This window comes from Cygnus atratus, chromosome 5, assembly GCF_013377495.2.
Source record: "Cygnus atratus isolate AKBS03 ecotype Queensland, Australia chromosome 5, CAtr_DNAZoo_HiC_assembly, whole genome shotgun sequence".
Taxonomy (NCBI): Eukaryota; Metazoa; Chordata; class Aves; order Anseriformes; family Anatidae; genus Cygnus; species Cygnus atratus.
In genome coordinates, this window is record NC_066366.1 from 34,350,558 (window position 1) to 34,420,517 (window position 69,960).

General features: G+C 43.7%; 5 protein-coding genes across 5 annotated transcripts in view; 3 read left to right on the forward strand and 2 right to left on the reverse strand.

The window, feature by feature from the left end:
- Positions 1–225: 225 nt before the first annotated feature.
- LOC118244280 (olfactory receptor 1052-like) lies at positions 226–1,155 on the forward strand. The gene has a single exon (XM_035539165.1). The coding sequence runs from the start codon at positions 226–228 to the stop codon at positions 1,153–1,155; it is 930 nt and encodes a 309-aa protein (XP_035395058.1).
- A 2,727-nt stretch (positions 1,156–3,882) lies between these two features.
- DNAJC17 (DnaJ heat shock protein family (Hsp40) member C17) lies at positions 3,883–20,983 on the forward strand. Its single transcript, XM_035539281.2, has 11 exons — positions 3,883–4,030; positions 6,025–6,094; positions 7,134–7,192; positions 8,754–8,841; positions 9,224–9,306; positions 9,759–9,855; positions 11,346–11,395; positions 11,909–11,986; positions 12,676–12,756; positions 13,532–13,660; positions 20,770–20,983. The coding sequence occupies exons 1-11, from the start codon at positions 3,953–3,955 to the stop codon at positions 20,890–20,892; spliced, it is 936 nt and encodes a 311-aa protein (XP_035395174.1). The 5' UTR covers positions 3,883–3,952; the 3' UTR covers positions 20,893–20,983.
- Positions 17,251–19,123, reverse strand: C5H15orf62 (chromosome 5 C15orf62 homolog). Its single transcript, XM_035539282.2, has 2 exons — positions 18,971–19,123; positions 17,251–18,541 (listed from the first exon to the last, which is right to left on the reverse strand). The coding sequence occupies exon 2, from the start codon at positions 18,415–18,417 to the stop codon at positions 17,887–17,889; it is 531 nt and encodes a 176-aa protein (XP_035395175.1). The 5' UTR covers positions 18,418–18,541; positions 18,971–19,123; the 3' UTR covers positions 17,251–17,886.
- Positions 20,984–21,250: 267 nt separating the features above from the next.
- On the reverse strand, positions 21,251–29,820 carry GCHFR (GTP cyclohydrolase I feedback regulator). Its single transcript, XM_035539284.2, has 3 exons — positions 29,737–29,820; positions 26,792–26,886; positions 21,251–22,159 (listed from the first exon to the last, which is right to left on the reverse strand). The coding sequence occupies exons 1-3, from the start codon at positions 29,770–29,772 to the stop codon at positions 22,036–22,038; spliced, it is 255 nt and encodes an 84-aa protein (XP_035395177.1). The 5' UTR covers positions 29,773–29,820; the 3' UTR covers positions 21,251–22,035.
- A 5,398-nt stretch (positions 29,821–35,218) lies between these two features.
- Positions 35,219–69,960, forward strand: part of RMDN3 (regulator of microtubule dynamics 3) — a 40,108-nt gene continuing 5,366 nt past the window's right edge. The window contains exons 1-10 of the mRNA XM_035539285.2: positions 35,219–35,492; positions 37,340–37,535; positions 38,171–38,317; positions 42,903–43,170; positions 44,565–44,667; positions 45,988–46,048; positions 64,529–64,604; positions 65,433–65,510; positions 67,796–67,894; positions 69,815–69,868. Of these exons, the coding sequence (XP_035395178.1) occupies positions 35,237–35,492; positions 37,340–37,535; positions 38,171–38,317; positions 42,903–43,170; positions 44,565–44,667; positions 45,988–46,048; positions 64,529–64,604; positions 65,433–65,510; positions 67,796–67,894; positions 69,815–69,868 (1,338 nt within the window). The 5' untranslated portion in view covers positions 35,219–35,236. The remainder of the gene's footprint in view (positions 35,493–37,339; positions 37,536–38,170; positions 38,318–42,902; positions 43,171–44,564; positions 44,668–45,987; positions 46,049–64,528; positions 64,605–65,432; positions 65,511–67,795; positions 67,895–69,814; positions 69,869–69,960) is intronic.

Consider the following 69,960-nt stretch of genomic DNA (forward strand, 5'->3'; position numbering starts at 1 on the left):
TTTTGTTAGATACACACACACCACCTGGCCTGGAATTAAACAAAATTTTAAGGACAAATGTTTCTGTACCTCATCTTGATTCAGCATTGAAGGCATAACCAGACTACAATTTCAGAATAAACCTCAAATTGCCAGTTTGTGTTACTCCGTGTAATGAATACCGCTTCCTTCATCCTGACCATTCTTTGTAATTCAGCAGATCTCCTGTTGTATCCCTTAAGTCAAATGGACGGGAGGAATGACAGCACGATAACCCATTTCATCCTCCTAGGATTGACAGATCATCTGGAGTTGCAGGTCCCTCTCTTCTTCATATTCTTAGGGATCTACATCATCACTCTGTTGGGGAACCTTGGGATGATCGTTTTGATTTGGACTCGTCTCCAACTTCACACTCCTATGTATTTCTTCCTCAGTAACTTGTCTCTAATCGACCTCTGCTATTCTACTGTCTTTGCTCCAAGGTTGCTGGTGAGCTTCTTAGTGCAGAGCACAACCATTTCCTATTCCGCATGCCTTTCCCAGATTTTCTTTTTTGCTGTTTTCCTCACTACAGAGGGGTTCTTGCTGGCTGCCATGGCATATGACCGTTATGTAGCCATCTGTAGACCACTGCTCTATACGACTGTGATGACCAAGAGAGTCTGTAGGCAATTAGTGGTGGGATCATACATGGGGGGACTCCTGAATTCATTGACACACACTTGTGGCTTGCTGGGGCTGCCATTCTGCGGACCCAACCTCATCAATCATTACTGTTGTGACATACCTGCCTTGCTGCAACTTGCATGTGCGGATACCCGTCGTAACGAGACTTTGCTAATAGCTTTTTCTGTAGTTATTGCCCTGTTCACCCTCTTTGTCATCACAGTTTCCTATGTGCTCATTCTCTCTGCCATCCTGAGGATCCAGTCAGATGATGGCAGGAAGAAAACCTTCCACACCTGTGCCTCTCACCTGACAGCTGTCACCATTTTCTATGGATCTGTTACTTTTAGCTATATCCAACCCAGCTCCAGCTACTCCATGGAGCAGGAGAAAGTCTCGGCAGTCTTCTATACCCTGGTGGTCCCCATGCTGAACCCCCTGATCTACAGCCTGAGAAACAAGGAGGTGAGGAACAGCTTCAGAAAGTGCATCATGACTTTCCCATAAGCTATCAAGTTTGGAAACCATCTCTAATGCACACAGCTCACCATATGATGCATTCTGACATCTCAGCCACAGAAGAGAATGGGTTTGGGGAAGGAAGGGGTATCAGCATCGAGGATGAACCTTGCTAGATAAGCAAACACTTGAGACACAGAAAAAAACAAATTTCTGAGTCGCTTGTATTTTGTTTTGGATAAAGAAAAGAAATGTGTCACTGCCAGTCATTTGTTTCCTTTCCATTTTAATATCATATAATCATAGAATCATTCAGGTTGGAAAAGACCTCTAAGATCATCTAGTCCAACCTTTAACCTAGTACTGCCAACTCCACCACTAAACCATGCTAATAAGTTGTAAATCTACACGTTTCTTGAAGACCTAAGAAATATTTTCTCACCCACTCTATTCCCACCTCTCCAAAGGCAGAAGTTAGAGCATACACTGATGAGCATCTCTCACAACCACAGCTCTCCCAAACAGACTCTGTCTAAATGTCACCCGACACTAATGTGACATCTCAGACAACTCCAGTGTGTTTGTATTAGGCATGACAAAGAGAAGCCACATAAGAATCTCTGGCAAATCAATTTTGTATCCATGGGAATTAACTTCACAAACCAGAGGTACACTTTTTTTTTTTTTTAATTTTAATTTTTTTATTCCAGAAATCAAGTTTCAGGTGTTTAAGAAGTATGACTGTAGCCACTGCAAGCCTTGACTGATGGGACAAGGCTCTTCTGTATGCATTTCAACAACCACATATCTTTATATGGTTTAAGACTGCGGGATCTTGTCCTCAGAAAAGCTCAAGGAATTTATACAAGTTGGTCTTCCCTCATGTGAGAATCCAGCCTGCAATGTCCAAACCTGAGAATCCAAACCTAGCAATGTCACTAGGAAACCACAGGATTTGCTGAGCAATGGTTTCATTCCTCCCATCCCACATAACACAATGGCACATTGTCTGGAACAGAGAAGGTTTGGTGTGCCCAAATATGCACTGGGGCAGCTCAGAAACATTTACTTCAGACATTTCTGCCTAGTTCTAGCTCAGTCCCTGAAACCTGGGAAATCTACTGTCTGCTTATTCTTGGTTCCTCGGTCTTCCCTCCTGCTGTTTGTTCTGCACAAAGTGAGGAACACAAGGATCCCCTGTGGTGATCATGTGCTTTCATGATTCATGTCTCTCGTTTCTGGATTCACACATCAGATTAAGAGGGGTTGTAAGAGGTGCCCAAAGCAACACAATAAAGGCCCCTGTCAGGGCCCTCAAAGCACTAAGTCTTAATTGCCCTGATCAATTTCACCTGGACCCTCCATCCCTACACACATTGGCCCAGGAGCTCTATTTAAGCTCAGGCCTAGGCTGCTCTTTTTCTTTTGATGTGTCAGATGAGTATTGGTCCCTACCTGGTAATGGAGCTTCTTGATCCAGACCTCAGCCTGTGCGCTAACTTCATCGCTTGGCCTCAGCCCTGCCTTGTCATTTTGAATGTGTCTGGCACTCACCTGACCTGTGAATTGGCTTCTTGGTTTGGACTTGGACCTGACTTATCACCATGACACTGCCTGTGTCTGAGGGTAGGTTGCATGGTTGTGTGTCTATATTGTTGAAGAGAATGCCTTTAACATGTTCACGGAGCTATGTTGTCTGGAAGGTAAGCAGCTATCCATGCTTGTTCAATGTCTTCAGTGGTATTCACCAAGCTGCCTGACCTACGATAAAGGCTACAGACACAATCTCCTTGTGGCAGACAGTACAGCAATGTCTAGTGATACACAATCCCCGCTGTAAAGGGAAGCGGTCCAGATAGTTTTACTGCATGGGTTTCTGCCTGAAAGGAAAGCAGTGGCTAAAGAGGAGAATATCACTTTCTTTCTCCCCTTCTCTCTCCCCCCCGCCCCAAATATGAAAAGGGAAGCTGAGGAATAAAGGAGCTAGTTTGCCAAAGGCATGAAGATTGGCTTAGACCTGAGGTTAGACTGTAGAAGACCTTCCAAAAATCATGGTCTCTATCTACCTATAAGGCCATCCACAGTTTCTTCCTGCTGTATAGTCCCTTTAGAGAAAGAGAACAGCAGTATGTACTGGATAACTATGCAAGAAGAGCCTCAAAAAAAGGCAGTCTCCTAACACAACCGCTATTAGATGTGCTAGCACTCACATCAAGGATGAAAATGCAAGGGGCATACCTACAAAGTGGCTCCGATAATGCTTCCAATTAAGTATTTTAATCTACTGGAGACATGCCCGTTTGCTAGCTATCACAGGTCCACTTATTTCACATCATATGCACTACAGAAAGTGTGAACTCTTCCCTAATAAGGCCATATTTAGCATGTTTTGGGGGACGGCCTGTAGCGTGGTTCACGCTTTCTAAACTGCTTTCCCAAATACAGGCCCCCGCGGCTTGGCTCCGAGGCCGGTACATAATTATATTTTGTTTTGGTGCTTTTTTCGCGTAGCGCTGACACAATTCTCCACAAGGAGGAGTTTAGGGTTGCGGGGAACGAAAACCGTCCCTCCCCTGCAAGGCCCGACGGGAGTTGTAGTCCCTCGGCCGCTCCGCTATGCCGGCCACAGCCACAAGCAAACTACATCACCCAGCAATCCTCGCGCCTCGCTGTGCCCTCTGGGAGCGGCAGCGCGGTCTGTAGGCGCGGGACATCCTGGTACATGTAGGCAGGCTCTTGGGCTCCTCCCAGCACTGAGAGCGGGGAGGCGGCGAGGGGAAGACTACATTTCCCGGCAGGCTGCGCGGGCCCGGCGGCGGCGCGGAGAGAAGCCGGTCGCTAGAAGATGGCGGTCGATAAGGACCTGCTGCAGCTGGACCTGTACGGCCTGCTGGGGGTCGGCGAGAAGGCGTCGGAGAAGGAGGTCAGGGCCGTGGGAGGCTCGGGGCGAGGCCGCCCCCTTCCCTCAGCCGTCCTGGGCGCCCCCGGCCCTGCTCTGCCGCTCCCCGGCTGGCCCTCGGCGGCCAGGAGGGGGCTCGGGGCTGGGTCAGGGGCTGCTCTCCTCCTCTCCTCCCCTCACGGTTGCCTTAGCGGTTGCTCCAAGTGCCGGCTTGGCACCAGCCTGCTCCTGCCCCGCTGCTGCCTTGTCCGGCAGCTGCTGTCGGCCTTGGCCGTAAATAATTCGGAAAGCCCACTTCTCCTCCTGTTGCCCCCCGCCCAACTTACCCTTCCCTTCTCACATCTTAGATCGTATTTCTGAGGGTGAGATCTTCCCGAAGCGAGCTGCAGAGCGCGCCCCCGACAGTTAGTTCCTTTTGCCTTGTTTGTGCACCCTCACGAGCAAAGTTCCTCCGGTGTTTGCCAGAAATCCGGTTGCTAGAGGGCGTTCTAGGTATTGTAGGTTCCTAAAAGTAATCTTTAATTTTGCGGGTTTGGAATTACATGGTTATATTGTTTTGTTAATTTAATAGTTAAGTCAGTGCTAAACATCCAAAAGACTTACACGACTAAACTGGGAAGGTGACCTATTCCAGGGAAGTAACTCTCTGGGTAAAGCTATTAACTGCACAAAGTTAAAAGGAAAACTCTTTTCTTACCTTAAGTTTTCTTTTTTTTTTTTATGGTGATAAAGAGCAGTAAAAGTACAATAAGGTAAAACTCAGAAGCTAAAGGCTGCCTAACCAGAAAATGTGCCAGAGGTTAGCTGGAAATTCCATTGTAAACACAAAACAGGTGAACAAGCCAAATACAACTAATTCATAGGGTTGAATGAGGTTAAGGGCTTCAGGTGGCATCAACTTCACTGCTGAGCTAGTTACTGGGGCTGAAAAAGGAGGAGGAGATTACAAATGGGAAGTTATGATGTGACTTAAATTGACAAATGTAATTTAGAGTGCTGATCCTTGATATAAAATACTTGAAGCAACCAACACAAAGACCATTTGTATTCAGAGAAACTTTGCTGAAAGACGTGAACAAAGGGGAGCAAAACTGTTAAATAACTTCATTGCTTAGAGAAGCCTTATCTGAACTTGCTATGTAAATAGTTTCTGGTGTAGTTGTGACTGCATGGTGAGGAGACTTGCTGTTTACTAGGGTCTTGCTTATGGAAGAGACAGGATTAGGCCCGTAAGGCTTGAGCTCCACGTTTTCCTTCCATCAGCTTTGTCCACCAGGTGGTGCCGGGCCACCACTTATTCCACACAATCTAACAAAAAAACTGGCAGTTGAGCAGAGCAGCATTTGTTCCTTTCCTTTCTTGCATGCAGATGTTTCCTTGAGAAAGGGAACTCAGATTATTAAAAACTTTAATAGTGACTTAGCTCATAAAGTTGTCAATTTTTCTGTGAAGTGTAGAAGAGATTAAGCAGTCTTCAGTCAAAATTTCTTCACCTTGCCAAGCTCAATTGTTGCTCAGTAAATGTCCCAAAGAGCTATAGCTGCAAGGGACACTGTATTCCTCCGGCTGGAAAACTGCCTCTGTGAACCAGACTTGGCCTTGATGATCAGGAGGATCGACTGCTGTAATACAGCGTACCTAGAGGTAAAACTTCCAGCTTTGAAAAGCTCAAACTCATTCAAAATGTGGCTGCCAGCCTACCAAGTACCCTGGGCTCAAATGCTTATCTTTGCAGAACAGTGTGATCTAAACGGGCAGGTCGCTGCACTGAAGTAGAAAACTGAGCTTTTCAGGAGTCTCGCCTTATTACAGTAGACTGGTGAAAAGAGGGAAAGGTATTTCAATATGATGGACTAATGGTGTGCTCAACATCAGAACTGGACTTTATTTTTCTGTCAGGCCTGAGGGGCCCACCCTGAGTTGTTTTTTTGATTCTGTAGTGTGTTTTTTTTTTTTAAGTTCGCATCTCAACATGGACTAAATGATATAACTGGCAGATCTCTGTTCCTTTCTTGCAGGTTAAGAAAGCGTACCGTCAGAAGGCCCTGACATGTCACCCAGATAAGAACCCAGACAATCCCAGAGCAGGTAAGATGAAACTATATGGCTGCAAACCACTCGTGTTTATTTTCACGTGTGGAGAGACTCCTGGAAGTGTTTAACGGCTTAGCTTCAGGTCTGTCTTTGTATGTAATTAAGGGAATGCCTGACTTTGTGTCATGTAATGTGTACGTATGCAGGATTAAGAGTTATTTTCAGCACTATCAGGTAGCTCAGGATTTTAAAGTTGAATGCATACATGCTGGTTTTAAAAATACAAGTGTTAAGTCAATGCTGAATTTTTATTTGTACCACTCAAAATCTTCCCATACGATACTTGAATCATGGATCTGTGACTGTCTTAAATGTTTACTGGCTGGTCACTATTTTAATTTATGCCTCTCGCAGTCAGAACTTCAATAACAAGCTTTTAAATCAGTATTTTACATTTATATCAGTAACTGGAAGGACACTGTTCATCAAGACACCTCAAAAGAAACATTGTTCTCTATCTTGTGTTTTCCAAATTGATAGACTACAGTCTTACATACTGAAGATTTAAAGCTGTAGTGTGGGGATTGCCACCAGGAAAAAATATTTTTAGTGGTGATAAGAGTAGAGCAGGAGGTTTTGATACATGCAGAAGTTTGGGAGGTTGTTTAAGTGTATGGGGAGACCCCCAGCTTATGTGTATATTCCTCCAGGAAGAGGGTCAGCAACGTCGCTGTGAGATGGAGAGTTTGGATCTCAGGCTGAAAAGCTACTTTTGAGACAGAATTTGTTTGTAATGTTCAGTCTGGCTGCAAATTGAAGAATTGTGTCTATAGATGGGTTCTATTGAATTCATGTTTGCAAGGTTTCTTTTAAAAAGAAGTGGTTGCAGTTTTTGTTTCTTAATTTGCACAGGTTTAATAACCAGATAGCCAACCTATAACTAGAATCCGGTTTACAAAATGCTTTGGAAAGATTTTTTTTTTTCTTTCTGATGTTCTGCAGGTCTCTTCCATAAGGGATTGTATTTTTTGGTTCATCTCCAAGCCACTGCCGTGGTTTTCTGCATCTTACCCTTTTTTCTTCTAATTCCCAGCGGAAGTCTTCCACCAACTGTCTCAGGCCTTAGCTGTGCTAACAGATGCAGCAGCAAGGGTAAGGATGCCTATCCCTCTGTAATGTTGGGATTGTGTGGCGTTACTCTGTGCGTGCATGCTGGAGAAGTAGTGAAAAATCTCATCCTGTCTGCCTTGCTCTGTGCTCTCTTCTCCAACTGAGCTTTCATGAATGCAAGTCTTGTCTGTTCCCTGTTGTTGTCCAGGATATCTAATAGTAGGCACCAGATAAGGACTTCAACAAATGTTTTTTTCCTGATCTGATGTGCAGGGAGTAGCTTTGTTTTGCGGCATATGTGAGATACCGTTTTAATAATGTACTCAACTGGGATATATCTATCTTAAAAAAAATAACCACCACTTTCAGGGGTGCTTTAAATTTGTGTGACAACAGCGTATTTGCAGTTTGCTTAAAATCAAGGTCTGACATAAATAGTATCTAGACATGTGATCACTAGGACTCAAAGCACTTCTTTCAGTGGGGCATGAGAGACTTGTAAACTGAAAAGCTCATAGTCGTGATCTCTCTCCTTTTGCTACATGAGCTTTGCAGGCTGCCAGATGTAGCTTGGACTCTGTTCTTGCTGCGAGGAAGTGTTTGAGTGCCTACTGCTCAAGGCCTGAAAGTAATCCGAACATGTGAAAGGAAAGAATAAAAACAAAATGAAAGCAGGCCAGCGTGAGCAAGTAACCCTATCCAGATCAACTTGAGAGAATTCATAAAATTTTTAGCTCATAAGACCTAAAAGCATGAAATAGCTCTTCTCTTTTCAAATACTGGCAAAGATTGTAATGTTTGATCCAGGGGGCAATGATGCTTTTGGTATCCAAGAAGTTTTTGGCTTGTATACCTAAAAAGGAAAAAAGTGTTTAGGAAATGGTTCCCTTGCATAAAGGGAAAATACCAATTTTTTCTTATTTATAAAGCAAGACCAGAGCTCTCATGAACAATTATTCAAACAAGGAAGATGCTCAAGTGATGTTTGAGCTTCTGTGTGGGGCCATGCTTTACCTACTACAGAAAGATTCTGAAGGTTGATTAACAAATTATTCACTGGATTGCGCAGATGTCAGTAAAGCTGCCAGTTTACCCTGTTTCTTAAGTCTCTCTACGTGAATGTTGATGTGCTATTGCACTGAAGAATTCTGATGTTCTTTGCTCTTGATACATTCGTGTCAGTCAAGCATCTGTCCTGCGAGTAAATTCTTCATATAAAATAAAACCTTTTTAATCATAAAACTATGCCCTAAGCCAAATCTGAATTGTTTCCAGTGTCCCTAAAGCTACTTTTGGCCTGTTCCTGAAAAATACATATTTTTCCCACCTCTGAAGATGGGTGAGATTTTTTTCTACAGTCCACTTTGCATTTACTCCTAGACTTCCTCATCCTTTCAGGCTGTGTTTGGAAATCCTGGGGCCTCTTATCTTTCAGGATATGTGTTAACGTCCAACATTTTTAGAAGTGCTAGCAGGAAGCAGAAAATGCTTCACCTCTTGTTAAGCAGTGTTTTGGTATCTGACCTCTCCTTTATTCACAGCTTTCATTTTTTTTCCCTATTGCTTTATATGTACTTACACCGTTCTGTTGGCTCTTTGACAGGCGGCATACGACAAAGTGAGAAAAGCCAAAAAGCAAGCAGCAGAAAGGACACAGAAACTTGATGAGAAGAGAAAGAAAGTAAAGCTTGGTAATAAAACTTAATTTTCTCTGGGCTTGGAGTCTTCATTAGCTGGGTGCTTGCATTTCTTCTGCTGCTGGAATTCACCACTAATTGTTAAACTGCTCTTCATCTGTGATGGCTGTTTTTTAAGCCCAGTATAGTATAGTAGCCATCTGAAATATCTAATAGTCATACCTAGGGATGGCAAGTGTGGCTTTTGATGACCATTAGGACTGCTGATATATGGCTGCGCCTGGGCTGAGGAGAGATAGCAGAGCATCAGGTCTCTACTTTGAATCTGTTGTAGACAAAGCAAAGTTTGGGATCGTTCCATCCACCTCTGGACAGCAGTGTCATCAGTGAAAATTCTCTTTGCATTGTTTTAATTTTGTTTTTTTTTTCTCTGCAGATCTTGAAGCCAGGGAACGAGAAGCTCAGGCCCGTGACAGTGAAGAGGAGGAGATCCGGATAACGAGGACATTAGAACAAGAGGTAATGATCATTTTAAAATTCTTAAACTGTGTTTGAGAAGAATAACTGAAAGACTTTACATTCATAATGCAAACCACATGAAGAGGTATAACAACTCTGTGTAGCAGTCATTCAGCCTTTTGGATTAATGGGCTCTATGAGAGGCATGTGGAGCAGTCTGGCTCCACATGTCTCCATGTCTCTGTCCCAGGGTTTGGGGTTTTGTCTACTCTTTTGTGTAGCAGAAAGTAACAGCTAACTGGGTATGTGCTGGCTGATAGGGACTGTGTCAGTAGGATCACAAGGGATGCAATTATTATATGAGCACTGGAGATGGCATGGGGGAACAAGGGGGAGGTTTGCCCCCAGGAGATGGGGGAAAGGCAAAAGTGATCCTTGGCAGTCTTCAGCTGGCATGAGCCAAGTGTGGAACTGTGCACTGAGATATCCATGCTGTCTTAACTCTGCTCCAGATAATACGACTGCGTGAAGAAGGCTCTCGTCAGCTTGAAGAGCAGCAGAGACTCATTCGAGAACAGATCCGGCTTGAAAGAGAGCAGCGCATCCAAGGTGAGAATAGGTGAGACTGGAGTCCTTAGCCGAACTAAGTTGCCCCTAGGACTCTTACTTCTCTGCAGATGGAGCAGGGCTTGCATGCAAATGCAGCTTTCTGACTTGGTCACATTGCCATGTATAGGATCGGATCCTACTTAGCACCTTTTTCAGGGGTAAGTCAAAAGAGGAGCGTTTCTGTGAGGCTTTTTTCTTATGTGGCATATTTCTGCTCCTCTACAATAAATATTCTAAAGAATTGGGTGGCCTGATGTGGATCCCCACAGGTGTGCTGGAAGAAAACGTAAAGTCCAACTCATCTGTCACAATTAAAGCAGTCAGTGTTGCGCACACAGAATAAGGACTGATTCAAGGTTGCCAAAAAATAAACCCACCACATGTCGTTGGGGCTACTACCTCTGTATCCCTGTGAAAATTCTTAGTACCCAAAAGAGACGCAGTGAGGAGAATGAAGTTTTGCATAGTCTGTGGTTGCTGAGGTTTTACTTCCTGGAATTTAATTTTCTCCCTCTAATTCTTATGGGCTGCTTAGTAGCTGTGGTTAGCTTCCCTTGTAAAAGGAGGGGATGAGGTGTTTCTAGAATCCCAGTTTGGCTCTGGGATTCTTGAAACTCATTCCCATCCCCACATCTCCCTAGTGATTTGCCTTTTTTTAAATATTCTGTATTTCTGTGGGCTTAAAATGCAGTTTTATATTTCAGGAAGTTCTGTTCTGCTTTTCAAAACATGTTAGTGCTGCTCAGGGCTTCAGCTCAATAGAAAAACTTACTGTCCCTTGCTTCCTACCCCTTTCGTGTTCTGGCTGTTGCCATAGTATAAGATATTTTGCTTTCTCGCAGGAAAAACGTTGATCTAAGGAATAAAAAAAAACACCAGAGGTCCAGATGCAGAAACTCTGTTTTGGGGTTCCCATGGGTTTCCTGTATGACAGTCTATAAGCTGTTCAGCCCACCCTAACCTCTCTTACTTAATTTCACATATTGGAAATTGGGAAGGATGATGAGCATTTACTTACCATAAATCACTTTTTGATCCTCGGAGCAGGAGCAGATCACTATGACGTATTTTGCTATTAAATATTTAGTTGCAGGGCCAGATTAAATTCTTAAGCTATGTCTTAGCATTTTTTTTTGTCCTCCCTTATTTTTCCTCATTTGTTCCTACCAGCACAGTCCCTTTGCAGGGAGAAATGTCGCAGAATATAGCATGTCTCACACTTGTGTTTTTAACTTAGCTGTTTTCTGACCTTGATCATGGGCAGCCTGGGCATCACGGAAGGAAAAAATGCAGACATCCAGTATTGAGTTTACACTACAGCTCGTACTGATACTGTTGTGTAAGACTTTCGGGGTGCTGAACTGATCTAGTGCAAAAGAAATCCAGAAGTGTGCTTGCTGTATTCTCAGAGCAAATTTTGTGCTAAAGCTGTTTAGCTGATGAATTTTTAACCGTGTCCTTTTCATCTTTATTTTCTTTCTCCCCTTTAGGCAGGCAAGAAGGAACTGGAGCAGAAGGCAGAATAACTCCCAAACTCAAAGTAAGACATCCCTAGAAAGATGGGTTTTGGTAAAAACTGGTAGAACTTCTGCAGTTTTGGAAAACAGAAGGGACTCCTCTGCTGAACTGGCGTGCCCCTTTGTACAGAGGTGGTGAATCTCCTCTACTTAATGCACATCATGCATGCCGACAGCTCCCCCATGCATGTGTTGCTGTGTTTAAAGCACCCTTCCTTCCCTATCCTTTTCTCCTCTACTTTCTGACCTGAACATTTCAGCCATCTCTGCTTTAGGCACTGAGAAACGTCTGTTTTTTACCCTGATATAGCCATTAATATGCCTTCAAGTTTAATTTTAATTCTAGTTAGGCTTTTCTCACTGTTCCACAAATAATTTGTTCCTTTTTTGTGCTGATGTCGAAGTCATTGTCTTGGTATTCTGGGACTGTAGCTGTAAATAGCAAACTTGATTATTGTGCAGGTGGTATGGGCTGTATTCAGCATGGCAACGTGTGTTCAGCTGGACAAAATTAACTTGTTGCATTTGTTTCCTAGCTAAAATGGAAATGCAGGAAAGAAGATGAGTCAGGAGGGGGATACTCGAAAGATGTTCTGTTGCGGATTCTCCAAAAGGTCCTATGTGATGTTTCTCTATTCTGTGATCTTTCCCTGCTTTCAATGCTCTAAGAATGGATAGTGAATTTTGGGAAGCTCCATATAAACCAGAGTAGCTCATTTTCTTCTTTGCTGAGCCCTCTTGATCATGCCATTTCCAGAGATCACTGGCACAATCCATTAGCTGTAACTGCTCCTGAGGTGCACCTCTGTCTTGTTCCCAGCAGGGACTCCTAGTGAAACAGCAAACGCAAACTCTTCCCCTTCAGTGGTTCGGTTCATGTCCTTTATAAGGTTTAGACAGGCTGTGTGGTTATGGTGCACTTTTACCTTCACTTTAAGCACTATGCATTAACTTCTCTGGGGAGTTGGGAGGCAGGAATAGACAAACCTTTGATCTGATTAACCCCAGCATGTGGTCTGTATTTTTCCTTCATATGAGTATCTCCCGTAGCTCTGACTAAGCTGAACAATCCTTTTGCATTAGGGCTCACTGGAAGCAAAGTGTGTAGCTACATGTCTACCCAGCACTGTTCCCTGGAGGGACAGGAATTACGACAGGTTGGGATGAATGGGAGACTGTGCGAGACAGAAAGGGTGACAGCTCAAGCCACCTGTCTGTGAAGATACCTCTTCTCTTTGCAGGTACTCCATATGTAAACTTCTTTGTTATTGACTTTTCTTTTTCTCTCTCTCTCTCCTAACAGTATGGTGATGTTCTAAATTTGTTGATCTCCAGCAGGAAGACTGGGAGTGCAGTTGTGGAATTTGCTACGGTTAAGGCTGCTGTAAGTCTGGTGGAGACCACAGATGTGTGCAGTGGAAAGTGGGCAAGAAGGTGCTTCAGAAGGGAAGGGTTTGCTGTCTGACAGCCTGGAAACGCTGCCTTGTCATTAAGGCAGTGGAGAAGGGTAATGAGAGTCTAAAGGTATAGATGCATGAAGGGAGTGGCAAACCTTGAGGCGTAAACCCAGAGCAGATCATGCACACAAACAAGCAGGCTGTGCATGTAAGCAGCTGAGGGAAGAGACACTGCTTTAAACAGCAGACATTAAGCTATTTAACCAGCCCTCACTGAGGGTGAATTACCAATTGTGGAGATGGGCTTAATGAGTCTTAGAGGTTATATCAGGCATTTGCAGTTTAAAAGAAATCTAAATGTCTTGACTCACAATGAGTTATAATAATTCATGTTACTGTGGAAGCAGAATGCATCAGTTACCCATGTTTTAGTAGTTCCATCAACTTAAATTTACACTACAAGAGTCTCTTTATTCCTTGTCACTGTTCTTTCACTCGATATATTCAAACAGTCAAAAAAAAAAAAAAAAACGACAAGAAAAACTGTCTGTGCCCTGTTTATCAGAAGTACTGTCAGTGATATGTTCTATCTGTGCTGGATGTGGGTATGGGACTTGAAGGGTGCTTCTCATGTAGGGCAGCTGTGAAATCTTCGTTGGCATTGGTAACAGGCTGAGATAGAAAAATCTTGTAAAACTGTTAGTGAAATGTGAGGGAGTGGGACCCAAAATTCAGATGGTGATAGAATATTTTCATTGATAGGAGATGGCTGTGAAGAACGAAGTTGGCCTGACAAATAATCCTCTAAAGATTTCGTGGCTGGAAGGCCAGCCCCAGAACAATCCCAGCACTGTCCTTTCTGACAGCAGTAGTCAGCCTAGGACTTCACAGGTAAGGAGAACATAGGCTGCTGTTACCTAAGTCTGTTTCTATAGCAACCCAAATTTAAAAGGATGCTTTGCATTTATGGTAAGATGCATTGATTCCTAGCAGAGCTGGAAAAGAAGCTCTTAGTGAAAGGTTTGGCTTTCTGATGATCCTTTTTATGCTGAAGCGGTGGCTTTTTTAAAGGCCCTTTTGCCTGAGTAGCAGCACACTGAGGCACAGGCTACTTGAGTGACTGGATCTTTGCACAATGTGTCTGTCTCTCTCTGAAAAGTGAAAAACAAGGATGCTTCTTGTTCAACACAAAGCTTCTAATGCCATTCTTCTGTGAATTTAGTAGACTTTGTGGGAAACCTCTGGCTGATAGCTCACTAAAAAAGAAAACAGCTCTCCTAGAAGGCAGCTTTAGGGAGCTCTGGTTACTGCATTCAGAAGAGGATGGAATTTCAGTGCTGAAACCAAACCTATGTTCTTAGGGTTTGCAGGAGGGAAAGAAAGTAATATCAAATTGAATATCCTTGTAAAGAGGCCTTATTGTCTGGTTTGGGTTGCCTTCACCAGTGCTGTTAAAGCTTGGTAGATGCTTCAAGTACAAGGTATTTGCTAACTCTTAGCTGCTTCCTGTTTGTTCCACCAGATGTTGAATCTGAAGTTGTTGCTTCAGTCACAAAATGCGTAAAAGGCAACAACAACTAGTGGTTTAAACATAGAAACCAAATCACTCCTTGAGCAGGCAATGCTGCAGCAAATTGTTGGCTGTCAGTTACCCCCTGCTCCTGTTGCTTCTTGCAAGTAGGAACTATATCCACTTCTTTTACAGCATGTTAAATTCTGTGCTGTAGAGCTAAGTGTAGTCTAAGTGTAGTATATCATGTTCTGCCTGTTTTCTGGTCTAGTTGGTAATTCCTTCCCTGAGACAAAGTGCAAAGGGGCCTAAGATTCTCTGGTTATTTGAGTTCAGGTTCAAACTTCATGTGACACTTCCTTCCCTCTCCTTTTCCCCTGCCTTATGTGCTACAGGTGTCCTTAGTCCACATGTCTGTGTCTCAGTCAGCCTTGTATGTGTTCATGGCCTAAATATTGTAGTGGCTTGTGAGACTGTTCAATGCATTCTCTCCTGACTTTTCAGGTATTTTATTTACAGAATTTACATATCAAAATGCCTTGCTGCTATCCTAGTTTTGTTTAGGGTTTTATGTTCTGTCTGAACAGCCTGGGCTGAGCCAGCATCATTTCCCAGAGATCTCAGGCAAAGGCAGTTAGAGCATCTTAATTCAGTAGCCAAGCAGATCTTCGTGCGTGATGTAGAACCAGTGAGCCCTGCAGACACAGCAGATTCACAGAGTTGGGTCAGAGTGTTAGAAGACAATTTGGGAAAAAGCAGAATCAAGTCTGACTATCCCTCACTGGTGGAGAACAAGAACTGTCTCAGAGTTCATTCATACCTGAGGGGGTCACTAGTGCAAAAATTGTTAATGGATTCTTGCCTCTGTGGGTTCAACTGTGAAAGACTTAGCATTTGACTAACTTTGTCTTGGCTTCTTTCCATGACCAAAGCTTTGTTAGTTTGAAACTGCAGCGTCTGCCTGCTGCAAAGGATTAGCCTGGTGGAGCCAGCAGCAAGGCAGGGCAGGCTGAAGCAGCTGGTGGTGTTCGTGCTGTGTGGAGGTGGTGACTCACTTCTGTCCAGCACACCTTCATCAGTCCCGTGCTAGCTCTCAAAATGGTGAGGAGTTATGGCCAGTGGCTTGTATCCTTTCCCAGGAGTTGCACTTGTGGTGCTTTTCCTTTCTACTGCTTTTGTGTAAGCAGCTGCAACTCTGCTTGCAGTGTAGTCTTGCTGTCTAGGCGAAGATCTCTGAGCTGCTCTGGTTCCTTTTCCTACTCCCTACACCATGCCTTCCCCAAGGCCTGCTGCTGCTTCCACTAAGATGTTTCCAAAACATGTAACTTGGTCATCACTTCTCTTGGCTGTATTGCTTCTAGGTGTCTTATCCTCTTTGTTCTCAGCTCTTAAATTCTAGACTATCCAAAATGAGGTCTTTTGGGTATCAGTTGCCACTGCCCTGATCTACTCCCTACCTTATCCCTTCATACCCAGTCTGGCTTTCCATCCATCACAGACTACATTCTCATTTTCAAGCTGCACTAGTTTCATTCTGATTGAAGCTGCCCTCATTTCCTCTTTGCTCTCTCTGGGTAGCTCCTATTTTTGTCTGATTCCACCCCCTGTTTGCTCCCACTCTGTGCAAATGAAGCTCCTTCCCTGCTCTGCTTCAGAAAACAGCTGAAGAGCTGCACTGTTCTCATGGCAACACACTCACTACTCATCCACTTGTGCTCTATGCGTGGGGTACTCAGCCAGGAGCTGTGCACCAAAGTCATCAAATAACAGAGCTGCAGACAGGCTTGACCAGGGCAGCTTTGGAAGCAGTTCCTAGGTGAAAGCAAGACTGCCTGCTGAAAGGTCGTGTTGTGAGGAGGCAGCAAGTTGCAAGTTATTTGCCTCCACGGCTTTTACTGTGTTTGTTTTTTGTTTTTTTTTTTTACTGGCTTGTTTCATCCCACAGCAGGGGATGAGTGTTGTCCAGCAGTTTCTGGAGAACTGCTGGAGCTGAATAGGAGTGTTAAGCTTGAATTATAAAAGCTGTGGTTTAACTGCTATTACTCTAGGCAATTTGAGAGCAATGATTGTTTGATTGCTGCAGCTCTGAGTGGCTCAAAGCATACAAGGACTATATAGTGCTGTGAGGAGCACCTTTTGCCTCTACAACAGCATGAAGTACTTGCTCATGGGAAGGTCAGCCTTGCATCTGTACTAGTGGTATCTCCCTACCAGTGCACCACATTTGTTTTGGGCCATCCATTCAGCCACAGTAATGTGCTGACAAAAGCCTCTGTCTGGCATTCTCTTGCATCTTTTCTAAGCTCCTTTGAGGCTTCAGCAAATTCACGTTATCTGACTTCACTAGATTCCTATCAGGCTGTAGGTTGAGCTGTCTGTGCCTTCTCTGGAATCTGAGCACTTTGCTGTAGCCTGCTTCCAAAGCTTATGGTTGTTAAGGTCTGTTGTGGTGTTTGTCTTTTTTAAAAGGGACCTGCTATCTAACCTAGCTATGAAAAAAGTTAAGACATTGGTGACCCAGCAGCTTCTGCAGTGTCTTTTTAATAGTTCACCCCTGATCCTGCCTAAAAAGTATTCAGCCAGGCAGAGCACTTCCAGCCTACAGGGTGAAGAACTGTGTTCATTTCAACGCTAAATCTTGGTCCTGATCTGTGTGCACTTTCCCTCCCCCCTCCCAGGGGAAGACAGAATACCAGCAGCTCTAGCCGTTTCCCAGCCCAGAAAAGAAGAGCGATGCTGCTTTCCCCACCCTTATAAAAACCTGAAGTGCCAGAGGATAAATCTTGGTCACTGCAGATAAGGGACCTGTGCTCTTGATGCCTGGCCTTTGTTGGTTTGGCTTGCTACCAATGAAATGAGGCAACAAGACATTTCCAGTCACAGATGCATTTATTCTTCCATGTCTGTACAGCTGATAGATCAATGCATGCTTCAAGCAGCAGTATCTAGAGAAATTTCTTCTGTTAGTAGACTAAATGAACTGCTCTTGCCGCGTTATGAGCCTATATAGATGCTTACCTGTTTCCAGGCTGGGAGTGCCAACTGCACTTGAGTTAGGGGAAAAGAAACTGACATTTAAAAAAAAAAAAAAAGAGGAACAGCTTTGATTTTTCACACTCAAACGTGGTGGGAGAAGAAACATCAGTTTCTGTCTCTTGACCATTGCCGTAGCTATGGCTTTGAGATAACAAATGCTCCTGTCTCCTTACAAGCTGCCTGCTTATCCACAAATGATGTATGCCATACCCCTTTCTGTCCATGCTCCGCAGTGTCACATCCACATCCCCCAAATACCAAGTCTTTTGCCAAACAATGCCATTCTTCTGTGAGTTGGAGATACACAGTCAAGAGTGGGAAATTCCCAGCGTGGAGAACGGAAACATGCCCACAAGGTTCCAGCAGACAGTGCTCTCATCTAGGCATGGAACCTGTCAGCTCCCTTCTGAAGGACTTCTTGGCAAGGACAAGAGCAGTCTGTCATGGATAAGGCAAGAACAACAGAACAGACCACACACAACAGGGGTGATGCAGTATCCTTCCTCCTGTTAGGACTAGAGAAACTGGCACCAGCAGTAGGTAAATGTGATACATTAAATCATAAATACCTTCAAATGGCGTAATCTCTTGGATTCTGTTTCCTGAGGGTCTGCAGAACATCCTCAAGAAGCGATAGCCCCAAATCCACTTTGAAGGACAGGAAAGGATCAGACAGATCAGAAAGAGTGGTGCCATTCTGGGAACTAGTCTCTGAGGTCCCACAGTCTGTAGCCTGCTCCTTGTGGAACTGAGTTTGAGTGGCTTTGTGGTATTGATGAGCAGCACCAGAAAAGGAGACGTCAGAGTGAGAATCTGTATGATCAATGATGTTCGGGCAGCTAGAACTGTCCAGGTACAGCCGGGGAGGCTTAGGAGGTGCTTGTGCCTTGGCTAGGTTTTGCTCACTCTGACATGACAGGTAATCAGACTTGTCCTTCAGTTCCCTCAAGCATTCCCTCTTCTGGCACTGTCCATCACTGTCCAGTGTGTGGCTGTTTTGATTCAAGATAATGACTTGGTTGCCCAGCTTTTTGTGTCTCCTGAGTGAGAAACGTCTGAAGAACGTTGTGGACTTAATGGATCCTCTCCGCCAAGTATCCATGCTGATGAAAGGCAAAGAGAAGAAAGAAACTGCTGACTCTTCACAGTCAGGTGTTGAACTTCAGTCACAGGCTCAGCAGCAAGCCACACAACAGGAACAACTTCTTCCTTCCCTGTTCCTGTAGCTGGAAGGAAAACAGAGAAGCTCGTATTGCAGGAAATGCAAACTTCACACTACATCCCTGCGTTCAGGAGCAGTTGCCCCATCTTACATATTAGGGAGCCTCCTTCGGTGGAGAAGGAATGGTGATGTCTGAGCTTATTAAATCTGTGCTGCAGAAACAAGCTGATGAAGAATAGCAAAGGCACACAGTCACCATGAGAACAGATTTAATCTAGCATCTAGAACAGAAGGGCACTCTGGTACCATGGTAACCAGCCACCTTCATGGTGAAGGACACGGTATAAAAATCTCAGTGGGTGGTTAGGAAGGGATCTGGTGACTCAGTCACACTGAAGGAAACCAAAGAAATAGTGGAATGGAAATTTAAAAAGCAGCAAAATGAAGATGTAAAAGATAAGCGTTAGGAAAATTGAATGCAAAATAGACTTACGTTGTGTCGGAGAAGCACCTGAGTCCAACAGGCAGATGAGAGAGACAGCTGAAGTTCTCGGAGAACGGTGACCACCACGCTCACCAGTATGCTGGGATGCTGGAAGAAGAAGCAAATCCAGGGATGATTCAGCCAGGTTGGACCCAGAGCGGTAGAAATCCACGCCGCCTTCTCTTCATGTGCCTCTTGTCACTGCTTCCCTGGCTGCAGTTCCCTGTGCGTATGTATTTGTTTTGAGCCAAGCCCTTGCTGAGTCAGCCACGTCAGAAACTGGGTTTTACACTATTGGTAATTGTCAGGATTGCAGGAAGTAGGTGTGTAAAGTGGCAAAGCATCAGCCCACACTCTGCCTGGGGAGAAAGCAAGCTCCCTCAGAGGCACCCAGATTGCTTGAGAACCGTCAGTGTGAACGTCAACTTGTAGCCCATCTTGAATCAGACTGCTTCTTCCCTTTGTGCTCTCCGTACTGTCACTTCTGATGGCTTGTTGTATCAGCAGGGCTCCCAAATGAGGCCGGAAATAATCTCTTCTCTGTTTTACATTTAAATCCAGAGTGTGAGGTAGTGATTCAGGTTTGTATGGGTGACTCATTTACATGAGTCTCATGTAGGCTATTTCATTCAGCCAAGCAGATGTCAGTGAATATCTGTGGTTAGTGGACAGAAGCTTTGAAGAAACCTCGTTCTGCCACTGAGGTCTGATACAATCTGTTGCTTTCTCAAACGCTATGAAAGTCTGCGCTGCGCAGTACCGAAAGGTTATTTCATTCATGCAGTTCCAAAGACACCAATTACAGCATCCCAGTCTCTTAATTCCCCCATTTTTTCATCTATTGTGGGCTTCTATTTTGTCCTCACAGCTAGGCACTCTGCAGCTGGAGTAACCACTTTGCTGGCACATAGTAGCAAATTTACCCTTGCACTGTTTTCCCGCAGAAGCTTTTGCTATTCGATTGTCTTTTCAGCCCTTCTATTTTCTGTTCAAGATGTCCTTAAATCACCACTAAATCTAGTTCCTAGAAAAATTAGCGTGAGATTTTTTATGTTCACCTTTTGTCAAGATGCTTTTATTTCTGCCTGAACTGTCAAGCAAATGAGATGAATGTTTCCAAGCATTGCGGCACGTTGAATACATCTGAAATCAGTAAGGCCACCTACTAATGCTAAAAGGCTTTTGAAAGCAGAGTGCCAAAACCGCCACTTTGCTCTGAGATAGCAGCCGTCATTTGCTGCCTACATTTATTAGGTAGTCTGCAGTCACCACTTAACTGACGTGACAGTTGCTACCACACACAGCAGAAAGGCTCCAAGAGCTTTTGAGAACAAACTCCTGTGCCAAGTTTGGGAACATACCTGGTTTTCTTCTGTGCAGCTACTTTCATGCCTAAACCACAAGAGTTTGGTTTTATGGCATTAGCCTTTGTAACGGATGAAGTGTGTGCTGGACTTGCAGAGCAAGCTTGTCATCCAAAATAACCAGCTGTGTTTCCCAATCCAACCTCTGTGAGCTGGTGAGAGTAGTTCCAGGATCAAGAGGGTATTTCAGCCACCCTGCCTGTCCTATTCTTTCTTTCCACTGACACTGTCAAGGGTCAGTAGCACTGTTTGCTACAAAGCCAACCACTTTCTGTAGGCCAGGCAGCTTTCACACCTTACGTGATTTCTCTAGTGTCATACTGCTACAAATGGTCTGCCTGACTCAAATGTGGGTGTTCTGAGTGTGGCTTTTGGAGGGGGGACCTGTGGGAGCTTTGCAGTGTGTGCTGTCCTTTACAGGTTGCATTTGTTTTCTGCTTCCAGGCGTCTGTAGTCTCAGAGCGGGATTACGAGAGCCTGGTGATGATGCGGATGCGCCAAGCTGCAGAGAGGCAGCAGCTGATTGAACAGCTCAAGCGCGAAGATGAGGAAGAGTCTCACACCTAGCAGGAGAGAGTATGGATTCTCCCCACCCCATCATTCCATTTCCAAAGCTGTTTCTTAAATTAAGCCAATAAACATCCTTTTTTAAAACTGTTGTAGGAATACAGACTGCATGTGACTGCAGTGCTTTCCAGAGAACAGGGAAAGATGGCTGCATAAGCTTCAGAGTAAGTGTTACCCTGTCAGTCTGCGTACTCAGAGTAGCTGCTCAGTCAGAGGACAGGATTTTGAGAGGTGCTATCTGAACAAACACCAAACCGTTCAAAGCCTGGAGCTCTGTTAATTCCTGAAAGCGCTTGCTTGGGAGCTGTGAATCCAGCAGGCTTTGGGCACTTCAGAACAACCCACACAAAGACGTAGGTCTCTTCAGATAAATATTTTATTGGGGTTACCTTTACAGCAGAATTGATGTACAGTCCCAGACAATCCAGCATTGCAACTGTTGCTGCTACGTTTACAGAGCCGATACCTGAAATGTTCACAAAACCTTTCTGTACTGATCTAAGGTATTTCAGGAACCACCGTGTTATGCTTGAATGGCACTCTTGGGACCAAAAGTCTGATGCTGCTAACCATGATTCAGTATGGGAGGGAAATTGGCCTTGCTGCTGAGTGGAGGGATTCTCAAAGAGCACTGTGTGAGATTAGCAGTTCCTGCTTTCACTTTCATTTTGGGGATGAGACAGTATGCCATCTGTGCTTGACCTCTCATCCCTGCCCCCCTAGGTCTGGGAGGAGGCATGTTCTGAACTCCCATTTAACATGTACCCCCAGGACAGCCCTGAGGAACAGACAGGCAAGTCTGTTATTTGAGCTCCTTCCAATGCATGCTAAATAGATTATTAAAATGTAAAAAGATGGTATTTGCCAGACTGCCATTTGGATGAATGTGGAGTTAAAGCCATCTGTTGTGTGTGCCTGATACAGTCTGGGCTGGGATAGCTTCCTCCACCCAGGCCTTATGAAATGGCAGGGATGGTGAGTTTCCATTAGGTGAAGTCTTGCTCCCACAACACTCCTCCCCCCACACCTGAGCATCTGGAATCTGGAACAGAAACAAATTACTCAAGGAAAAAAGCTTGCATTAAGTCCTGTGTGAGGTGATTGCCAGCAGGGTCCTTCCCCAGATGGAGTGCAGAAGTCTCGCTATTCCTTGTGGAGGCACCACACCAATGTCTGGCCCACGCCCGTCATGCTGACCACACGGTAACCGCAGCTCTCCAGCTTGTTCAGGACTATCCGTGGTGCATCGTCCACGTAGTATTCCCAGCTGCAAGCAGGAAAAAGAAGAAAGATGAGGTGGAGAAGGAAGAGACGAGAATTTCCTTGTCGAAGTGAGTCTGCATTGCTAATAAACTGGTATAAAACACTGCAGTGACCACAACTGGCATACTGCCTGTGTGTTGCAACATCTTGGTTAACCAGATGGGGAAGGACAAAACCCACAGCTTCTAAACCAAAGAAAAAGCCTACCCAGAATGGAATTCAGCTTTAAATTGAAGTGTGGTTTGGGGATCAGTTGTCCAAAGCCACGTGTTTCACGGTTAACTGGGCTGAAACTGCAGCGGCGGGAGTTTGCAAGTATGCATAGCTCAGAATTCATGGAAAAATAGGGTAGTCTCTGCAAAGCAGGTGAAAATGTAGGACAGCAGCTTCAAACAGTGTCTTAACAGCACACAACAGCTAGTGCTTTTTCTTTGCTATGAGAACATAGCTGTTCCCATGTTCCTGCAAGTAGCAGACCTAACTAACAACTTGCTGGGCCTAATACCTTCCTGTTACTGGGCCCTGTTTGCTGTTGCTGGCACCCAGGCTTCTGTTTACGTGGCTGGGCTGTTCTGGAAGCTTTTTACAGACTGATTCAGGTGTTTCAAAGGAATGGGAAGCCAATATTTTATGTATGTCAAAGCATGTCTGTGAGTCAGGGGCTTTTGTGAGCCCGTGCTTGAAATTTGGGGGTTGGGAGACAAAAATGCTGCCTTCAGCAAGCATTAGGCATTTGGAGAAATAGAAGTCCTCTGTCCTCAACACAGCTGCCAAATAAGGTGGAGCACAGGATCCTCTACCCTGGCAATTCCCAGCGGTTGTATGCCTGTGGATGTCTGAGAACCGATACTTGGGATCTTTGTCTAGCTTTTGCTCCTTTACAGTTTCTGCCAGCTCTGTGCACTTGGAGCAGGAACTACCCTTGCCTCCACCTGGTCCTTCAGGCTCAGCAGAAGACCTGAGGGCAGACATGAGGGCTGTGAGAATGCTCCCACCAGAAAGGAAATAGGTGGTGGCCGTGGAGTGGAAGAACAGCACAATACGGACACAAAACGTGCTGAATGAGCTTGGGAAGCAGCAGAGCCAAAATGGCAAGTGTCACCTTCAGTGCTGGCTTTGGCAGCCTTTCTGTTCCTCTAACACAGCCATTTTGGCTGCAATATTTATTCAAGCAGATGGGATGAGCTTCGTAATTGTTCATTTCTTAGATGACTCACTGTGCCAGATAAGCTGATAATGATGGGCTACGGGGATCTTCGGTGATCTTGTTTGGGCATCTTAACAAAGCCTGTCCTGACTTTCATACCAGTAACAATAAAAAAGACCGAAAAGCATTTGCAAAGTTTCTAAGGTTGCAAAACATTAATAGTGGTGAATACTTTTTAAAGCCTGAAATAACACCAAGATGTGAAAGTTTTTTTCAGTTTCTCAAGACAGACTATACTTTGCTATAATTATAGATGGGGTGTAAAGATAATATGTATTATTATAAGTGTCTTTGAACTTGATGCTTTCTCTAAGAGGCTTGCTACATACCCTTTGGATTCACATGTTCAAGTTGGTAAATATTATTGCCATTATGCAGAAGGAGCTGAGGCAGGGATTGTTTGCTATTTGTAGGAGCCTAAAAAACTGACTGGCTGAGCTAAAAGCAGAAGACAAGCTGAGTTGCCTAGGGCCTTAAACACAACTCTGCGTTGAATGAAACAAAAGATCACACACAACGTGTATCGAGCACACCGCCCTCTCCGTCTCAATCAGGATGGAGTGGCTGGGAACATTTGTAAAGCCTTTCTTCCCAGCCAAGAGCCACCAGGGAACAGGGAAGTTGCCCCAGATGGGAGAGGACTTCTGCACATGCACATTGTAAGTACACGACCCTAGCTGCCTTGCCTCCCAGATGTGCCAGAACTAGACGAGTGAGTGGTGCGTGGGGATGGGATTGAGATGGAGCAGGAGTATCCTCAAAACGTGGGGATTTCTAGCCTGTTTTGGAATGACTTTCTATTTAAAAGTAGTGATGGAGCAATCTCCTGGTGATATGCACAGCAGTCCTTTTGGCTTCCTTGGGGATGGGTTTTGACTGTGCCCCTGGGAAACAGGTACGTTAGGGTGCTAGTGGCTGCCTTGGACCTCAGCTCCCACAATCTGACAAGCAGGCGTCAGCTTTCATTTCAGACCCAGCAGTACTGATTAAGAACCCTTATAATTACAGGAGGTGCTTATAATTACAGGAGGACATCGCCGACTGATCATCCACACATGCACGTCCACCTGGGCATGCAGGTTGCCCAAGAAGCCCCTGTTCTGCAGCAGCCAAAGGTCAGCTTTCGGATTCTTGACCCCACATGGGCTGGGTCAGAACCTGGCTCTTCCCTGACCCAGATTCCTGTGGGGTTTTGCCCCTGCACGTTAGATAAGGGACTGACAATGCATGCTGGCAGCTGATGCAGCTTAATGATGTGCCATTTGCAGGAGCTAGTGCACAACTGCATAACAGGATCTGTGCTCCCCTTTATTAGAGGCAATTAAGCACTACCTCTGTGTATTATAGTGCTCCAGCTGGTCCGTGCTGCTTAGACCTTTTCTTTCAGGCTCCCTCTGAGCTCCTTAGGTCATGCTTAAGGTTTTGGGGCCCACAGTGCTGCAGAAAGGGCAGGATTTGTGGCATCCTACTGCCAGGCTTACTGCTAGTGCAGCCCTGCAGCCAGGCAGAGGGAGAATCCTGCTTGGCTGCGGTGCTTTCCTTCCTTCCTGGACATTTGTTGTTTTTTTTTTTTGGCAGAAGGGCGGATGGGGCTCACCCTGCTGGCATGTCGCTGCGCCTCTCGGGGTGTCAGCAGCCACATTCCTGCAGGGTTGTTTTCTCCACCCCCTGTTGCTCAAGCGCACCCCGGGGAAGATGTGCTGCAGGGAAGCAGTGGGGTGACCCTGGGTATGACACAAGCTGTGACAAGAAGCAGGTGGGGCAAGACAGAGCCCAAAATGCCTACCAGGCCACGGACACAGGCTGCAGCAGGAGATGCAATAAAAAATTCCCCAAAAGAAGCAAAGTCTGGCACTCCTGTTCCTTCCAACTCTGCATCTCCTCCCTGGCTGCTGGGGCAGGCAGCGTGGGGGCATTTTGCCTTTCTTTGCTGTTCCTTTACTCAAATCCTAGAGTCGCCTCCATCTCAGGAGCCAGGAGCGCTTTGTCCTCCTTGAAGCCTCTTCTGTTTTTCCCCTCGGGTCTCCTTTCTCCTATTGCATAACTCCCTGCCTGCTTCTGGGCTCGGCTTCACAGGCAACAGCATGAAGCTGACACTGCTGCCAATCTCCTCGCCACCCACGGGGTTGGGAATAGCAGCACGGAGACGGCTCAGCCCTGCAAACCCACCCCAGAGCTGCAAGCGATGGAAAGGAGAGATTGAAGAGGTTAGGATGAGCCCTCCTGCAGAGGCAGATGGCCCGAGCTTGTATTTGGGAGGGTTTCTCTTCATCAGACAACCTTTGATTTTTATTTTTTTTTCCCCTCTCTTTCTTTAATTTTTTAGGTTTTTGGTGCTGTGACAGTGGAGGAGCTGGACCTCGATGCTTGCCAGCCTGGTGCTGAGGAGGTGGGTCTTCCCAGCCCCGCCGGCGGCAGTCTGAGAACATTCTGGGACCAAGAAGCCCCTTCTGCTTCACGCCTGGTTTTCCTCCTACTCCTCCTCTGTGCTGCGGCGCGAGTGGGCAAGCTTGAGCAGAAATCTGACTGTTCCCCTCTGTTTTAATTTGCATTTGGGGGGGGTTGTTTTGCTTTGTCTTGGAGAAAAACAAGAAGTTGAGATACCAAATAGGGGGAAAAAAAAAAGTGGGCCAAGATGTAACGAACAGGATGGCAGCATTTCCAAGTTGCACCCTGCTGAAAGCTGTTGTCAAACTTGGTGTGGGCAGAGAGAGACACAGGGACACAGGGAAGTGTCAGATATGTATGGCTTAGGAACGCGCAGGCTGGGGACATGGAGCAGCTCTAACCCTGGGGCTCAGCTGCCCAAGGAAAGGCTTCAGGAGCTGTCAAGAGGGGCTAGCTCAGGTGCGCATTAACAGGGAGAAAACTCAAGCTAGGGTGGGGAGTGGGCAGGACAGGCTGTGGATGAGCATCTGGGGTCATTTGGCACCAAAACAGGCCAGAGCAAGGCTGTACAGGAGGAGGGATGGACTCAATTTGCTTTTGAGCATCTCGGGGCTGGAAATGGTAACAAGACAGAGGAGGTTTGTCTTTGAGAGCTAGGGATGGGATAAAGGCAGATAGTTATGCAGAAAGATTAAAGTGCTCACTGTGCCTGTTTTATTTCAGCCAGGGCATGCGTCAGGTAGCAACCAGAAGCATCCCAAGCAAGTAAGGATGGGGAGAAGGTGGGTCAGGAGCTAAAATGGGGTCACAGTGAGGAAAAAAAAAAAAGAAAGCATCACCTCCTGATGTATCAGGAAGCATTTCCTTGGGTGAGCACTAACAGGCAGGGACAAGGACACGTGTGCGCCCCTCCAGCATTGAATTAGTGCTGGGATTAAAAGTGGGTGTGCAGCCGGAAGGTGCTGCGGTGAATACGAGGAGTGATGCTCTTGGGTAAATCTGGAGAGGAGAGAGCCTGAAACATCACGGAAATGCACTTACAAGTGGTTCCCCAGCATGTTCCTCTTGGTGGCCCCCAGGTAGCGCATCAGGCTGGGATCCGAATGCTCGTCTCCCACCATGGTGGGGCCAACCTCCTGCAGGGAAAGGCAGCAGGTGAGCGATGTGCAGCCGCGTGGTCAACCCTCCCCGCTCCTTGGGACGGTGAGTTGTAACAGGAAGGGAATTGTGCCCTCGAGAAAACAGGGTTTCCAGTGCCACCCTTAAGAGCACTGACGTGGGTTCCTCCGCCTGTAGGAGCAGAGGCGACGTGTCCCAGCTCAGGACAGAGCCACCCGTGCATCCCAGGAGGGGACCTTGGTGGCTTTGCTCCTGGAGAGCCACCTGCTGGCTGAGCTCACAGTGTCTCTGGTCCCTGGGATCCAGCTCTGGGAAGTCTGTAGGGCAGCAGCAGGGTGGTACTCGTGGCCTCATCACACAAAACCAGCAAATCTGTTTTGAAATGAGTCCCCAGGCCAGTTAGAGGCTATCTGCCTGTCCTGGCAGAGGATGGCTTTGGAACAGCTCCGCTAGCAAGGAAGGGTGAGAAGATGGGGCCAAGGAGGTGCTGTGGGGTGGTTTGGGCAGAGGAGCACCCATGGGATGAGGAAGAGCAGCCACGCTCTGTTGGAGCAGCGGGCTGCAGCCGTGAGTCATGGCGCCACCAAAGCCACCAGGTGGCCTTCCCACACGTCATATGAAGGGGACAGGGATGTTTTCACTCAGCACTCCAGAAGTGTTATTTTATGAGGTATTTCTGGTCTGGACAATTTCCAGAACCAAGTAACAGGCCGTAGCAGAGAAGTATAGCTCCAGAGTGACATCCATAATAACTGCCTGCCTCTGGACCGTCCCTGCACCGATGGGGAGCACCCAGCCCCCCCACAACACCAAAGCCAGAAAAAACAAAGACCACAGCCTTAAACAACAACAAAAAAATTAAAAAAAAAAAACCTTAGGGTTTTTAATTAATTCTAATAGGAGGAGCTATCACTCCTTTTTAACTCTCTCTTTTAACACTACACGTGTAAGTTTGCAAGTGAAAACTTTCTGAAGAATGTCCCCACCTGCTGGCACTGCCATCATCAACCTACATTAATTATCGATAATTTATAATGTGCAGAGGGCTGCTCAACCCTGAGTAGCACCCAAAATAAGTTAAGCATCACCCAGATCCTTTCTGACCCCTCTCCATCACCCCTTGGAGGAAGCTCAGCCCTGGGACAGGACAGGGTCTGTGAGACCCCAATAGATGGTGCCTGCAGGGGCTCCTGGGCCGCATGCTCCGCTGTTACACCATGGTGTAAATGGGAAGCCGTGCACCTTGGCCCTGAGTTTAGCAATGAAACAGCCAGGCACTCGGACAGCAAAGGCAGCAGGGAATTGGTATTTGGTGTGGAAAGCTCAGGTGGATGTGGTCTGGGAAGGCTGAAGAGCAGAGAGGGTGAAACCCTGACAGCACCTGTCTACAAACCAGCAAACTGTGCATTAACCGCAAGCCTCTGTCGGACCCCAATTAGAAAGCGCTCGCACAGCGCTGCTAACCAAACATCCCCTTGTGCTGTGCAAACACGCAGGCACGCTCGGCTGCACGGAGAGATGGAGGAGACACAAACCAAGGAGGAGGAAGAGCCGCTGGTCCCTGTGCATCTGATCCTGGCTGCCTGCATCCCATGGGGGATGTGCCACGGGGGAGCGAGCGACCTGTCCCTGTCCCCACCCCAGCTGCTGCCAGCAAAAGGCAGCAACGTCTGTGTCCCCCCCTGCTCTGCCAGCACAGACCCTTTCCAGTTGTGGCTGGATGCCAGGTTTCAGGCTGTGAATGTTTGCTTTGCGCTGCTAAAGAGCAGAGTTTCCAAAGTCTGCAGGGCAAAGTGCGTTAACCTGTAGGTATTTCAGTCCACCCTGCTGCATGCGTTTCCCTGAAGTGCTACAAAACGCATCTGTGCCATGGTTTGTGCCCATCAGTCCATAATCATTCAATCAACTGGTGTGACACCAAATATCGCTGCAAACAGAGATGTTTTGGTGCGATGGCATCCTCCTCGGACAGACTGCATCTCTCACCAGACACCTGCCAGCTCGTTGGTTTGTTCATTTCCCCATCGCACCCTTCCCGTTGCAAAACCGCGACATCGCACTTTGGCCTTCAGACAGTATTTGATATAGTTCCCCTTGGGAAAACAAAAACCAAACCCTCTAGACGTCTGCCTGCTCCTGTGGGCCCGGCAGGACGTGCTGGCTGCCAGTGGGACAGCAATCGCTAGGAAGCAAGGTTTCCTCTGCGCCTTTTTAGGGGAACAATGGGTCTCAGCCGCAGTTCCTGCCACGGCTTTGGGTGCTGCGCAGCCACCCTGGTGCCAGTAATGCCCTGCCCTTTGGCTGTGGCCGTGTTTTCCACCGTGACACAGCCAGCAGGGCTTTTCAGGAAAGAGAAAAAACCTACGGTGAGCACACATGGATTACTTTCTTTGACTTTCATGGGCTCCTGCAACAAGTTTCCCAAGCAAACTTGCTCGCTGTTTGAGGGGAGCGGAGCAGCACTAGGGGCACCTGGGTGCTCTCCTGCTCCCCACCTCACCCAGGCGAAGGGTCGGGACGAAGGGAAGAGAGCGAGGGTGGCTGCCCACATCCCTGTTCACCCAGCGGCTCCCCCAACCCCTTGGGGCAGCCCCCCAGCAGCAGGTGCAGGGCGATGCTGCGGGCAGCAGCGCGGTGCCCAGGAGGAGCCCCCCCCATCTCCATCACCCCCATCTCCATCACCCCGATCTCAATCGCCCCCATTTCCATTGCCCCCATCTCCATCACCCCCATCTCCCCCATTTCCATCACCCCCATCTTCATCGCCCCCCTCTCCGTCGCCCCCCTCTCCGTCTCCCCTCTCCCCACGCGCTCCCCCCGAGCCCCGCAGCCCCCGGGGGAGCTGGGCAGCGGCGGGGCGGACTCACCATGCGGATCTGCGTGCTGACCAGCAGGTACGGCATGCTCCCGACCCCGCCGCCGCCACCCCGGGGGCTGTGGCCGGGGGCGGCCCCTCCCGGCCCGCCCCGCCGCCGCCCCCGCTCCGCCCGCGGGGAAGGATGCGGCCGCCGCGCTGATCCCTCCCCGAAGAGGAGCCCCCGGGGGGCTCCCGAGGTGGCCCGGGTGGTTCAAGAAACCGCCGACGGCTCGGGGGCTCCGCAAGGGTCCTGGATCTGCTCTCCGTCCCCCCAAAAAGGTCGAGGAGACAGAAGGAGATGGGTGATGGAGAGGAAGGTGATGGGCAGGGAGAAAAAGGACAGGGAGGTGGTGGATGGGGAGGTGGTGGATGGGGAGATGAAGGAGAGGAGGTGATGGCTCTGGGGGTGATGGAGCAGGAGACGATGGACAGGGAGATGAAGGACAGGGAGATGAATGATGAGAGATGGTAGCCCAGGAGGCAGTGGACCAGGAGACATGGGACACTGAGAGAATGAACTGGGAGATGATGGACAGGGAGATGGTGGATAAGAAGTTGATGGACAGGGAGATGAAGGACAGGAGATGAAGGACAGGAGGTGATGGAGCAGGAGACAATGGACAGGGAGACAAAGGACAGGGAGATGTAGGATGGGAGATGACAGCCCAGGAGGCAGTGGACCAGGAGATATGGGACACTCAGACAATGAACAGGGAGATGATGGACAGGGAGATGATGGAGAAGAAGATGATGGACAGGGAGATGAAGGACAGGAGTAGAAGGACAGGAGAAGATGGCTCAGGGAATGATGAAGCCAGAGACAATGGACAGGGAGACAAAGGATGGGGATATGGTGGACAGGGAGATGAAGGACTGGGAGACAATGGACCAGGAACGAGGCAGGGGTGAGCCTGGGACCCTGCAGCTTTTATCTGGAAATGTGGTGGTTTAAATCCCTTCAAAATTTGAGGGGCAGCTCATATCTCAAGTCCAGAGCACCGGTGCTTCCGATGTGGGGGCTGATGGAGTAATTCCTTCCTCAACACCTGCTCTAGCTATAAATAAAACAAATAACATTTCCACAAATAACAAATAATATTTCTATAACCTCAAAACTTGCACAAAAATCTTTCCATGCAGCTCGTCACCAGCTATAATCAGTTCCTACTTTTCTTACTGATGTTCAGAAATAAGGCTTCAGGAGAAAGCAGAAGGATGTTCCCATGTGGCCGAGCCCGGGCTGTGGCACGTCGTGTCCTTCCTGCCTGACCTGCGGCCAGTTTATCTGCACTGCCACGGGTTACCGATTAACTCCAGCAGGGATCGAGAGAGAAAAATACACATTTCTGCTCACTAGTCTAAAGGGAATACTCCGACAGAGCCAATTTTTGCTGTTCCTATCATGTCTGTTGGTTTGGGCCTGACAAAAAAAAAAAAAAACAAACAAAACTAACAGATGTTGATGTTGTCGTATTCCTAAAGTGTGCCCCAAATATCCTGATGTATTCATTTTGAGCTGTACATGGATACCTCACCCCGTGGGTTAAACCCCTGCTCCTTCAGATCACCTGCATGCCCAGGACGGTCTTCCCAAATTCCCTGGTGTCAGAACAGGCCAAATGTTTATTCCTAACACTTATTTTCTAGTATAAACATGCGCTTGGCTTCTAACATGGGAAACTGAGGCATAATTTTGCCTCCATTACCCAGTGAATGAAAAGGAAGTGCTTTCTCCTGCTAAATTCACCTCGGTTGTGATTGCTTCCTACAAGAGCACCCAAATCCACCACCCCAGTGACCCGGACCAGGCGGTCTCTGCTGTGAGCGCATTCCCATCTCACCAGCCATGGGAAGGAGCCCAGAGATGAAATCCAGACCCTTGGATCTCTCTGCAAATTAAAGAGAAAAAAAAAGAAAAAAAAAAAAACATCCAGGGCTCTTGCAGCGTGGCGGGCTGCCAGGCGCTTGCTCTCGCTGCCTGCTTTGGCTCTCGCAAGGCTCTTTCTTGGGGGAGCAGGGAATAAAAGAGAGGAAAAAGAAAAACAGAGCCTGCACACAATATTTTGGTATTGAATTTCCTGTTGAGATACCGAAATCTGGGAGGCAGCCCAAGCGCTCTGCGTGGTGGTGGCGTGAGAGCAAGCCATAAAATGTGATGCAGTACATCCCAGCGGTACCATTCATCATCGGAAAGCAATTATCGCCCCTTGGTGCTGGCTCCGACCTGTCTACTTAAAGTCGTGGTCGGACATGGGCAGCAATAATTTGTGGAAAAGAAAGCAAAAGGTCACTTGGCTCTGCCATAGATCATCGCACCGTTACAAGAGTGGCACACGAAGAGCTCTGTTTTTCCCCATCTGACGTCAGTGGCTTTTTCTCATAACACTCCCTTCTTTCTGCAGCTCCCAAGACTAAAAGAGGGGAGCTTTAGCTGAGACATTAGGAAGAAATTCTTCACTCAGAGGGTGGTGAGGCACTGGCACAGGCTGCCCAGAGGAGCTGTGGATGCCCCATCCCTGGAGGTGTTTAAGGCCAGGCTGGATGGGGCTTTGGGCAACCTGGTTTGGTGGGAGGTGTCCCTGCCTGTGGCAGGGGGTTGGAACCAGCTGGTCTTGAAGGTACTTTCCAGCCCAAACTACTCGATAATTCTATGAAACGTAACCAGCCCACAGGTTCATTGCATTTACTGTGGGATGGAGAAATTAAAACGCAAAAGCCTGGAGCTCATGATTTTGCCGTGAATTTTATCATTAATATCTTCCTTGCCTTAGACAGAGTCCATCTCCAACTAAAATACTGCGATCTCAACCAAAAGCCAGTGGTTCTTTACACCCCCTGTATCGTGGCAAGTCCTATGAATGGTTTGCTCTCTAAAATAACCATTTCAGACTGTGCTACTTGGTGGCTTTCCTCAATTACTTTTTTTTTTTTTTTTTTTGTATGCTTGTCCCTTGCTCCTGGAAGCTGCCCAGCCTTCAGCCAGCGAAGAGTGAGGTTTTAAGAGATTTCACACTACAGAGTGCTCCCAGAGCCCTGCACCATCCTTCAGGGCACAATTCCAGACCCAGAGCTGATGGTCCAAGTCATCTGCAAGCCCCTCTGCTCAGGGGATGAGGAGAACTCATTGCATCAAAAGATTTGATATTCCAGGAACATTGTGCTTAATGAAAACTTGAGGCATATGAAAGTAACTGCATTGCCTCTTAATAATGAAGAATTGCTTCCTAATTACCAAACAAGTTGTTCATCCACAGCATTGGGTCCTTGCAACCTGTTGGCTTTGATCCTGCTCCAAGTGATGAAGCTGTGTGTTTTTATGAGGAGGTAGTGATTTTCACTCCACATTTTGATGTCACGTGGGAGAAATAGACTTCCCCCCCACAGAGCTAAGGATAAAATGCCTCTGAAAGTCACCTGTGCTTCTTGCTAAGCTCTGGTTTGTGTGTCAGATGTGAGGCCATTTGTCACTGGTCACAGCATCAGCATCCTGTCTGCCACATCTGCTGGAAATCTGTTAGCAAACAGACCCAAAGTGTCTCTGTAAAACCAAATTACAAGGTTATTTTAGGAAAAGTAAAGCATTTAGAAAAGAAAAAGATCTTAAATCAGTCTACATGCATGTTCATTTTACCCAGAGCCCCACTGTATTCCAGTAACCTCCCTCTGGCCACAGCAAAGGGATTCGTGGGGAAATGGGAAAGGACATTATTACCGCTTTACCTTCAGCAGCAATCTCTTTGTTTCAGAAGATTTTCATGACAATAACAAAAACACCTGTGCAATCTAGGGGGTTGTTTGCAGGGCTGGCACGTTTCAGGGCAAAAAGGTAGTAACTGGGAAGGCAGACTGTAGGATATTATGTGAGCAGCTGACGCTCTTATGGTGATAAACCCAAAGGAGCTTATGAAAACCAAAAGAAAAAGAAAGAAAATGAAATCCAGCGGGAATTTCAGGTCTTTACAACACTCCACTTGACCACCCCAGTTTTTTTCTGCTGAATCATGAGGAGTTAAAGGGAAAGAGTAACGGGGCTCAAGCAGGAGCTATTATTTCCGGAAATTATTTCTTTCAAAAAAACTTGTTTTTATTACTTTCATTAAAGTGCAACGTGAGATGAACAGGAACAGCAGGCTGCAGCATGGTGTTATTCTGATAACATCTTTAATATCCGCGGGACCATGAATTTGTGCTGCCCTGGGTTATACGTAATAACCACACGAAGAAATTCAGCCTTCCATCTCCGTGCCTGCTGGAAGGTGCTCCTGTAGTTGTCACCTGAATTATCTGCATCAGTAAGAAAGGGACGGGGCAGGTCCTTGGCACAAGGGTTTCGCTGGGTGCTGGTGACACCGCGGTCGTTGGCGGGGCTGTGCTGTGGCTGCAGGGATTGTGGTGGTGTTGCTGTGATTGTGGTGTTGTAGGGATTGTGGTGTTGTAGTTGTAGGAACCAGAGCAGTGTGGTGCAGGTGTAGGTGCAGGTGTAGGTGCAGATGTAGGTTTAGGTGTAGGTGCAGGTGCAGATACACGTGCAGGTTTAGGTATAGGTACAAGTGTACGTACAGGTGTATGGGGTAGGTGTAGGTATCAGCACAGTCACAGATACAAGTGTTGGTGTAGGTACAGGTACAGGTGTCTCTGTAGGTGCAAGTACAGGTTCAGGTACAAGTGTAAGTGTAGGTACAAGTGTATGTGCATGTACTGGTACATGTATACACACACACATGTACAGGTGCAGGTACAAATACAAGTGTAGGTATGTGTACAGTTACTGTTACAATCACACGCACTTGCACAGGTGCAGGTATAAGTACAAGTGTAGGTACACATACAGGTACTGTAACACACACACACAACTGTAGGTACACGTACAGGTACTGGGGCACATACACACACACCTACAGGTACAAGTGTAGGTACATGTACACATACAGGTACATGTACACACACCCCTACAGGTACAGGTACATGTACAGGTGTAGGTACATGTACATGCACAGCTACAGGTGTAGGTACATGCACATGGACATGCACACGCACGTGTAGGTCCATGTTCATGTACCCCGTACATGTACAGGTATAGGTGTAGGTACAGCTACAGGTGTAGGTACACGCACACACACCCCTATGGGTACAAGTTTAGGTACAGGTATTGGTACAGGTACAGGTACATGTGCACATATGCAGACATGCATTTACACACACACGTACATGTGCATGTACACATACACAGATGCATGCATGTACACACACACATGTACATGTGCATGTACACATACAGACACATGCATGTACACACACGTACATGTACACACACACACACACACACACTCACACTCACACACACACACACACCCTCGCACATGCCCAGCCCCAGCCGGGCCCCTCCCTCCGGCCGAGGCGCGGGGCTCTGACGTCTCCTGACGCCACAGCGCGGCCCGGCCCCGTTCCTCCCGGTCCCCCCGGTTCCTCCCGTCCCGTCCCGTCCCGTCCCGTCCCGTCCCCGCGCAGCCATGGCGCGGCCCGGGCCCGGCCGCCCGTCGCTGGGGCTGGGGCTGGCGCTGGGCGCCGCGGGGCTGGGGCTGGGGCTGGGCCTCGGCCTCGGCCTGCTCCGGCGGCGCCGCACAGGAGACGGCCGGGATCCGGAGCGGGATCGGGATCGGGATCGGGATCGGGATCGGGATCACGATCGGGATCAAGACCGGGATCGGGCTCGGCCCGGCGGGCTCAGCCCGGGCTGCGCGGAGGCCGTGGGGCGGCGGAGCCTGGGTAGGGGCTGGCGAGGGCCGGCCTGGGCGCGGGGAGCGGGGTTAGCGCACGTGGGGTTTGTTTTTTCTTTTTTTTTTTTTTAATTCCTTTTTTTTTTTTCCCTTTTTTTCCAAGCTTGGGCAAAGCTGGAGGGGTAGAAAATGAGGCTGCGTCTGTTTGTGGCATTGCTCGGGTTTTAAAATGAGCACGGCAGTGGTGGTGGGGACTGGGCACGGACAGATGCTCCCGTAGCTCAGCAGCCCGTATCAAAAAAAAAACAAAAACAAAACAAAAATACAAACAAACAAACCAAAAGAAAAAAAAGAAAAAAAGAAAAAGAGTGCTCTCACCTGAATACCTTGGCTGGGTTATCTAAAGACCTGTCACTGCTTCTGTGTTGGTGGGGGGGTAACTGAGTAACTTGTAAACAGAGCTTTAACCTCTTTCTGTTACAAAAACATCTTTTAGATGTTTCTAACTAAATGTTTTCCTGCTGCGCTGCACGTGGCATAAACTGCAGGAGAACTGCAGCATCCAGCAGGAGCAGGAGAGTTAATATACCTGCACGATTTTGACAGGTGGCTTTGGCAGACTGCTGCAATAGATGTTCCTCTGCTGCTGGTTAATAACTGCATAACTTGGAAGGAATCCTTTTACCCAGTTCTGTGCAGTTCCACCCCAGAATTGGCACCAGGGTGGGTGCTGAGGAGTCATACGTTGAGATTCCCTGCGGACCCTTCTGCAGAAAACAGCAAAGCAAGCATCATTTTTGAGAAGCAAAAGGACAGAATGGCAGTGCTCTGTTAGCTCTGAGTTCAGGTGTTTTAGCACAGGGTGCCCAGAAAGATAGGCCCTTCGCTTCTGCAAATCTGGCTGCCTTTTGAGAGTTTTTTTTTTTTAAATATATATATTAAAAGAGTGTTCCTAAATAATTGACTTAAATGGTGATGTGTTGCTCTAAGTTATAATATTTAGTGTGAGCTTTCAAGAGGAAAGCAAGTAAAATTCACAAATATACATCTGTCCTTATGTGCTGGTTGATCTCACTGTATGTGCAAGAAGACTTAAAATATCAGGCAAACTGGTAAATGTTGTAGATTGGCCCAAGCCAATGACGTATGTTGATGACAGCTGCAATTTGAAACCCGTTGTCTCCTCTTTGGGTTTCTGTTTCGTTTTCTTTTCCTGAATAAGAATAGAGTTGTGGGTTGGCTGTTGTTTTTTTTGATTGGTTGGTTACGTTTGGTTTATCTGTTTTGTTGTTTGTTTTTATTTTTATTTAACATATTTAACAGAATTTTTATTTAACATTTATTTAACATTGTGGACAGAAAAGTCTGTCCACAGTTAGCTGTATTGCCCTTGTTCATTGCCACGTGTTACCTTGTAGGCTGGTTGTTCTCCTGGCTGGTGGTCTCCAGAGCTGATTGTAATTCAGAAGAAAAGCAGGCTAGTTTTCAAGTGTAATATTGATACAGAAGTATGCAGAACAGAAATTGAATTAATTTGCAGTCAGGACTTCTTAAAAAACAGCAGTTTGCTTTTCTGCAGTGGTCTTAGTGATGTTCGGTATGGATTTTGCTCTTTTTCTAAATTTTTCACCACGGGATGTCTATGGAAGTGTAGTTAAAAGAGCTTTATTCACCTCGATTAGCGTTGCACAAGTGTTAGGTGTGGCTATGTGCAGGTGTCAGAGAAGGGAGTGGTAAACCAGTGGAAGAACCCAAAACCCTAGGCCAGGTCAGGAGGCAGTACTCAAGATTAAGCCTTATATCCTCCATTTTCTGAAAACAAAGCAGAACTGAGATTTCCTATGAGAAATCCTTTTCCATTTGCACCTAATGAACTTTTTCTCTCATTTTTTTAAGCCCTGCACAAAACGCCAGTTCCTGCAGAGGCAGGAGATGGTGCTGTGTACACACCTCTGCTGACACAGGACGAACAGGTGGATGTTCTGGACCGCCTGGACTTCATGTTGAGAAACATTGCAGAGCTAAGGAAAGAAGTGGAGGAGCTACGAAACAGCCTACAGCACTTAGCTGGAGAAATCATTGGTGAAGTCAGGTGAGTATCGACCCTTCCCCTTCCTCATCTTTTCCTGTAGTACGTTTGTACTCTATAGCACAGGAAAACAGCCATGATTAATTAAGTGTATATTAAGTGCAGAATGAAAAAGTGGAAAAAAAGTCTCTAGTTTCCACTGGCATTGCGTGTTGGCCTCCAGTGAGATTAGTATAAAAATATATAAAAATGTATATTTAGCCAAGTTTGCGTTTTTTCTTCTGGAATAGTAAGTATTGACACTTGCTTAGGACATATTCTAGACTAGGAAGGTTATTTGTTTTGTAAATCTTTGTCTCTTGTTACTGCTGTTTTGTCATTAAGTGCTGCCAACTGTAGGTAACTTCTGATACGCAATAAAAGATCTTAGGTTCTGCAAGGGGCTTCAGGATTCCTCTGCCTTTACTCACTGAGGAAATCAGAGGAAGGCGTGTGATATGATTATCCTTTTGTATATGTATTGCTGTGGTCAGACTTGCTTTAAGAGTATAATACCATGGTTACTGATGGTAGCAAGATGTTTGTGTAAGCAAGAGCAAGTCGCCTTGTGAATTTTTTGGGTATAGAGCACATTGGATAGAATCTGCTAGAGAGAGGTACGAAAGCAGAATCTCCCCATCAAGTGGGTTTTGTTACAGGTGCCATCTGGAAGAAACGCAGAGAGTGACACGCCGAAGGCGTTTCCCGTTCCATAGGGAAAGAAGTGATTCCACGGGGTCCAGTTCAATTTATTTCACAGCCAACTCGGGAACAGCTACCACAGATGATGGAGAAAGTGAAGGCGGGTAAGCAGAACGCCATGTCTGAGGCAGCTTTTATAGACTTTGATGCCCAATTACTTACTTATGAGCAGTGTCATGCAAAGAAAAGGTTTGTTTTCTTTTCCCTGCTGGCTGTTTGTCATCCTGGTTTTATTTGCTTTTATTACAATAAATCCACCTGATGTATTATGTAAGGGAAAGTTATTTCCCTCTGAGGCCCCGATGATAAAGACTGCTCCTTAAAAAGAAAACCGAAGCCTTCCAGTGGTGGTGATCAGCACGGGACATGTCTCTGCTACTATATGCATCTTGGTAGGAAAGTTAACAGCGTACTGTAGGGAAATCAGCAATACTCTAGTTGGGCTGGATCATAACTTTGGAATATAGATTTTTTTTCTGATTACATTTTGATAGTGCTTGCTGAAGGCAGATACAGCTCCCTGAGAATCTGAACGACAGGGCACAATTTGAAGCAAACACACACACATGATAAAACCTCTGAAGGTGTTTGTTAATGGGAGTTGGGAGCATTAGGAATTCATTCTTAATGTATGATGGGTGATCAGGAACTTTTGCCAGAGATAAGTGCTGTGATTCCAAGCATGACTTTTGGGGAGGTGGTAGGAGAGACTTTTTAAAAAAACAAAAACAAAAACAAAAAGCAAAAACATTTTATTAGGGAACCTTGCAGGAAGGGTATTAGGACCCCAGCCTGAACCTCAAGTGAGAGACTTATCAGGTTAGAAATAAAATTTCCATACGTAATACATTTTAGAGTGTCTGTAAAGCTTGAGAAATCTAAACATATTCCCGTTAAATAAGGTGTTGTTGGTTAGGGTATTTCTTGTGAATTTTTCTCAGTGTGTAACAGTGATCACTTCTGTTGCTTAGGTTCTTATAATCTAAAACCAGGTGAAAACTACAGTGTAATTGAAGAACACAGACAAAGAATCCAGTATAAATGCAAGTACTGTGATATTAAAGCAAGAGGTCTGCTGCATACATGTGCCAGACTTCTGCCTTTCTGATGAAAGGCTTCTGTGTCTTAATCAGATGAATTTTACAGCTTTTGAAGTATGTAGACATTTTCTAAAACACGCAGTGCTGGTACCAAACATTTTCCCAAAGAAGTTGACGTGAAATACAATTTAAAGAGAGAAGTTAATTAAGGCACAAAGAGAAAGAGAGGCAGAATTTGGACGTAAGGTGCTGTTTGGTAGTGGCCTAATGACCAGTCAGCTGGTGCACACTGACACTTCGCAACATGGGTTTGTAATCAGGACACAAACCTGCAATTACTGGAGCAGCCTCCTAGAACAAAGGACAGATCTGTGGGAAAGCAGGCTTTGTTACTTCCATAAAAATAGGTCATTTTAGTGTTCAGTCTCAGTAACTGGAATTGGTGAGGCAGGAGAGAGCTGATACGGTGTCATTCAGGTGATAGAACTGCTTCATTCATCTGAAGCACGTGTTCATATGAAAGCAAAATTTGGGAGTGAGTGAGTCACGGTGGTGTAATGTGTCAGAAGGCTACATAATAACTTATAGATATATATGTGTGTGTGTGTATATATATAGTTGAAGGCAGGACCTGTGCCATCCAGATAACAACAGATGCGTTTAATCATCAGGTTGCCAACAGATATTTTATAAAGCATATTGAAAAGGGTGATATTTTTCAACAGATACCAGCCCTGAGTGCCATCTGATCATTAGAAATTTTGAAGTCATGATAGAGGCCAGGAAGGATCCTAAGGTTTGCTCAGACTCTCCTTGGAGGACCTCAAGTGAAGTGTGGAGTGGGGGCGTATTTTACTGTAAAACCTTGTTACTTTATCAGGAACCTTGTGATGGTTGGGGGATTTTTTGCTTTTTATTTAAAATCTATAAAAAGGTTTAATGACTGGAGTGAAGAACTAGTGGATAAGCAGCTCTCGTTTGATGTAAATATGTATATGTATAGGATATTTGAATGGTGTATCATGTCACCCTGGTATTTGTCCTACATAAATAAGTGTAATGTTAGTCTGTTCAGGACCTTTGGCATGCAGTGTTTTCTTCTAGAGATGTAAATACTAAACTTGTATTGTAGAAAATCAGGGTAGAAAATGCAGTTTTTGGAAAAAGAATATTTGAGCTTTTTAGCAGCCGCTGGGAGGAAGAATAAGACTATCCTTAGATACACTTCAGCCCTGTATTCATTTCTGGCAATTGCATTCTTTTAATGAAATACAAGGGGGGGAGAACAAGTCACGTTTCAGCTTTATTTTATAAACCACATGAACATAAGCATCTTCTCTGATTTCATGTACAATTGACAAAAATCTTCACAAACTTTCAGGAGCCTGGGGGTCTTGGGCTTTTACAGAACTTAATTTCTGCATATTGCTTTGGCACTGCTTTGGTCTTTCGGGCTTCTTCGCCTCCTTCCATGTGCTTTGCAGTTCCAGATAGTGTGTTTTCATTTTCTGTCAGGATGTGTGCTAGCCAGAGGCCTCAACATACCAAAGCATTTAAGGACTTTCCATCATCATAAACTTGGGAAAATAGGCCAATAATATCTAAATCCCTTAATCTTTCTAAAAACTCTTGAGTTTATGAAATTAGATACAGCAATGCATCTCTTTTTAAGCTGGCAGCATCTTGTATGTGCTGTCTTGGAGAAAACACATTTTTGTGGTGAAGAAAGGGGTGTATAGGAGCCACCTGTTGCTGCTTGTTTTTAAAGGCCCTATTGTGTTTCAGGATCCTTCAGCGTGGAAAGTGGTTTAAGTAGGGAAAGCTTTGCAGCCACCAGTGAAATGTTGCAGTGAAACAGTATCACCCTTGCGGAGCCCACAGCCACACTGCTTAGTGGGTTAGGATGGGAAATAATGAATTGGGCTAAATCTCAGCCACAGAGGAAATTTGAGGAGTTTTTGTTTAAGTGCTGAAAATGAAATAGTCTAGGGAACTAATAATATCATTAACCGTGAGAAAATACCATGAAATTAAGCTTTTAGCTCGATCTGAATGAGAGCCATGCCAGTGTCACCTACCACCATGTTGTAAGTAGGCAGTGTGGAATTTAATGGATAACCTTCAGCACATCACCTTGTGTTTGGTTTCCAGGTTTTGCAGGGATAACAGATGACTGTTACTTTACTTCTTGTCTTATTTATATATTTTTTAAACTACAAAATGGTACTTTTTAAAATTTATGGTTGTAGGCTGTGGTGAATGAGGTTATTTACCTCAGAAAGGGAAATGCTTGAGTATAATTGATGGTTCTTAGAAAACTGAAGTTTTGATAGCCAAATGTACTTTGTTATCTGTCTGTGGCCAATTTAGTGTAACTGCTTTCTTTAGATATGCGCACCAGTCACATATCTGTATCGCCAGACAAAGGCAGCTTGTGCAGAGTGATAGATTCTGCCTTGGAGAACGGTGCAGCCAGGACAAAAGGGAGTACAGCTGTAGTTACCAAATACACCCAGGCTGTGACAGCTTTTAATTCTAACAGAACTTTTTAAGTTCAGCATTTAGCTTGGGCACAGGTTAATTAGGAAACAGCAACAAATATCCTCTAGAATTAAGCACTTATGGGCTTTGAAGTATACTGCTTCAGAAAGATTGCCTTCTACTCAGATAAACCAATGAAATCTGAATATAGAAGTGCAACTTCTTAAATTCCTGGCTAACCTGGGCTGCTCCTTCTGGTTAAGCGCTCACAGAAGAATGTGAGGGGGTCAAATAGATCAAGAATCTTTTTCAAGTTGTTTGAAGCTATGCCCTCACACCCAGGTCTCGTTCTGTAAGTAGATACCGTACCACAATTCTATCAGTTGATATATAATGCTGCTTTAAATTTCCAGCTTAGGTGCCTGTGTATGATGTGAGGGAGCTGAATTTTAGCCATTTTCATCAATTTTGATCTAAGCTTTATCCTGTTTCTTTTGACTAATTTAGCAGCTAATCACTGCCTGGGTTTTTGTTCACGGGGTGCCTTTCTGTGGCTCATATGCCATCTCCTTGCTTGACTCTTGCTCAAGCCAAATAGTTTGGATTGCTCCCCTCCTGTTTTGTACCTTTTCAGCGGGAACAAGCTGTTTCGTGTTTAGTGCTCAGACAATGTGATGGAGGTAATAGGTATTGCCAAAACAGCTGTTATGTCTGAATTTCCTGGAACAGGTTAAAAATCTCAAATTATATTTTCTACATGGATGAGCGTGTTGGATCTTTTGTTGAAATTTTCTTTTACAATTCATGCATTTAACTAAATTGTTCTAGCTCTGTTCTTAGTGTTTAATTCTTATAGTTAAAAGGCCTAAGGGAAGCTTTTAAAGTATGTGAACAAGACATGGACCCTTGTGACTGAGCTCTACTTAACTTTTTGGGGGCTTCCTTTCTTTCTTCAACCTTTTGTGGTTGTGTCTGTTACATGAGAAATAATGAACGGTGTGTCATTTGAGAGGCTTGGATCGCACAGTGTTCCCTGGGATAAACTTGAGATACATTACTCTGTTAGGAAGAGTTGGTTTTTGTGTACCATATGTGTCATAGCACAGCATCTCCTCAGACTAATTTTCCATTGTGTTTTTTTCTTTCTTTTTTTTTTTTTTTCTGAAAGGTACACCACAGCCAATGCGGAGTCTGACTATGACCGGGAGTCTGAGAGAGAGAGTGAAGAAGGGGAGGACGAAGTGAGCTGTGAAACAGTGAGAACAGTGCGCCGGGATTCCCTGGATCTTGTCAACGAGGATGAAACACCTTTAATCTTAGATTCCTTGCTGGAAGAAGGACTGGGTCAGCTACTGCAGCAAGCTGACCGCTTGCATAATGGGCATGAGCAAGAGAAGAGAGAGGGATTCCAGCTGCTTCTGAATAATAAACTGGCGGTAAAGGTTGCCTTCTTATATCTTCCAGCAGTGATTTGTGTTTTTAGCTAAATAGCTGGGAAAGAGGAAATTGCATTTCTTAGTGGGATCCAGGTTCTATACAACAACTGGGCCAGTTTCCAGCTGCCCTCTTTCTCAGGAGCAGCCTGGGAGCTGGCTGAAGACCAAAACAGTTCAGGCTACAGCAGCAGCCAGTTCCCTGTCCCTATCTGTCCTGGAGCTCCACTACGTGGTGTCATCACTTTCCCTGAGTGAGCACCGCACAAATGCAAAGTAACAGCGGGATGTTTATACAATAAACTCAGATAGTGTTTTGATAACCTGGATGTGTCACTATATCATACACGTGATGCAAAACTATCCCAATTTAGTTTGTGTTGGTGCTGCAGCTGAGGTGAGAGAACGTAGCAAGGGTCGGTTCTACTCCAGCTGTCGCAGGGAGCTAGCTTATATCTCTGGCCATGCACAGTGGTGCATCCAGCCTTGAAATGTGCCTTGCTGAACGCAGCATTGCTGATGTTGTGATCTACAGCAGCTAATTCAGGACTGCCTTTGCTGCAGTTGCACCGTCACCCTCTGTTAGTGTTTATCTGAGAACTGCGTAGCCATTAAAGACAACTTTTTAGGTTTTAAAAAGCAAAGCCTGTACTACTCCTGTGTTTCCATGAGTTATAGAGGGAAAAATATAAAAGATGACCTGATCATTTCTAATTCCAAGGGAGTTTTTTCCTTCCAATCAGGAAGAAATGGCGGAGTTGTCAGCTTCTGAAATTCTTTTGTATGCTACTTTCTTGTGATCTCCCACTTTTTTATGTTTTCAGCACTATTGCAAAATAAACCAGATTGTTAGATGGTTGTGTTTTTAAGTTTACTTTTTTTTTTTATTAAAGTAAACTTGCATTTGTCAGAACATAACTGCTCCAGCATTACCAATGCACCTCTGGTTCCAGAATGACCCAGAAATTGAAACTGAGTGCTGACTGAAACGTGAAAAAGAACATTCAATTTTTGATTTTAATGAAGTAGTGACGTTTGGGGTTGTTTTTTTTTTTGTTGTTGTTGTTGTTTTTTCCTCCAGTGTTTTCAGGTTAGTGGAGACTGCCAAAAAAATGACCCCAGTATAACCTCTGAAGTGAAGGGAAGTGTTGTTAGAGGGCAGCAATCATTAGATTAGTACCAGAAGTGTAGCATTGTAAGCTTATAAATTCAGCCACTCTATTTGCTCTTTTGAGGTTCTGCTTCAGTTCTCATAGATTTGGACCTTTTAAGGTTTCAGAAATGTCTGTGCAACTTCTAGTATGTGCCCTCGCTTGATTTTTCCTTCTTGTTCTATCAGAACAAGCAGAACGGATGTTTTACGTGGTTGATGCATCTCGTTTATGTTTTCACTGCAGTATGCAGATCAGAGAGACTTTCTTTGGCGCCTAGCCCGAGCACATAGCGATATGTACGAAATCACAGAAGACACAGATGAGAAGAAAACATATGCATCTGATGGTAAGGAATTGTGTGTTCGTGGCAAGGAGAGGGGGGTGTTCAAACCTGGTGCTACACTTCAGAGTTATAAACCCTGCACTGCAGACTATGTGGAGGCATTATGTAGTTGTACTGTGGTGGTTGGTGGTGTGTGTTCTGAAGGGCGGTGTAAGTGGACCAAGAGCTACTTAAAAATGTACAAGTTTTTTTTCTCAAACCTATCTTATATATATCCTGTGTGATAGTAAGAGAAGTTTTTGCTTCATCCCATTTAATTTTTTGTGTTGCTGACATGTGCAGGTACTTAAAAAAACCAAATGTGTCTGTTTAGTTAGTGAAATCAGTTTAGTTTCATTTCATTCTCCTTCACTATCTTGAATTTGATTTGTTGGCAAGTTTGTAGGTGGGTCAGAACAAAACAAATTATCATCTTCATTTTATTAAAGATGTGTGACAAAAGATTCTATTCTAAAACATCTCTATCCTGTTTATTATCCAAATAACAGAATGTACTTTTTAATGTTATAAGTAATATAATTATTTTCTGGAAACCATTGTAGCCATTTAAAATGTGAAATTTACCTTCTATTTGGATAGTTCTTTTTGCCTTTAATAGGTGCTTAATTCTCAGTTTTTTGAGGCTGCAGGTTCTTAGAGGAAAGAAGGGAAGCGAGGCAAATTCTAGCTGTAAGGCTGTGGAATGAATCAGAACGAAACCATTGCAAACTTTTGCTAACTTTTCTTGACACGTTGGGGAAGATACTTTTCGTTACAGATGAATGTACTTCCAAATAGGGCAAAACCATGTTGACAGGTCAAGAAAATTTGCTACTGTGCTAAAATTCGCATGATCTCTTTGAGTTATCTTGGATGCTCCATATCACTGCAAGGGTGTGAAATTATATATGGCTGTGGTGGTTTCACACCAGTAGCAAGCTAAGCTCTGCCATGTTGTTCTCTCACTCCCCCTCCTCAACAGAACAGGGGGAGAAAATGTGATGACAAAAAAGCTTGCGGGTTGAAATAAGGACAGGGAGATCACTTACCAGTTACCAAAATGGGCAAACCAGACTCATCATGAGGAAGAATAATTTATTGCCTATCACTAACAGTCTAGAGCAGTAAGAGTTAAAAGCAAACTAAAAACACTTTGCCCCCATCCTTTTCTACCTGGTCCCCACAGGCGGTGCAGGGGAAGGGGGTTGTGGTTGGTCCATGCCACTTTGTCACTTGACTGTCCTTCACGGTCACTCTCTGCCCCTGCTCCACGTGGGGTCCCTCCCTCCTTAGGGGAGGCTAGGACTGAAAGTGGCTGAATTTCTTACCTCTGACCACTTGCAGGGAAAGAAGAGCTGGAGATTGCCTTTCAGAAATGGGATGAAAGTGCTGAGTGTCATCAGTGGTATGTAACTCTCCACCCTGTTTTTGAGAAGGATAGGAAAACTGGAGATTGCTGTGAGTTGAGCTGCATTTAAAAACTGTTTAAGAAAAAAAAGCCTATATGCTGATAACTGATGTACACTTCATTAATTCTATTTTCCTTAAAAAGACATTTCTTAATAGCTTTGGTTAATTGGCGTAAGTAATAGTTTTACAGACAATAGATTTCATTGCAGTTATAGAAATAAACTATTTTGTTTTGCGTATGCCAATTTAATTATGAATTTCTCTGTGACAAAATGGCCAGAAGAGTTCTTGAACAAAAGCAACCAGCTGGAGTAATGAAATTCTTTGGATACCAACAATGGGTTGTATAAGGCTCTTGTGTATCTGCACCTAACAAGTCAAACTGTGCTGATGGCAGTGAAGGATGCACTTCTAGATGAGTCTTGGAGAAATAAGCTATTGGCAAAATGGGTTTGAGATGAATGAGTACAATGAGCCCCATTAAATTTAGCATCAGTGTGAATTTAGCAGACTAAACTGCATTTTCTTTGGGCTTCTTATAGCTTAGGTGCATATATTGTGAAAAGGTGAAATGAAGGAAAGTTTGCTTTAGAAGCCTTTCTGGGAACTGTGAAATTCCCCTTGTAGAAAGTGGAAGACAACAATTTGCTCAGCAGATGACTTTTGGGCCCGTGTACGTGTCTGGGCAGGATGCTGCAAGCCTCTTGCCACAGAAACGAGCTGAACTCCAGCGGTATCCAAGTGTGATTGTGCATACCCTGGGAAAATGTGTCTGTGCTGGTGCAGATGGGCTGCCAGAGAACGTCTCTCACAGATAAGCTGCAGAAAGCTAGCTTGAGCGCTCAGTATGGTGAGGCTCGCTTTATTTTCCTTCACAAGTCCTCTATTTCCTTTGGCCCCTTTTCAGCCGCCTGTAGAGTAAGATGTATATCCATCAAAGCCCAGCTCACAGCCAGCTGCACAGTTGTTGGGGGCAAAGTCTCGGGAGTTACACATTAAATATGTACGAAGTTTTTCCTTTGTGTTCCTCCAACATTCTTGGGTTAATTGCTGGTTTTTCCTCTGTTACTGACATTTCAATAACGCTCTGCTGCACGGTGATGCTTGCTTTATGTCAGGAGCGTGATGTATTTGCCTCAGTCGGCTAGGCCTGCTAGCGTGGGCTTAGTGCTGCGCCAGTGTTCCTACATTTATCTTAATTCTGGAAGAAGGAGAAACATCGTTCTTATCAGAAAGCCTTTTTTTAGTTGTCTGGAGAGTGTCTTCTGTCCGGGACTGCTGTAGTCTGATCGTGTATGCTGCTTGTCACTCTGCAAAGCACTCTGGCTTTGAAATGAGTTGAGACAATAGCAGTAGAGGCATATGACTTTCTTTGTCCAAAGATACCTTTTTTTATTTTCATGATAGAAGATGAAATGATCTGCAATTTAACCAAGCAGTATTTGTGTAAATGCTGCAGCTGACAGGATTTTGGTTCTAATTCGGGGTATAATATGCTTCTATATATACTTATAAAGCTTAGCTTTATAATACAGAATTTGATTGTGTGCAGAGTAGTGGCTGTAATGGGACGTTCAGTCATGTGTTTCCAACACAAAATGTCAAGCCTTTTCAGCTGAGCACACTGCCATGTTAAAACCCATGCCGAACTCACTCCAGAACAGCTTTGGTGAAAGAGTGCACAATTCTCATCCTGTTAGACCTGTCCTTTTTCCAAACAGGAGTAAGGCTTCTGCACATCAACATCTTGCTTCTAATTATAAAGAACAGCTGCAGAAAGGGCTGCTAGAAAAAGGAAATAGCAAAACAGTATGTGGGAGGCATGGGATTTGTTGAAAATGAATATCTAACTACCTTTATCAGTTGCAGAAATTATTTGCTGTCATGAATGTAACAGGAAATTAATTCCCATTCCAGCTCTGTCGGGGTCATGGGATGGTCGCAAGCTGTTTTAATTACAGTCTCTTCTTATGCTAATTAATTTTACCATGAGAAAAAAATTATTGCTAATGAAATACTGCTTAGTACATTGAAAGATATTGAAATACATTGTTCATATATTTGAAAAACATGCGATAAAGTATAATCCTAAAAGACTAGTATTATAGTTTGTTTTCCCTTTATTTGAGTAATGAGTATATTGCTCAGAATTACTTTTAGTTCGCCATGCTGTCTGCTTAGGAAAATATGTTCAGGAAAATATAAGGGGAGGGAAAAAAGGAAAGTATACAGTGATCAGTTCCTCCGGTTTGCCATCCTTAACGGCAGCAGGCAGGAGTGCAGAGGTGCATTCGCTGTCAGCTGATGGCCCTTGATGGACCTGTGCTCTGCAAGTCTGTGCAATCCTGTTTTACCTCCACAGTGCTTCTGTTGTCCATGCCATCCTCCAGTACAGGTGCTGGAACATGCTCCATGTAGAAAAAAAAATACTTATTCTGTTTGAATTTGTCAGTAGAGGTTTTAAAGCTTTCTTTGGTTTTGATTTGATGCCATTGCTCTTGGTTTATGGAGAAGTGAACAGGGCCTGATTATTCATATTTCCTTAATTTACAGTTTTATTCTCTCAGTTGTTTCTCTTTCGTATTGGTCCCCTTGCTGAAGAATCCTAATCTTTTATTAGATCATTTTGAGGAATCATTTTATTGTCCTCATCACCCCTTGTCTCTCTGTATTCTGTTTTGACCGTATCTTTTTTTTTTTTTTTTGAAGACAGGAGTTATAGGAGCAGCATGGATTTCTGTAATACTAATGTGATGATCCTTTTTGTTCTTACTTCCATATACAGTAATCAATGCTGTCTTTCTCTTTTTCCACCACGTATTAAATTGATGTTTTAATAGAAATATTCCCAGCAATTTTAGTAGCTCTTCACTTGAAGCCTGTGACTGTGTATGTATCTTTGGGTGCATTTTTCTTGTGTGTATTATGTCATGTTGGCTGTTATTTTCTGTTTTCTCAATTGCAACCTAACGTTTATGGCTTAAGGTAGTTTTGCTGCTTTTTGGTGCTTATTCCGTGCTCTCTCTGTTATATTCTTTGCTCCTGTTGCACAAATCATTCCCTGTTTAATTGGCTTTACATTGTGATGCATGTTAAGCAGGACAGGAGATACTTTGATCATCATTGCAAGCAAAGCTTCTGTTTCCTCTCAGTGTCTCATAGTTATTGCAGCAATGAGTGATATTTTAAAGCAACAGACAAAGTAACAGTGAACAAAAAGGGATTGCTGAGTGCTGGCTAAGGCAACAGCGCGTGGAGTGACTGGCTGCAGCTTGGGAGAGTTTTGTGGCTGGATCGTTTGAAGGCTTTGGCAGCGTGATAGTGAATGGTTTCTCAAGAACGACAGGGAAGGCAGTAAGTGTCTGGGACTCTGTCTGGACCAGCCTTGGGATCTGCCCAAATATGAAGGAGAGTCCTTTCATGGATCTCCTGGGTCTTCTTGACATTAAGTTTGGTACAAAGCTGCTATTGTAGCCATTTGCTCTTGGAACTCAGCTGGTCCCAAAAGAGCCATCTCCACAGAATGGTTGAAGCAGAGCTGAGATTTCATCAGTGCCGCACGGACAAGTCAGCCTTTGTATAGTGGGACTGATCTCTGGCTGTGCTTCACTTGTAGACACTGTTCCAGAACACAGAAACGTGTAAGGGTTGTCTTGGGCATCTGACGTATTTAGTGCCTTCAGAATAGATCCGTATAGTGTGCTACACCAAGTGTTCTTTATGCATACGTACTCCTGTCTAATAACTACCCGATTCTTACTTTTGATGCAGACATAAATGTAATTCTTTTGCTTTAACTGGGCAGATATTTCCAAGTAAATCATTTGATTTGTTAACAGATTTCAGCTCATGAATAGGGGGGCAGCACAAGCTTGTAGGCTTGTTCTTGTTTGCTTTCAGGAATGGATGTAGGAGTCATGATTTTACAAACCTGTGCAGTTTGCTGCTTAGACGTATGTGGCATCGTCACGAATGAAGCGAGAGAAACAGTTTCACCCTTGTTAGAATCCCCTGCCCATTTTGATGTGTGTGTTTTCAGTGCGACAGCAAGCATGTAACAGCAGCTTTAAGGATCAAGAAAGCAGAGAGCAGTGTGTTAGCCTTGGCTTCAGCTCCTGTTGTTAAAAAGAAATATTGGAAGTACAACCAGAGCAGTAAGGGATTTCAGAGGCTCATCTGGGAAAAATTTTGCAGGTGCTGTATTCCCAGTTTTTGTTTGAATTGAATATTTCATTTTGAAAATGAAATGCTGACTGCTGAAAGCTGTCATTGCAGAAGTCATGAGCTTTGGCCCATCTTGGAGGTATTATATATGTTGATGAGAAGCAGGAGAGGATGTGTTCTTGGGTTGGATGAGCCTCTGAAGTGTGCCCGCTCTTCTAAAAGTCTGTTGCTTTGGAAGATCATCTTGCACACTCGATAGTCACTGAATGGTGTACCAGCCCTTTTAAATTCAGTTGGTACATCTGGCTGTCCTGTGGGTGGATATCTTTTTTTTTGAGAAGTGACAGCACTCCGGATATTACTTGAAGATAGCTTTAATTTTAACAATTGGCAGTACTTCAGGATTTAACTCTTCATGGATTACTGCCCAGAATTGGCCAATTTTGAGTTATGCCTGGATTTCTGAGCTGAGCTTTTTGTGTTCCCTAGGTGGATTAAACAGGGGAATTACTGACAATAAATTAGGGGCAGAAGCAACTATAGCAAATAGGAATATTCATTGCATGATATTTCAGCACTTACAGGAGGAACAATAGCATTCAGCTCAAGCCACCTGATTGCATTCCCCAGGCTCAGGAAGGTCCTGCCCTTCTCCAGGGCTGGCAGCATCCTGAAGCACCTCTGTGTCCTGAGCCATGGAGGCTCTGGGAGTGGGGATGCTGGAGGAGAGCCAGGGAAGACGAAAGTTATGAAAACTGTGAGCAGGGACAGAAGAAGTCTCAGCAGGCACCACTTATCCTTCCTTCTTTCCGTCCTTCTCTTGGAAACAGCAAAGTAACTTGATGTTCACAGACCGTGGGTTGTGTTTTGTTTGTTAGACATGAAGAAATGAGCTGTCTTGTTTAAACTGTAATCTCTGAATCAAGGACTATTAACTACTAATTGGCCCCAACATATTCCCTTTAAAAAAAAAATACTGAGGGATGATTATAATAAAAGTGGTGTGAAGGGAAGCAAGCTGTAAGAAAATGATTTTTTTGAGATTTTGTACCCTGTTCCCATGAAAAATTTAGCCACCAGTAGTTCTTCAGAATATGATAATTTGATCTGGGCTTGCTGTTGGAGAGGAGCAGGTGAAGTTGATGAAATCTTCAGGTATTAGTTATGGTTCTGATGAATACTGAACTTGCAGAAATACAGAGATTGTTTTGGAATAATAATAGTGTTCCAACTTGATTGTTTGTATACTGTTACATTTGCATCTCAGTCTTTTAGATGGGAGCTGTTTAACCACACAAATCTCAGTAGATGTACAGCTTTGTATGTGTCAGTAACAATATTTTCTTTAAAATGTTTAAATGTGTGATTCCAAAGATAAAAGCTGTAATTTCTACTTCAGCTTAGTACTCACTTTTAACTTCATTGTGGTAGAAGGGAGAAGGTCTATTAACAGATATCAGCCTTTAGTAAAGAATGAAGATGAAGGAATTCAGATACTGTAGGCTATTCCAAAAAACGTTATTTTACCAGCATTATTGCTACCTTTCCAGCAGGAATTTTGGAAAGAAGGAACCTGGATGGTTTTGATTCCTTCATGGGAAGATTTCTGTGTTGCCCTTTTTTGATGGGGGCTTGCATCCAACCTGTCAGAACAGAGCAGTTAAAGAGCTGGGACTATAGTCATGAAGGTTATAGAATCAAAGAATCATTAAGGCTGGAAAAGCCCTTCAAAATCATCTGGCCCAACCATCCCCGTAACACCAATGTCACCACTAACCCATGTCCCTAAGCACCACATCCAACCTTTCATTGAACACCCCCAGGGACGGTGACTCCACCACCTCCCTGGGCAACCTGTTCCAGTGCCTAACTGCTCTTTCTGAGAAGAAATGTCTCCTAATTTCCAACCTGAACCTCCCCTGGCACAACTTGGGGCCATTCCCTCTAGTCCTATCACTACTTACCTGTGAGAAGAGGCCAACCCCCAGCTCCCCACGACTTCTTTTTAGGTAGCTGTAGAGAGCAGTAAGGTCTCCCTGAGGGTCCTCTTCTCCAGACTAAACACCCCCAGTTCCATCAGCTGCTCCTCATAGAACTTGTGCTCCAGGCCCTTCACCAGCTTCGTAGACCTTCTCTGGACACACTCCAGGGCCTCGATGTCCTTCTTGTAGTGAGGGGCCCAAAACAGAACATGGTACTCGAGGTGCGGCCTCACCAGAGCAGAGCACATGGGGACGATCACCTCCCTGGCCCTGCTGGCTGCACTATTCCTGATACAAGCCAGGATGCCATTGGCCTTCTTGGCCACCTGGGCACACTGCCAGCTTGTGTTCAGGCGAGCATCAATCAACACCCCCAGATCCTTTTCCTCTACACAGCTTTCCAGCCACTCTGCCCCAAGCCTGTAGCACTGCATGGGGTTGTTGTGGCCAAAGTGCAGGACCCAGCACTTAGCCATGGTAAACCTCATCCCATTGGACTCTGCCCATTGACCTGTCCTGTCCAGGTCCCTCTACAGAGCCTTCCTACCCTCTGGCAGATTGACACTGCCCCCCAACTTGGTGTTGCCTACAAACTTACTGATGGTGCACTCAATTCCCTCGTCCAAATCATCCATAAAGATATTAAAAAGGATGGACTCAACCCCAACCCCTGGGGAACACCACTGGTGACCAGTCGCCAGCTGGATTTCACTCCGTTCACCACCATTCTCTGGGCCTGACCATCCAGCTGGTTTTTAACCCAGCAAAACATGTACTTGTCCAAGCCATGGGCTCACAGCTTCTCCAGGAGAATTCTATGGGAGACCGTGTCAAAGGCCTTGCTGAAGTATAGGTAGACTACGTCAACAGCTTTAAGTAAGCATGAAGCTGCTCTGTAAAAATTGTACATTCCACAGAATAAATACTATTTGTATCTTCAGGCTTCATTGGGGATGAATACATTTTGTTATGTGAACACATATGGTCCATCCTGCCACCTCCTAAGGCAAACTAGAGATATTCACTGGATAAAACCAACATGGAAATTGAATAAAATTGAAGGCGCATCTTTTGTCCTAGCTTTAGTAGCTAATACAGATTTTTAACTTCAACTTTTTTAGGATTAAGGAAAGCTGGATTGAGGTATGGGTAAAGAAAGGTGTATTTCAGCCTTTCTCTTCTGAGGCAGTGATCAGAATTTTTACTTAGATTACAAATGAACTTCTGCTTTAGCCAGGTGCCTGTGTAGACTCCTTACTAGCTGATGTGCAAATTAACATAACGTGCAGGATTCCTGGAACCTGAATCACGAGTGTGAGGGAGGGCACTGATCCAGATTCGTGTTCCATTTTCATTTGAACGTTTTAGTGTAGCATAAACCTTCATTTAAAAAAAAATGCAGGGGGGAGGGAGGGGAACCATTTGGTTTCTCTTGTTCAAGGAATCAAGAACATAGAGTTGGGAGGGACTTCCCAAAAGTCATCTTGCTCATCTTCTTGTCTGTGATGCACACCAGGTATATGTAGACCGTCCCTGATCTCTAAAAAATCTTCTAGTGATGAGGGTTGTACTGTCCTCTCGCCTTTCTCCTGTTTCATCAAGCAGTGCATTTAGTTACATGGACAATCGAGTATTTTTTTTTTTTCCTGCTATCAGCCAAAGCTTTGTTCTGTCCTCTCTAGACATGGAAAAAAATTTAACATGAGGAACTGTTTGTAAGAGAATACAATAGTTACTCCAATCTTCTTATCCAGTCTTTTTTGAAAGAAAGCAGACCCGCTTGTCATAACCTTTTAGTGTGGTGGTGTTCTGCAAGTGTTCTGTTCTTATTGTTGTTTCATGGACTCTATCCAGCTATACTTTTTTTCTTTCTAATTTATTAGTCAAAACTTGTATATACTCCTTGAGCTCAATCTTGCTAGTACAGCATTGGGCTGCTTCTGATCTATAATTCTCTGCTGCCACCTGCCATTAATAGATGAACTTTCTAGCACAGGTTAATCCACCATCTATTTAAATTTAATCTGTGTTATATTACCCAGTTTAATGAAGTTATTTGATAACAACAGTGTTGATGTTGGAGGAATTTCTTGCCACTCCGTTCAATATCCATTAGTTCATAGTCAATCTCAAAGATCAATTAATCATGTAAAACTGTGGTAAAGGAGATTCAGGTAACTTAGTCAAAAAAAAAAAAAGTCATGTTCTTCCTGATGCATATTTTCAAAACAGATTAGGCAGACCTCCAGTGATGAAGCTCCTGACCTCACCCTTCAATGAATTGCACATCAATTTTATACGAGTTGCAGCTATACCATGTTTCTTTTGTTTACCCATGAGAATTTCACAAAAAGAATGCTAGAGATGCTAAAATTGAATATATCTGTATTTTTTCCCCCCTCAACCAATTCTCTCAAAACAGGAAATTTAGATTAGTTTGGTATTTTGTTTTTGTGTCTCTTACTGGCAGGACTTGGAAATCAAGCCACTAGACACTTCTGTATCCCAAATGTAGTAAGGCTGTTCTGTTGGGGGTGCGGGTGTTCGTGTGCTATTTTTTCCCTGAGAGCTTGTTGCTAAGACATTGAGATTATATGAACTGTGAAGAACTCATTGATAGTCATTGGTGTGAAGCACCAAAATTAAAGACAGCCCCGAGCTTCTGAGCAGATTTTCTGTCTGTAAACTGGAAGTGGTTTTGAGTGATCTGAATTCATCCTCAGATTCGTAGGGTTGCACCTTTTTGTCTTCCAAGTTGAGAGTGGTATTATTTTAAGTGATATTCTCTGTCAAGCCTTTAATGTGATGTAGGAATTATTCATTTGTATGTGTCAGGTTGTTGCTTTCATCCAAATATATCTTGGTCACAAAGACTTGGGTTTGCAGTTACTTTTTCCACCAAGTTGCACAAGTGTGTGACGTAAGAAAGCTGCTTGAAAAGATTTGGAGCTAGTCTAATTTAAGAAATTAGTGTGTTTTGTTTTTTCCACTTTCTCACCATACCCATGTAGTACAGATATACTTGTTAACAAAATACTGCTGGAGGACCTGCTAAATTGCTTATTGCTCTTACTTGTATGCCATAGAATAGCTTGTTTTGCTTTCTGCTGAGTCATTTATGTTTTAAATAAATGTTTAGTTACAATCCATAATTTATTTAACTAAAATAAATACTTATTTACTTAGTACACACACCAAAGTTATACGTAGGTATACTTGGGTGTCGTGCTTGGCATGGAGTTAAAGTCAATAGGCCAGTTTGTAGATTAGGAGATAGCAGTTTAGTTGTGGTGGATTGAGAAAAAAAGTTCATACATCCAAGTAAAATAATCATAGAGTGGTTTGGGTTGGAAGGGACCTTAAAGATATTTAATTCCAACCCCCTGCCGTAGCCAGGGATGCCACCCACTAGATCAGGTTGCCCAGGGCCTCATCCAGCCTGGCCTTGAACACCTCCAGGAATGGGGCATCCACAGCTTCCCTGGGCAGCCTGTTCCAGTGCCTGACCACCCTCTGAGTGAAGAATTTTCTCCTAACCTCTAACCTAAATCTCCCCTCTTTTAATTTAAGACCATTCCCCCTTATCCCATCATTATCTACCCGAGTAAAGAGTCCCTCTCCATCCTTTTTATAAGCCCCCTTTAAGTATTGAAAGGCTGCAAGGAGGTCTCCCTGGAGCCTTCTCTTCTCCAGGCTGAACAGCCCCAGCTCTCTCAGCCTACTAGTTAAAACAAAACAAAACAAAACCTGCAGAAACAAATCTGTGGCTTAGGAAAAAGCATTTCTCTCTTAAATGCTTTAACACATTTGTTAATTTACGTAACTTTAAGCAGTTTTAAACCTTGGTTAGAGGAATTTACATGCACAAAGCTGCCAGATTAGTTGTTACACCGGAGCTGATGGTCTACGACTGCATCATTAAGTGCTGAAGTAGTCTCAGAATCCTGTCCAAGTAATTAAAAAGTCGTTTAGATGAACATCTGTGAGCTATTTAGTCCTACAAAGTCCTTGCACCTAAAGCTTAGGGTGGGAAGTGATGAACGTTTTTTTTTTACCTGAACACAAGTGGAATTAGTGGATAGGTTTAAGGCTTGTGAGGCTGGAGGAAAGATAACTGAGAGGAATATAACATATCCATACACTGAGTGACAAGGAGTTGGTGGAGTGGAAACACTTTCTTCCAGAGAAAGAACTAGATCAAATAAAGTTGTTAAGCATCAGACTCGAACAAAAGGAAATAGTTTACATCAGGCTCAAACAAAAGAAGTTCTTTACATCATGCATACAGTTAAGCTGCAAAAAAACCTTCCCCAAGCCATGGTGGCTACTAAAAGCTTGTGTGTTTTCAAAAAGTAAGTGTCTGAGTATTCTTCAAAGAGCACGTCCAATGCCTGATCCAAAGAATATTCAGAGGAAGTGTTGTTATGTGCCTGCCTTCTTACTTTATTATCTATGTGTCTGCCATTTTCACTTCCAGGAAAAAACAACTTGAGATAGTGTGGTCATTCTTGTATTATTTGTTTGCCGGTGTTAATACCTTTATTTTTGCAGAAATACAACATTATAATGACCACAAGTATCAGAGTATGGGATATCTTGTTCAAAATCTGTCATCTTTTAACACCATTATCCTCAGTTAACCCTGCAGCATTTATTATTCTCATAATAAATCTCATGTCTTCAGAGCTTATTTTAACTTTATAAGCTATTCCATGCAGGTGGCATCTTTAGAGCTGGTAGCCCTTTGTGCCTCCTTTTTTTCCTGGAACAGGAAATCTGCATCTGTCAAACGTTTGGGCTCAGTAAGAAGCCCAGTATAAGGAGTGAAGTTCAGCATGTTGTTTCTGGGTGAACATTTTTACAAACAGGCAAGAGACCTGAGATTCATAAATACCTTCCCAGTTACAGAGTGAGTGTAAGCCTTTCCTTCAAACCAGCACCCTTGCTGCAGGATTTGAGGTGCCATTCCTATAGCCTTCGTCTTCTATAACTGTGCAGTCTTTCTCTGACAGCAGGAGGCAGACACAGCAAATTGATACATCCCTTAAAACCTCTGTTTTATGAGAAGGAAGAGTTGTGGACCTTAGGGGTAAGTTTTTCTGGATTGTATTTCTCACCCTATACTTAGCTGATTCATTTCCCTGCCTTTAGCAAGCCCCCCAGCTGCTTGGAGGAGCATGTGAATTCCCACTAAATTAGCATTGTTCCTATTCTAAGCCTTGTTTTACCTGGCCAGAACAACATCTAGAGAAGGAACGAAAGAATATTCTCGTGCAAAAGTCACCATGAGTTACTAGCTGTTTAATTCTTTTGTAACTGGTCCTAGAATTGAAGGTGCGGTCTCAAGTGTTTTAGGATTTACAGTTGGTCACGCTGAGTAACAAAGCATCTCTGTAGGTTTGCTTTCCTTGCTTAGGCTTGCCTTCAGGATAAATGTGAGCAGCTGAAAGCCCATTTATTTAAATGTCTGTTGGTTTCCAGAGGGGGTTTGTAAAGTAGACCCTACAATTGTCAAATATTTCCATACCTTATGATAATTTTTGGTTTTAGTATGATTAGTCTTGACAGTGTTGTCATTTGGAACATTCATTCTCAAAGACCTGTGTTGATGGGTGTTGTTCAAAGTGTATTCTCTTTACTTTTTCTTCTGTAAAGCTAGAAGTCTTGCCTCCACAGTATTCTCAAATCAATCTGTCTAGGAAATGTCAAGGTTGAAAAGAGGAATATTAATCTAAAAAAAAAAATTAAAATTGGACTTCCAAATAGTTGTGTATGCTAATTAATTCTGAGAAGTCCTGCTCCCTTGAGTTAGATAAAAGACATGCAGGTTTCTTTGAACCAGTCTGACATGAAACAGTCAGAATTTATAGCAGCATTATTTGTGGTTTTACAGCAGAAAGTGAAAACAAATATATTTATCTGGCTTAAAGAAGTTCATAGTAGTTGTGGATTGGGATGATTCCCCTCCACCCAAGAGCAGATTGTGTAACGAAAGTCTGTGGGATTTTGGATTTTTTGATGTATCTGAAATTATAACCTTTTCTAAAAACTACAGACAGAACTAGAGAAGTTCAGATAGTAAATAGTGAGGAACAGAGTTAAGAAATAATCTCATTTAGGTGGTAAAACCCAGATACCCGCTGTGTTTTAATACTGGAATGCGAATTCTGTTACAGAATTGTGCCAGGGGATGAGCGTTGTATGTTAAAGAGAGCATGGAATAAAGAATTTAACTGTATCAACAAATGCCTGAGTATTCCTCTGAGTTAAATTCCGTGCTGAAATAGAAAATACATGACACTAGTTGTCTTAGATAGTGACACACAAGCTATAGAAAATCATGGCGCTCACGTTACTGTAGTTTCTGCCCTAAAAGATAATGTGGGAAGACCACTTCTCATTTTGCTCTCTGCCAAAACGCAGTGTCATGTTGGAACATAATGTAGCATTTTTTTCTTTTTAATCGTAAATTGCATGATAAGAATATGATGGTGTCCCAGAGCGTTAAAAGCAGAGAAACAAGTCTTGATTTTGCATTAAGTGATTAGTAGGGTAGGGTTCAAGGTGTTAAAACATTGCAAAACTATTTTATGGTCATTACCATAAAGGACTGAGATTGAACATCCTTGTAGGAGCATGGGAAAGATATCAGTAATTAATGATAACTTCAAAAGAAACAGAATGACTACAAGGAAGTTTGAGTACAGGAAGAAGCATGGGAGTAAAGTGCTTGCATATAATTCAAAGCTCGTTTAAATGCAGTGTTTTAGAGGTTCAGAATAAATACTGGTTACTCATTAATAAAAATGAAAGAAGCCTTTAATCATGGTACTTTAAAAATGCCATTTAAACATCAGAGGAGACTACAGGAACTACAAGATGTCTTTCAATGTCCTGTACAGTGGAGCAGGGAAGAAACTCTTTCAAGTTACATGTGAAAATGTGACAGGGAACCCTGTAAAGAAATTAAACACACTACTAAGATCTTTCAAAGACATTGAGATACTGACAAATATCGCCTGTGGTACACAACGAATTAAATTTGTATTAGTGTGTGAAGAGTGAAAGGTGGCAAATGCAATGCAGATTTTGGAGGGTAACAAGAGGATCCAGGAAACTACCAACTAATTCCAATTTCCTTGCCCACCCTATCACTGACAGCTGTGATAAATAAAAGTTGGAGGCTAATAACACATGCCATCTTCTTGAGAAAATGCCATTTTTGTGCAGAAATGTTTCACAGATCTGAAGAAAGCTGCATGGGCGAGGGTGCTGCCCATTGACATTGTGTACTTGGAGTTTGGAAAGTCTGAGAAATTCTCTCCTGCACATCTGTGAATGATACTAAGCTACCACGTATAAACCTCTTTGGCTTAATAATAGGCTAAAAATGGGAAGCAGGCTCCTTTCCTTTGGTAAGAAAATGTTACTGAGCTTCTGAAACACAGAACTAAAGGACACAGCGCAAAACCTGTGTGGATAAAGCAAAAAGCTTTAACGCAGACAGAAATCCTTGTGCAGTAAACCTTATATCTGCGTATGCATGAAAAGACTTCTTACCTACTGACTATTCACAGAGCTGAAGGATGCCATGCATGGTGATCTGTGTGGATCATTTGAAGGCTAAAATGTTATGATGTCTCAAAGCCTGGTATGACTCCCAAGGTAAAACTGATCCTTTCATCTGAACTGGCTCGTTTTGGTACTGGAAGATAAGGGGTGGATATCATGGGCTTAGGTTCATTTCATTTACCTCATGCATTGTCTGGATGGAGTAGTTACAAGCTTTTGTTTTATTAGCTTGTGGAGATGATAATCAAGTCCATCTTTCACATAAGATATCCTTTAAGTTGTGAGATTAAGGCAGGCTGTAACCTTTAAATACATATTTCCTGTAGAAATGAGTTCATGTCTGGCCAGCAGTCAGTTTTCAGAATTTATTAAATGAAATGTTTTCAAAGGAGTTGTGGTAAGCATCCTGAAAAGTGTTCCTATATACAAACTTGGTTTTATATATCAAGATTTTATTTTTATATGTATATAATCATTTTATATATATTTACAGTTAAGAGTAGCTATAAGTATTTTTGCAAGTCAGAACAGGGACGAAGCTATTGTTCATCACTGCGGTTTTTGATGTGATCAAATACTTAAAATTTTTAATCTCCATGGGAAATTGAGACAGTAGGAAATTAGTGTTGCTCTAATCCAGAACAACTCATTGTGCTTAAATTTCTAGCATGTATGCCACCATCTTAAGTTCCTTTTTTAAGCCATCCACATGTATAAATTCACTATATCAGCATAAATGTTGACTCTTTCTGAAACTGGAATTTTATTTTCCTTGCTGAACCAACAAGGCACTCGATGAATTCTTACCCCTGTCTAGGAAGACGTACGGCACAGACATATGACACAGTGAGCACAGCAGTGACATGGCTTTATATAAAGTAAACCAACATTTATTATGCAACTCGGCACACAGCCCATTGACTTCTGCTACTGGTAGGGCAAAGCCAAACTTTGACTTGGGGCTCGCAGATGCTGCAAAGCTGGTGGAGAAACTAGGTTGTATGTATAGAATACAGAAACTCTGCCATATGCATGGTTTGAGCTTTAATAAAGGGGCATCTTCTGGTTGTGCAATTCCACTTCCAATCAGAGTGTGGTGCTCCGAGTAAATCAGAATGGGGAATTAATGCGGCGTCACTGGTTCCATGTGCATCTACACCCCAACCTGCTCGCCATGTTCTCTGGACAAGCCTGGAGGAGTACTTATGCCTTCCTGATTTTTAGCTTTGATCTTGTCTCCGCTTGTTTTGAGTTCAGGAAAGCCTAAGCTTGACCCCTTTGTTCCAAGCTCTTTATGACCAGATGGTCATTAATTTCAGGTTAAGTCACTGGGACTCCTGCTGTCTCTCCCAAGGTACTAATTCCTAAATAAATGATCACTTCAATTTCTGGTGTGTTTCACTGCAGTCTGAATACCTACATGCTAATTATCTGTCTCCTTCCCTTACAAGTGAGGAGACTCAGTGCACAGGAAGGTGAAAAACTGTTAATATTCATAAAATATTGTGCAAACTTCTAAATTCTTTATAAAGACATATACTTTAAAAGCTATGCTTCTTTGAATTATTTACTTGATTTAAAAATGTTTTATTCTTCCCAGCCTTTAATCTGACTCTAGTAACTGGAAGTTGAGCTCCAACTATGGATTTTTATCTCCGTGTCTGTGTGTGATGAAAGCTCTCTTGATTTACTAGCAATGCTCTTTGAATAGCACTGAATGGTTTTATAGGCAAGCCTTGATATTTTCAATTCCCAGCTAGCGTTGATTGAATAGGAATACGATCTAGCTCGTTAATTTTTTGGGTATTGCAACGTAAAATTACTTGAATAGATACGAAGCAAAATTTGAATTCAATAAAATGAAAGGATTTTCACGTCTTCATGCTATTGTCAGCAGTCCGACTTACAGATTTACTCATCTTTGGCAATATAAACCAAACTACATTTCACTTTTATCAGCTTTCTGCAAAAGAGCTGCTTCTCACCACTTCTTTCCCTTTCTCCTTTTATTCCCTCTTGCCTCACCATTTCTTTTTAATTTACTGTCTGTCTTAGGCAGCAAGGAGCACCAGCAGACTTAGCCAGTGTCTCTTTGAAACAGCTAAAAAAGATAAGAGATGTATTTGGGTTGGCAGGCCACCCTGACCACAAAGCTGGAGGTACTGGGCTGTGGAGAGCTGTGTATTTTGTGTGAAGAGGCCAAAAGCTCTGCTTGTAAATGGGAGTCAGCCAGAGTGCAGCATTGAAAATGAAGTTTCAACAAACTTGTGCATTCTGAACTTGGGGATTTGGGCAGGAAGAGCAGCAGTCTCTCATCTGGTAGTATCTGCTCTCCCGTTGCACGGAGTTTAATTTTCTAATGAACGGGGAAATCTTTCCTGAGCTGAGCTTTCTGTGGGAACTTGTGGTTTGACCAGTGTCAGCTTCAGGAGTAGTTTTGGTTAATAATTTGCCCAGCAAATCTCGTAACGTCAGGTTTCGGTAACTGCTGAGACATCAGTCTGAACAGTGTTTCAGAAGTTACAAAATGTTTACAAAAGATGAAAATCCCCTTCCCAAACTCATTATTTTTAATCTATCCTGTTACTGTTAGTCTTCCTGCAACTGAGTAGTGCCTCTCGTGACATTCATCCCAAAGCATTTCACAAAAAGAATTAAAACAAATCACTTCAATATTGAAGGACAAACCAAGCTAAACAAGCAGAAGAAAAATAGAAAACCACACTGGGTTGCAGACAGGGAGAGGAAAGGAAGCTGGGATCTGAAGACCACAGAAGTCTCAGTACCGCAGAGTCTCGTGTTAAAAGCACCACCAGGACCTGGACCTTGAAGCATAGATACGAAAGGAAAGTTCATGCAAAGCTGGGTTCAGTAGGGTCTTCTCTTTCTGGGACTGGTGAAAAAACAGTTGAGGAATCTCTTGCTGTGTTTTTTTAGTTTGTTTAATGACAAAAAGATAGGACTGTTATTTACTGCTTATTTTACTGTTTCACTAGGCTGTTAACAAATGTAATATTTATCTTCTTCTGACAGCTGAATATGGCACCACTTGACATTGGTGTGGTGGCTGGTGGAGGGATCGGGCTGGGCTTACTTCATGGCCCATTGGATGTATTGCTCCTTTGAAGATGTGTTAGACTTCCCCTGTAGAAGGAGGGAGTGGAATAAAGGAAGATTATGTGGGTAGCTTCCATTTTAAAAAGAAAGGGTGTTTCTAGGACTTAATGTTTTGTTGTGGGACCTTAAACCTGACCTAATTGTATGTAATGCCTACCCACATATTCAGGAACCTAAATAATGTGTTTGGAGGAGCCACATGTGTGCATCCAACAGTGCTATAGACTACAAGATTAAGTGTATGAGAATAATTTATCTTGTGGTCTAAAAAAAAAATAAGCTTTTTATTGGTGTGTATTTCTAAACCCTAGTTGTGTTCTGGTTAGGAATACTTTACACAGGCTGTGTTTGTTGTGAGACAAGCTCCAGAAGATCGTAAAAACATTTCATCGTCTGCAAGTGTCAGATTATGGCAATGCAGCTGTGAACTTTTTTGGTTGGGTGAAAGGGATTTGCTCAATTAAGATCATTTTTCCATTGTCGTGAAAAACAAGAATTTTAGAATCGAACCAGAGTTTTCCAAAAGAAAATTAACATCTTAAAAGAATGAGATAAACATTCAGGAGACAAAACTTCTTTGCATTGTAACTTACACACTGAAAATAGTTCTGGCAAGAGTAATAAGGTATGAAATGTTTTGTGGGTGTTCTTCGTGACATTGAAGAAAGTGTGCTTGGGGATTTGAGTCTTCTGACAGACTCCTGCACGAACATCTGCTGTGGTTAACCATCACTGGGGACTCTCTGGGACATCGTATGATGAGACGAGACAGAGTATCCAGCCACAGAACCATGTGTTAGAACTGTGGATGTGGTAAAAGAAAGTTCAAGAGAGGTGTACTTGCATCTTTCTTTTTTGCTTTATGTTTTTAAAGAATGAGACCTGTGTTGTTCGTTTGTCCCTCTGTTTTACCCAGGGGGTCTTAAGCCAGTAAGCCTATTTCAGAGAAGAGCAGCATGGGGAGGTGAGATGGGAGGGTGTAAATCCATGGGTAACCAAGCTTCCTTGCTTTCACTGCTCGTGAATTACCTAATTTTGCTGGGTACTGTGCTTCTCAGGCTTAAATTTTGCAGTCTTCTACTAGACAAAACTGAATTGGTGTGAGTTTGCAGCACTCAAAACATATTATTTTGTTTTCCAAGTTCGGTGGCCATGTGGGGCTGCAGGATATAGGTAGGTTTTCACAATATTTTCCCTCGAAGTAGACATCCAGTGTGCTGTAGATTTGCGTGGGAGATGGCTGTGCATCCTTCTAGTTAATTAGAGCTTTTAGCAGTTCTGGCTCTCACTGCTATAGGATTTGCTCTTCAGCACTCTGTGTTTTGACGCAATTTCATTGCTGAATGGAGGAATTTAGGGTGTAGAAGTGTGCTGCTCTGGTCTTATGTAGAAGGAAGACTTCAGCGATCAGTGCAGCAAACTTACGTCACGTCAAGCCACTGCTGTTGACTCATTGACATCCTTTGAGCTATTTCCGTGCAATAAATACTTGCTGTGTATGTGAGCAAGTATGCCCTGCTTTCCCCAGTATGATGTGCAACTTAAACACACTTATATCTTCAGAGGGAAGATGCATGCAGAATGTAAACGTGTATTTAAAACTGACAATCTGATTTGCCACAAATGTCTCCTCCGTGCAGGTATGCTATTCTTTGCGGGCAGTTAGCGGAACACGAGAGCATTCAGAAGCGCATTCAAACTGGGTATGTTTTTAAGGTGAGTAGAAAGGACGTGCTGGTTTTTCTGTGAGTATTGTTCAATGCTTACTTCTGTAGTGGTAAGTTAAGACTGGCTCCAGCTTTTATTAGAGAAGTGATAGGTACCAAAGGGATGCTTTCAGTGGGTGGTTTGGGCTGAGGAAGGCGATTCCTGCGACACGTGATGGGGGTGACTAGTTTTGCTTTGCAATTGTGCACGCTATAATGGCAGAAAAAAAAAAGAAGAATAAAAGTTTTGCAAATAAAATACATGTATACAATGAGACTGAGAACTTTAAGCGTGAAATTACCATGTGTTAATAAGATACCAACTTTTCTTCACTAACTGCCTGTGAGCCTCTTTGTGCCCTAAGTAAGTGCAAAATAGTTATTTTTCACAGGCAATTGATCTGCCTCAGATTCCTTAATTTGCCTTTCAACCAGAACAGGAATATTATATTGCAGGGTAAGAGGATGCACCAGTTGCTACAGAACTGGCCACATAAAATTATCTTGTCGATTATTCACATGACCAGTAATTTGGTTATGTGAAAATTACGAAAAGCTGGTAGAATAAAGTGAAGGGCAGCTTCATTTTTTTAACATGTAGTTGTTTTTTTATTATTATTTTTATTTTTTTCCTGAGACTGATAAAATGCTGATGTTCTGTGCTCAGCTGGAACAGTTTTAAGGAAATTTGGAATATCTTTGTAGCCATAATTTCACTGATTGCTGAGAAATTGTGGACTTATTCCTTCCCTCTTTCTACATAAGTTCATCTGCTCTTGTGGTTGTTGTATTTGCTTGTAACAAGAATATAATGTGTGTTGGTGATGATTTTCCATAGGAACACATCGATAAAGCGATTGCACTGAAACCAGAGGATCCAAAGTCGTACTATCTTTTGGGCAGGTGGTGTTACCAGGTAAAATAGTTTATTAATATTTATTACTGTTCTTTCCTCCTTGTAATTAAATTCCTTGTTTGGATGAAAGACAGGTGGATTGAAACCACCAGCCATAACCAGTGAGCACATTCTATTTAGTTGCTGAACTGGATATTGTATCAGAAAGTACCAGTACGGAAATATCTTAGTTGCTAGAAGAAATTGTTTAAAAGTTGCACTTACATGGGGTCTGGAAATTCTTCACTTCAATCCTGAAACAGTGCCAAGAAGAGCACATCACTGACAAATACTGTCAGAAACCTCTTGTAACAAAATGAACGTGTTGTACGTTCATGTTCTTGTACGTGTAGCACCTCAGTGCTTTTATAAAAGCACTATTGAAATGTCTGCCAGGACGTAGTGTCTCATTCAGATTTTCTGAGCTTTCCATCCAAATTGTTTTCTTAACTGTAATTGTAAAGTCTTAGGCAGTCCTTCTCCCTCATCAACCTCCTGTTAAACCTAAAATGTATACCTTCATACTGTAATTACTACTTAAAGCCTTAGATTTTAAATGGTAGAGGTTTTTCTTGAGAGTTTATATAAATTCCGCTCCCCCAGTAGTGAGAGAAATAGTACAGAAAGGCTGAGTTGGTGATCAGGACAAGAACTGGCTGAGCACATTTGCAGTGTGTTGCTCAGTGCTCACGATCAAAGGCCAGAAGGAGGCAGAGAAAGGTTCGTGGTATGGAAGACACACTGACTTTAAAAACATGAAGGAGTTTTTAAAAGCATGAAGAATGCAGTTTCAAACTGGCAATGTCATTTACTCTTGCTGTTGTAATACTTCTGTCCTGCAATCAAAAAAGGCTTTAAAAGTGCTTGTACCTCTGTGCAACGGAATGAAAGCTACTGGTTTTTTGCTGTTTCACTTATTTACCGCCTCTATTCTGCTCTTCATTTTTTCCCTGGTGTTCTTTTTTTTTTTTTTTTTTTTTGGTCTCTTTCCAAATGGAAGCAGTTTGATAAAAGTATTCTCTCCGAACTACTAAAAATTGGAGCTCTGAAGGGTTTGGGGCTCCAATCTTTGCTTTTTAGTCACTGCAGGTGGCATGGGAGGTGAAATGGCAACGAATGGACTAGGAACAGCACTAGCTGCAAACTAGCTTACTGTTTCCCTTGCTTTATTCATTAAAAACAAACTACCTTCAAACCTTTAAGCACATGTGGATGTAATCAAGGACATTTCAGGGCTGGCAAGAGCTTCTGCACACAGTATATCTGTATAATCCTTTGCATGTGTTTCCTCTGCTACAGAAAGTATTGGAGGTATTAGAAGAAGTGTGCCGGCTGCTTTATATTTCTTGACAAGGAAAAGCTTAGAATCAAATGCCATAAATCACATTTAGTGCCTATAAAAAGAAATAAGAGTTTGCAGTAACTATCTACTTTTCAGTTTAGGCAACTTGAAAGTGCTTTGCTGCTGTCAGAAATGAAGTCACATTGCAGAGATTGTAGCTGAGATAATTGCCTTAGGTAATTACAGGGGAGCAGCAAGCTAAATCAGTGGCAGCTCCTAGCTCTATATTCTGTTCTGGACTTCCTAGTCAGCCATGCTGCTATGAGAGTTAGCGCTTCTGCTAATTATTACAAGAATTACATGATGTTAAACAAAGATGGTCTTACCAGAAGTTAGAATCGTATGCATCTTTCCCCCAGTAAAATCTCAGGGAGTTTCATATTAGAGGAGCTAGGAGCAGTAAAGTAAGATTTCAAGAAATGATTATAATAGCTACCTGCATCTCAAAATGTGGATGTGTGTTGGTGGGAAGGCTTTAGCTGGCCTCTCTCAAGGGATCTATGATCTTTATGTATGATGAGAACATATTCTTGTACAAGATTTAATTTAGGAGACAGGAGGGCTACATCTGTGCCTTAGCTCCAGTGCATAGGTGAGAACTGCCAGGAACTGGTGTGGTTGCAAGAAGGAGGTTTGGGATTATAGACCACCCACACTGTTACCCTGCTGTGATATTCAGTTGTAGAGACAAATCCTGTATTGAAGGTTATGCATGTGGCAGCTGATGGATGAAACCGCAGGTGACTAGTAGTATAAGGCAGGGACAAAGGAAAGCAAAATCAGATTCAATTCTGTAGCTGGATTTGCATTCTTGACCAGAATCTGCAGATACACCCAATATTATTGGCTGTCTCCTATGTGCATGAGCCAGCTACAAGAAACTGGATAACTCATTGTCTATGTATACCTTTGCACATGCTGTGTCTTCACCGGGTTTGATAGTTTCATCTTACTGTCTCTGCAGGTTTCCCATCTGGGATGGCTTGAAAAAAAGACTGCTTCTGCTTTGTTTGAAACTCCTCCTACAGCCACCGTACAGGATGCACTGCAAAACTTCTTAAGGGTATGGAAATGTGATATGCAAGGGAGTCACTAACCTGACATGCAACCATGAGCGTAGAATTTGAGTATTTGTATTCTGCTTAAGCTCATCACTCTCCGAGTGCTCTGTGATATATTTCCACTGACTGGAGCCTGTGGAAGAAAAGCTGATGAAAGCGAAAAGTTTTGAGCCTGTATTATGGAATAGCCCAACAGAAAAATCGGATTTTGAAGACCTCAGAACTAGATCCAGGGTGTTCAGAATTTTTTCCAAGGGTTTTGTTTTTCCATTTAATAGCTGCAAAAATGAGTGAATTCATAGCTTGATACTAAATGTGTTTGTACTGTATTCTTTTCATGGTATGTAATACCTGTTTGAGCTTCTCCCTGGGAACACTTGCATAGACATTCACAATGTTCTGTCATTTTAGTTTCTGTCAATATTTTATTAAAAGACTCTCAGGTTCTCCAGGCTTTTGAGGACAACTCTTAAGCTTTCAGAGACAGGTTGCGTATGTATTTCTAGAAAGAAACTCTTAGGAGTTCTGGATGTCTTTTTTTTTTTGTCCTCCTGTTGATGAAAAATTAATTTAAGACATGGCCTGAGTCACATCTTAGAGTTCATAGCTCTTATTGCAAGGGTCTGCACGATCTGAATGAGTTAAACAGACTGTCTTTGGCTGTGCTTGTGAGAACTACTCTTAAGCACCCGTGATGAAGCATTACAGAAACAAATTGCCCTACCAATTTATAACTCATAGATTCCACCAGCAGTTCTGTGAAGTGTCAGGGAATATCATACTTATATCAATTTATTGTAATTTTGCCAAAAGGTAATTATGTGAGAGGTAAGTTTGTGATAGGTGTCTGCCCTAGGCAGTGTACTTTTCAGCCAAATTTCAGCTAAAATGAACATATAATTTCAGAGAGAGGTTTGAAGCAAAATGTTTTGCTTTTTTTTTCATTAGAGGAAAAAAATAGCTGGTTGTTTTTATTGGTAAGTTAGAGTGGCACTGTGGTTTGAAACGGGAACTCGGATTTTTCTGAGCTTTTGCTTTGGTCAACTATGAAGAGAGGATACAAAACCATCGCTCTGGAAGCTAATTATACCCTGAACAAATTCACTTCCCATATGCTCAGCAGTGTCCACTTTAGCTTTCAGCGGCAGTTGGCATGATTCAGGGGAATGGAAATCACCCTGAAATTTGCAGCTCTGGGTTAGTCACAAGCTGAACTAGGTCTAAGACCAGACAACAGGATTAACAAGAGGAACGTTGTCTGTCTTGTGCTCTCAGAGCTTCCTCTGATACCGGGGCTCTGCTGCCTTGACTGAGTGCATTTAAATTTGAGTGCAGATGGGATGCAGGGTGAATCCAGGCGTTTGTTGTAGGAGCATCCTGGAACAAGGATGCTTGGAGAATGATGACTGGCACTGAGCTGGAGGGAAGAAAGCAGAAGGAAGTTAGTAATAAGGAAATTGGGAATTAGCAGCCAGTAAGGAGGAAACAGAAAATTGAGGGAAGATTCCTGAGGTTTGGCACCAGCACATTCAGGAGAAGCCCAAATGGATGAGACTGGTCAGGCAAGGAGGTGAAAAAGAGTGTGTGCACATGCAGGAGGAGGTAGTCAGGCTATTTCTGGGCTTCCCTTAGCTTCTGAGTGCTCGGCTTTGCAACCTCACCGTTCTTCCTTGGCACTCACAGCAGCCAAGTGTATGGATGTTGCTCACTGAGTCACAGGCATTTTATGAGAGAACGAGGACATTTAGTAACACAGCCAGGCTAGCCTGTCAAAGTTCTTACGCTATATTTTGAAAAGTAGGATTTATTCATCTATTTTTTTAAGAGATGTAAAAAACTTGATACAGGTTTTACCTGTGTCCTTTACATATCCTAATGTCTGCTTTTCTCTGTCTGTTCCATCCTCCTCTCTGCTCTTCTAGGTTGAGGAGCTGAGCCCAGGATTTTCCAAAGCAGTAAGAGTATACATTGCCAAGGTAACCAGTCACTTTTTGCTTTATTTAGTAAAGTCATATGCTCTAGGATAAGAAATATTTGTGTTAAGAAATACGTATACCTCTTTGGATGG

Excerpts from the sequence above, each read along its gene's own strand:
- GCHFR (XM_035539284.2), bottom strand. The coding sequence starts at position 29,772 with ATGCCGTACCTGCTGGTCAGCACGCAGATCCGCATG. Across the intron at positions 26,887-29,736 it reads TCAGCACGCAGATCCGCATG|GAGGTTGGCCCCACCATGGT; the intron begins GTGAGTCCGCCC and ends CTTTCCCTGCAG. Across the intron at positions 22,160-26,791 it reads AACATGCTGGGGAACCACTT|CTGGGAATACTACGTGGACG; the intron begins GTAAGTGCATTT and ends TCCTGCTTGCAG.
- C5H15orf62 (XM_035539282.2), bottom strand. The coding sequence starts at position 18,417 with ATGGATACTTGGCGGAGAGGATCCATTAAGTCCACAACGTTCTTCAGA.
- LOC118244280 (XM_035539165.1), top strand. The coding sequence starts at position 226 with ATGGACGGGAGGAATGACAGCACGATAACCCATTTCATCCTCCTAGGA.
- DNAJC17 (XM_035539281.2), top strand. The coding sequence starts at position 3,953 with ATGGCGGTCGATAAGGACCTGCTGCAGCTGGACCTGTACGGCCTGCTG. Across the intron at positions 6,095-7,133 it reads CCCAGACAATCCCAGAGCAG|CGGAAGTCTTCCACCAACTG; the intron begins GTAAGATGAAAC and ends TCTAATTCCCAG. Across the intron at positions 7,193-8,753 it reads TAACAGATGCAGCAGCAAGG|GCGGCATACGACAAAGTGAG; the intron begins GTAAGGATGCCT and ends GCTCTTTGACAG.